The following is a 69,918-nucleotide window of genomic DNA, read 5'->3' as shown; positions in this document are numbered from 1 at the left end:
GAAATCATCACCATGAATTTGGTATGTCCTGGAACTGATAAAAACGACTTGGGGAAAATAATACGGTTGTGAACTTTTGTATCGGCTTTGGTTCAGTGGCCGCATTCTCGACTGAATCGGGAGTTTGTCTGTTCAAGTCGCACTCCTGAGGCTTGAGCATATCATCTTGGCTAACACTCAAGTGCAGCACTTGGGGAATTTTGCAATGTTGAAGTTGTTGACTTTCGGATGAAATGTTAAATTGAAGCTCCGTCTGCACCCTCGGGTGGATATGAAAGTTCCCAGTGCATTACTCGAAAAAGAATAGGAGAGTTGCCCCCGTGTCAATATTAATAAAAATGTTCGTAAATGCTCACTGAAAGCCGATGTGCATGTGTTTGTATGTGGGTTGGGGTTCAAGCCCAGATTCTCACAGAGACAGAATCCAGGTTCTCACAGGACCAGAATAGCCGAGTGGTTGAGGCGTTGGTCTTAAAACTCAATGGGTTTATCCCGCGTGGGTTCGTCCCCCACTCCTGGTATCTTTCTAATTTAACATGGATTTCCTCCCATTCTGATCAGTGAGACCCGATTTTCATCGGTTGAGTCAGCAATTTTCTGTAACAATGTGACACTCTGAACCGATAATGAAATGAAATTGTGAAATGTATCTCTGTCGCTCGGTTTCTGCCTCTCTCTGTCTCTTCAGAGAGTTTTGTATGTTTGAGTCTTTGTCTCTCTCAGTCTGACTCACTCTGTCTGTCCCTGTTTCTCTGTGTGTCTCTGTCTCTCAATCTGTCTCTTTCTCACGGTGCCACGTCTGTTCCAATGAGATTCTCTCTGACTCTTTGTCTGACTGGCTCTCTCTTTCCCATCATTTCGGTCTGTCCATGTCTTTGCCTGTCTCTGTTAGTCCCTGCCTGTAAGCTGTGAAGTATTTCCATCATTTTCTGTTTTAGTCTCTATCGCTCTCTCTCTATCTGTCTCTCTCCGCGTCACTGTCTTTATCATTGTCTTTCTCTCACTCCTTCCCTCACTCCCTTAATAGATCACACACAAATCTCTGTATATGTATATATTTGAGTCTTTTTCTCACTCAGTCTGCCTCTCCTTCTCAGTCTCACACTTTCTGTCTCTCGTTGTCTCTATCTCGCTGTCTGTCTCTCCCTGTTTGTCGGTTTGTCTCTGTCTCTCAATGTGTCTGTCGACTTCTCCTGGTGTCCAGTTCTGTTCACAGTGACTCGATTCCTGCTCTGACAGAACTGGTACCCGTCAGTTCCTCGTTAGTATAGTGGTGAGTATCCCCGCCTGTTACGCTGGAGAACGGGGTTCAATTTCCCGAACGGGGAGGCAGTTGTTTCAAGATGTCGAATTTTACTTCTGTTTCTTGGAAGAGATGCATATTAAAAAGTTCCAGAGCAATATGGAACTGTAAAAATACAGGTCGATGAGATTGCCTCGTCCAGATTTTTAGCAAACGGAGAATTTTTCAGGAGTCTTTGGCCGTCTGCTGCACAGAGATGGATGACTGAATTTTTTCTGAGTAAAGTTTAAAAAGGCAGCGACACAGTAGTCGTGGCCGAGTGGTTAAGGCAATGGACTAGAAATCCATTGGGTTATCCCGCGCAGGTTCGAATCCTGCCGACTACGATTCTCAGCATTTTTCATTCCATTTCACAATTTAACCGGTTCTCTGCCAAACTGATCCTGAGATAGATGGAATAACGTCCCACACCTTTCAACTTTGACATTTTTTTTCTCATTTTTATTAATCTGCAATATTCACGATACATCCGTTTCAAAAATCGCAAACATCAGTCAAAGTTGCGACAGTGATTCAGCCTATCTATCCCTCGAGATGTCTGAGGCATCTGTGCATGCCTGTTGGTGCGTGCAAATTTTTGGTTATGTGTGTGTGGGTCTCTGTGTCTGTCTATCTATTTATATGTCTTTGTGAATATGCAACTGTCACTGGAAATCATCACCATGAATTTGGTATGTCCTGGAACTGATAAAAACGACTTGGGGAAAATAATACGGTTGTGAACTTTTGTATCGGCTTTGGTTCAGTGGCCGCATTCTCGACTGAATCGGGAGTTTGTCTGTTCAAGTCGCACTCCTGAGACTTGAGCATATCATCTTGGCTAACACTCAAGTGCAGCACTTGGGGAATTTTGTAATGTTGAAGCTGTTGACTTTCGGATGAAATGTTAAATTGAAGCTCCGTCTGCACCCTCGGGTGGATATGAAAGTTCCCAGTGCATTACTCGAAAAAGAATAGGAGAGTTGCCCCCGTGTCAATATTACTAAAAATGTTCGTAAATGCTCACTGAAAGCCGATGTGCATGTGTTTGTATGTGGGGTTGGGGTTGAAACCCAGATTCTCACAGAGACAGAATCCAGGTTCTCACAGGACCAGAATAGCCGAGTGGTTAAGGCGTTGGCCTTAAATTCAATGGGTTTGGCCCGCGTGGGTTCGTTCCCCACTCCTGGTATCTTTCTAATTTAACACGGATATCCTCCCATTCTGATCAGTGAGACCGGATTGTCATCGGTTGAGTCAGCAATTTTCTGTAACAATGTGACACTCTGAACCGATAATGAAATGAAATTGTGAAATGTATCTGTGCAGCTCGGTTTCTGCCTCTCTCTCTCTCTTCAGAGAGTTTTGTATGTTTGAGTCTTTGTCTCTCTCAGTCTGACTCACTCTGTCTGTCCCTGTTTGTCTCTGTCTCTCAATCTGTCTCTTTCTCACGGTGCCACGTCTGTTCCAATGGGATTCTCTCAGACTCTTTGTCTGACTGGCTCTCTCTTTCCCATCATTTCGGTCTGTCCATGTCTTTGCCTGTCTCTGTTAGTCCCTGCCTGTAAGCTGTGAACTATTTCCATCATTTTCTGTTTTAGTCTCTGTCGCTCTCTCTCTATCTGTCTCTCTCCGCATCACTGTCTTTATCATTGTCTTTCTCTCACTTCTTCCCTCTCTCCCTTAATAGATCACACACAAATCTCTGTAAATGTATAGAAACATAGAAACATAGAAAATAGGTGCAGGAGCAGGCCATTCAGCCCTTCTAGCCTGCACGCCATTCAATGAGTTCATGGCTGAACATGAAACTTCAGTACCCCCTTCCTGCTTTCTCGCCATAACCCTTGATCACCCGAGTAGTAAGGACTTCATCTAACTCCCTTTTGAATATATTTAGTGAATTGGCCTCAACTACTTTCTGTGGTAGAGAATTCCACAGGTTCACCACTGTCTGGGCGAAGAAGTTTCTCCTCATCTCGGTCCTAAATGGCTTACCCCTTATCCTCAGACTGTGACCCCTGGTTCTGGACTTCCCCAACATTGGAAACATTCTTTCTGCATCTAACCTGTCTAAACCCGTCAGAATTTTAAACGTTTCTATGAGGTCCCCTCTCATTCTTCTGAACTCCAGTGAATACAAGCCCAGTTGATCCAATCTTTCTTGATAGGTCAGTCCCGCCATCCCGGGAATCAGTCTGGTGAACCTTCGCTGCACTCCCTCAATAGCAAGAATGTCCTTCCTCAAGTTAGGAGACCAAAACTGTACAGAATACTCCAGGTGTGGCCTCACCAAGGCACTGTACAACTGTAGCAACACCTCCCTGCCCCTGTATTCAAATCCCCTCGCTATGAAGGCCAACATGCCATTTGCTTTCTTAACCGCCTGCTGTACCTGCATGCTAACCTACAATGACTGATGTACCATGACACCCAGGTCTCGTTGCACCTTCCCTTTTCCTAATCTGTCACCATTCAGATAATAGTCTGTCTCTCTGTTTTTACCACCAAAGTGGATAACCTCACATTTATCCACATTATACTTCATATATTTGAGTCTTTTTCTCACTCAGTCTGCCTCTCCTTCTCAGTCTCACACTTTCTGTCTCTCGTTGTCTCTATCTCGCTGTCTGTCTCTCCCTGTTTGTCGGTTTGTCTCTGTCTCTCAATGTGTCTGTCGACTTCTCCTGGTGTCCAGATCTGTTCACAGTGACTCGATTCCTGCTCTGACAGAACTGGTACCCGTCAGTTCCTCGTTAGTATAGTGGTGAGTGTCCCCGCCTGTTACGCTGGAGAACGGGGTTCAATTCCCCGACGGGGATGCAGTTGTTTCAAGATGACGAATTTTACTTCTGTTTCTTGGAAGAGATGCATATTAAAAAGTTTTAGAGCAATATGGAACTATAAAAATACAGGTGGATGAGATTGCCTCGTCCAGATTTTTAGCAAACGGAGAATTTTTCAGGAGTCTTTGGCCGTCTGCTACACAGAGAGGGATGACTGAGTTTTTTCTGAGTAAAGTTTAAAAAGGCAGCGACACAGTAGTCGTGGCCGAGTGGTTAAGGCGATGGACTAGACATCCATTGGGTTATCCCGCGCAGGTTCGAATGCTGCCGACTACGATTCTCAGCATTTTTCATTCCATTTCACAATTTAACCGGTTCTCTGCCAAACTGATCCTGAGATCGATGGAATAACGTCCCACACCTTTCAACTTTGACATTTTTTTCTCATTTTTATTAATCTGCAATATTCACGATACATCCGTTTCAAAAATCGCAAACATCAGTCAAAGTTGCGACAGTGATTCAGCCTGTCTATCCCTCGAGATGTCTGAGGCATCTGTGCATGCCTGTTGGTGCGTGCAAATTTTTGGTTATGTGTGTGTGGGTCTCTGTGTCTGTCTATCTATTTATATGTCTTTGTGAATATGCAACTGTCACTGGAAATCATCACCATGAATTTGGTATGTCCTGGAACTTATAAAAATGACTTGGGGAAAATAATACGGTTGTGAACTTTTGTATCGGCTTTGGTTCAGTGGCCGCATTCTCGACTGAATCGGGAGTTTGTCTGTTCAAGTCGCACTCCTGAGACTTGAGCATATCATCTTGGCTAACATTCAAGTGCAGCACTTGTGGAATTTTGCAATGTTGAAGCTGTTGACATTCGGATGAAATGTTAAGTTGAAGCTCCGTCTGCTCCCTCGGGTGGATATGAAAGTTCCCAGTGCATTATTCGAAAAAGAATAGGAGAGTTGCCCCCGTGTCAATATTACTAAAAATGTTCGTAAATGCTCACTGAAAGCCGATGTGCATCTGTTTGTATGTGGGGTTGGGGTTGAAGCCCAGATTCTCACAGAGACAGAATCCAGGTTCTCACAGGACCAGAATAGCCGAGTGGTTGAGGCGTTGGCCTTAAAACTCAATGGGTTTGTCCCGCGTGGGTTTGTCCCCCACTCCTGGTATCTCTTTAATTTAACACGGATATTCTCCCATTCTGATCAGTGAGACCGGATTTTCATCGGTTGAATCAGCAATTTTCTGTAACAATGTGACACTCTGAACCGATAATGAAATGAAATTGTGAAATGTATCTGTGTCGCTCGGTTTCTGCCTCTCTCTGTCTCTTCAGAGAGTTTTGTATGTTTGAGTCTTTGTCTCTCTCAGTCTGACTCACTCTGTCTGTCCCTGTTTCTCTGTTTGTCTCTGTCTCTCAATCTGTCTCTTTCTCACGGTGCCACGTCTGTTCCAATGGGATTCTCTCTGACTGTTTGTCTGACTGGCTCTCTCTTTCCCATCATTTCGGTCTGTCCATGTCTTTGCCTGTCTCTGTTAGTCCCTGCCTGTAAGCTGAGCAGTATTTCCATCATTTTCTGTTTTAGTCTCTATCGCTCTCTCTCTATCTGTCTCTCTCCTTGTCACTGTCTTTATCATTGTCTTTCTCTCACTCTTTCCCTCTCTCTCTTAATAGATCACACACACATCTCTGTATATGTATATATTTGAGTCTTTTTCTCACTCAGTCTGCCTCTCCTTCTCAGTCTCACACTTTCTGTCTCTCGTTGTCTCATACTCGCTGTCTGTCTCTCCCTGTTTGTCGGTTTGTCTCTGTCTCTCAATGTGTCTGTCGACTTCTCCTGTTGTCCAGTGCTGTTCACAGTGACTCGATTCCTGCTCTGACAGAGCTGGCACCCGTCAGTTCCTCGTTAGTATAGTGGTGAGTATACATGCCTGTCACGCGGGAGACCGGGGTTCAATTCCCCGACGGAGAGGCAGTTGTTTCAAGATGACGAATTTTACTTCTGTTTCTTGGAAGAGATGCATATTAAAAAGTTTTAGAGCAATATGGAACTATAAAAATACAGGTGGATGAGATTGCCTCGTCCAGATTTTTAGCAAACGGAGAATTTTTCAGGAGTCTTTGGCCGTCTGCTACACAGAGAGGGATGACTGAGTTTTTTCTGAGTAAAGTTTAAAAAGGCAGCGACACAGTAGTCGTGGCCGAGTGGTTAAGGCGATGGGCTAGAAATCCATTGGGTTATCCCGCGCAGGTTCGAATCCTGCCGACTACGATTCTCAGCATTTTTCATTACATTTCACAATTTAACCGGTTCTCTTCCTAAACTGATCCTGAGATCGATGGAATAACGTCCCACACCTTTCAACTTTGACATTTTTTTCTCATTTTTATTAATCTGCAATATTCACGATACATCCGTTTCAAAAATCGCAAACATCAGTCAAAGTTGCGACAGTGATTCAGCCTATCTTTCCCTCGAGATATCTGAGGCATCTGTGCATGCCCGTTGGTGCGTGCAAATTTTTGGTTATGTGTGTGTGGGTCTCTGTGTCTGTCTATCTATTTATATGTCTCTGTGTATGTGCAACTGTCACTGGAAATCATCACCATGAATTTGGTATGTCCTGGAACTTATAAAAACGACTTGGGGAAAATAATACGGTTGTGAACTTTTGTATCGGCTTTGGTTCAGTGGCCGCATTCTCGACTGAATCGTGAGTTTGTCTGTTCAAGTCGCACTCCTGAGACTTGAGCATATCATCTTGGCTAACACTCAAGTGCAGCACTTGGGGAATTTTGTAATGTTGAAGCTGTTGACTTTCGGATGAAATGTTAAATTGAAGCTCCGTCTGCACCCTCGGGTGGATATGAAAGTTCCCAGTGCATTACTCGAAAAAGAATAGGAGAGTTGCCCCCGTGTCAATATTACTAAAAATGTTCGTAAATGCTCACTGAAAGCCGATGTGCATGTGTTTGTATGTGGGGTTGGGGTTGAACCCAGATTCTCACAGAGACAGAATCCAGGTTCTCACAGGACCAGAATAGCCGAGTGGTTAAGGCGTTGGCCTTAAATTCAATGGGTTTGGCCCGCGTGGGGTCGTCCCCCACTCCTGGTATCTTTCTAATTTAACACGGATATCCTCCCATTCTGATCAGTGAGACCGGATTGTCATCGGTTGAGTCAGCAATTTTCTGTAACAATGTGACACTCTGAACCGATAATGAAATGAAATTGTGAAATGTATCTGTGTAGCTCGGTTTCTGCCTCTCTCTCTCTCTTCAGAGAGTTTTGTATGTTTGAGTCTTTGTCTCTCTCAGTCTGACTCACTCTGTCTGTCCCTGTTTCTCTCTGTCTCTCAATCTGTCTCTTTCTCACGGTGCCACGTCTGTTCCAATGGGATTCTCTCAGACTCTTTGTCTGACTGGCTCTCTCTTTCCCATCATTTCGGTCTGTCCATGTCTTTGCCTGTCTCTGTTAGTCCCTGCCTGTAAGCTGTGAACTATTTCCATCATTTTCTGTTTTAGTCTCTGTCGCTCTCTCTCTATCTGTCTCTCTCCGCATCACTGTCTTTATCATTGTCTTTCTCTCACTTCTTCCCTCTCTCCCTTAATAGATCACACACAAATCTCTGTAAATGTATAGAAACATAGAAACATAGAAAATAGGTGCAGGAGCAGGCCATTCAGCCCTTCTAGCCTGCACGCCATTCAATGAGTTCATGGCTGAACATGAAACTTCAGTACCACCTTCCTGCTTTCTCGCCATAACCCTTGATCCCCCGAGTAGAAGGACTTCATCTAACTCCCTTTTGAATATATTTAGTGAATTGGCCTCAACTACTTTCTGTGGTAGAGAATTCCACAGGTTCACCACTCTCTGGGTGAAGAAGTTTCTCCTCATCTCGGTCCTAAATGGCTTACCCCTTATCCTCAGACTGTGACCCCTGGTTCTGGACTTCCCCAACATTGGAAACATTCTTTCTGCATCTAACCTGTCTAAACCCGTCAGAATTTTAAACGTTTCTATGAGGTCCCCTCTCATTCTTCTGAACTCCAGTGAATACAAGCCCAGTTGATCCAATCTTTCTTGATAGGTCAGTCCCGCCATCCCGGGAATCAGTCTGGTGAACCTTCGCTGCACTCCCTCAATAGCAAGAATGTCCTTCCTCAAGTTAGGAGATCAAAACTGTACAGAATACTCCAGGTGTGGCCTCACCAAGGCACTGTACAACTGTAGCAACACCTCCCTGCCCCTGTATTCAAATCCCCTCGCTATGAAGGCCAACATGCCATTTGCTTTCTTAACCGCCTGCTGTACCTGCATGCTAACCTACAATGACTGATGTACCATGACACCCAGGTCTCGTTGCACCTTCCCTTTTCCTAATCTGTCACCATTCAGATAATAGTCTGTCTCTCTGTTTTTACCACCAGAGTGGATAACCTCACATTTATCCACATTATACTTCATATATTTGAGTCTTTTTCTCACTCAGTCTGCCTCTCCTTCTCAGTCTCACACTTTCTGTCTCTCGTTGTCTCTATCTCGCTGTCTGTCTCTCCCTGTTTGTCGGTTTGTCTCTGTCTCTCAATGTGTCTGTCGACTTCTCCTGGTGTCCAGTTCTGTTCACAGTGACTCGATTCCAGCTCTGACAGAACTGGTACCCGTCAGTTCCTCGTTAGTATAGTGGTGAGTATCCCCGCCTGTTACGCTGAAGAACGGGGTTCAATTCCCCGACGGGGAGGCAGTTGTTTCAAGATGACGAATTTTACTTCTGTTTCTTGGAAGAGATGCATATTAAAAAGTTTTAGAGCAATATGGAACTATAAAAATACAGGTAGATGAGATTGCCTCGTCCAGATTTTTAGCAAACGGAGAATTTTTCAGGAGTCTTTGGCCGTCTGCTACACAGAGAGGGATGACTGAGTTTTTTCTGAGTAAAGTTTAAAAAGGCAGCGACACAGTAGTCGTGGCCGAGTGGTTAAGGCGATGGACTAGAAATCCATTGAGTTATCCCGCGCAGGTTCGAATGCTGCCGACTACGATTCTCAGCATTTTTCATTCCATTTCACAATTTAACCGGTTCTCTGCCAAACTGATCCTGAGATCGATGGAATAACGTCCCACACCTTTCAACTTTGACATTTTTTTCTCATTTTTATTAATCTGCAATATTCACGATACATCCGTTTCAAAAATCGCAAACATCAGTCAAAGTTGCGACAGTGATTCAGCCTGTCTATCCCTCGAGATGTCTGAGGCATCTGTGCATGCCTGTTGGTGCGTGCAAATTTTTGGTTATGTGTGTGTGGGTCTCTGTGTCTGTCTATCTATTTATATGTCTTTGTGAATATGCAACTGTCACTGGAAATCATCACCATGAATTTGGTATGTCCTGGAACTTATAAAAATGACTTGGGGAAAATAATACGGTTGTGAACTTTTGTATCGGCTTTGGTTCAGTGGCCGCATTCTCGACTGAATCGGGAGTTTGTCTGTTCAAGTCGCACTCCTGAGACTTGAGCATATCATCTTGGCTAACATTCAAGTGCAGCACTTGTGGAATTTTGCAATGTTGAAACTGTTGACATTCGGATGAAATGTTAAGTTGAAGCTCCGTCTGCACCCTCGGGTGGATATGAAAGTTCCCAGTGCATTATTCGAAAAAGCATAGGAGAGTTGCCCCCGTGTCAATATTACTAAAAATGTTCGTAAATGCTCACTGAAAGCCGATGTGCATCTGTTTGTATGTGGGGTTGGGGTTGAAGCCCAGATTCTCACAGAGACAGAATCCAGGTTCTCACAGGACCAGAATAGCCGAGTGGTTGAGGCGTTGGCCTTAAAACTCAATGGGTTTGTCCCGCGTGGGTTTGTCCCCCACTCCTGGTATCTCTTTAATTTAACACGGATATTCTCCCATTCTGATCAGTGAGACCGGATTTTCATCGGTTGAATCAGCAATTTTCTGTAACAATGTGACACTCTGAACCGATAATGAAATGAAATTGTGAAATGTATCTGTGTCGCTCGGTTTCTGCCTCTCTCTGTCTCTTCAGAGAGTTTTGTATGTTTGAGTCTTTGTCTCTCTCAGTCTGACTCACTCTGTCTGTCCCTGTTTCTCTGTTTGTCTCTGTCTCTCAATCTGTCTCTTTCTCACGGTGCCACGTCTGTTCCAATGGGATTCTCTCTGACTGTTTGTCTGACTGGCTCTCTCTTTCCCATCATTTCGGTCTGTCCATGTCTTTGCCTGTCTCTGTTAGTCCCTGCCTGTAAGCTGAGAAGTATTTCCATCATTTTCTGTTTTAGTCTCTATCGCTCTCTCTCTATCTGTCTCTCTCCGCGTCACTGTCTTTATCATTGTCTTTCTCTCACTCTTTCCCTCTCTCTCTTAATAGATCACACACACATCTCTGTATATGTATATATTTGGGTCTTTTTCTCACTCAGTCTGCCTCTCCTTCTCAGTCTCACACTTTCTGTCTTTCGTTGTCTCTATCTCGTTGTCTGTATCTCCCTGTTTGTCGGTTTGTCTCTGTCTCTCAATGTGTCTGTCGACTACTCCTGGTGTCCAGTTCTGTTCACAGTGACTCGATTCCTGCTCTGACAGAACTGGTCCCCGTCAGTTCCTCGTTAGTTTAGTGGTGAGTTTCCCCGCCTGTCACGCGGGACACCGGGGTTCAATTCCCCAACGGGGAGGCAGTTGTTTCAAGATGTCGAATTTTACTTCTGTTTCTTGGAAGAGATGCATATTAAAAAGTTCCAGAGCAATATGGAACTGTAAAAATACTGGTACATGAGATTGCCTCGTCCAGATTTTTAGCAAACGGAGAAATTTTCAGGAGTTGTTGGCCGTCTGCTGCACAGAGATGGATGACTGAGTTTTTTCTGAGTAAAGTTTAAAAAGCTAGCGACACAGTAGTCGTGACCGAGTGGTTAAGGCGATGGACTAGAAATCCATTGGGTTATCCCGCGTAGGTTCGAATCCTGCCGACGACGATTCTCAGCATTTTTCATTCCATTTCACAATTTAACCGGTTCTCTGCCAAACTGATCCTGAGATAGATGGAATAACGTCCCACACCTTTCAACTTTGACATTTTTATTAATCTGCAATATTCACGATACCTCCGTTTCAAAAATCGCAAACATCAGTCAAAGTTGCGACACTGATTCAGCCTATCTCTCCCTCGAGATGTCTGAGGCATCTGTGCATGCCTGTTGGTGCGTGCAAATTTTTGGTTATGTGTGTGTGGGTCTCTGTGTCTGTCTATCTATTTATATGTCTTTGTGAATATGCAACTGTCACTGGAAATCATCACCATGAATTTGGTATGTCCTGGAACTTATAAAAATGACTTGGGGAAAATAATACGGTTGTGAACTTTTGTATCGGCTTTGGTTCAGTGGCCGCATTCTCGACTGAATCGGGAGTTTGTCTGTTCAAGTCGCACTCCTGAGACTTGAGCATATCATCTTGGCTAACACTCAAGTGCAGCACTTGGGGAATTTTGCAATGTTGAAGCTGTTGACATTCGGATGAAATGTTAAGTTGAAGCTCCGTCTGCACCCTCGGGTGGATATGAAAGTTCCCAGTGCATTATTCGAAAAAGAATAGGAGAGTTGCCCCCGTGTCAATATTACTAAAAATGTTCGTAAATGCTCACTGAAAGCCGATGTGCATCTGTTTGTATGTGGGGTTGGGGTTGAAGCCCAGATTCTCACAGAGACAGAATCCAGGTTCTCACAGGACCAGAATAGCCGAGTGGTTGAGGCGTTGGCCTTAAAACTCAATGGGTTTGTCCCGCGTGGGTTTGTCCCCCACTCCTGGTATCTCTTTAATTTAACACGGATATTCTCCCATTCTGATCAGTGAGACCGGATTTTCATCGGTTGAATCAGCAATTTTCTGTAACAATGTGACACTCTGAACCGATAATGAAATGAAATTGTGAAATGTATCTGTGTCGCTCGGTTTCTGCCTCTCTCTGTCTCTTCAGAGAGTTTTGTATGTTTGAGTCTTTGTCTCTCTCAGTCTGACTCACTCTGTCTGTCCCTGTTTCTCTGTTTGTCTCTGTCTCTCAATCTGTCTCTTTCTCACGGTGCCACGTCTGTTCCAATGGGATTCTCTCTGACTGTTTGTCTGACTGGCTCTCTCTTTCCCATCATTTCGGTCTGTCCATGTCTTTGCCTGTCTCTGTTAGTCCCTGCCTGTAAGCTGAGCAGTATTTCCATCATTTTCTGTTTTAGTCTCTATCGCTCTCTCTCTATCTGTCTCTCTCCTTGTCACTGTCTTTATCATTGTCTTTCTCTCACTCTTTCCCTCTCTCTCTTAATAGATCACACACACATCTCTGTATATGTATATATTTGAGTCTTTTTCTCACTCAGTCTGCCTCTCCTTCTCAGTCTCACACTTTCTGTCTCTCGCTGTCTGTCTCTCCCTGTTTGTCTCTCCCTGTTTGTCGGTTTGTCTCTGTCTCTCAATGTGTCTGTCGACTTCTCCTGTTGTCCAGTGCTGTTCACAGTGACTCGATTCCTGCTCTGACAGAGCTGGCACCCGTCAGTTCCTCGTTAGTATAGTGGTGAGTAAACATGCCTGTCACGCGGGTGACCGGGGTTCAATTCCCCGACGGGGAGGCAGTTGTTTCAAGATGACGAATTTTACTTCTGTTTTTTGGAAGAGATGCATATTAAAAAGTTTTAGAGCAATATGGAACTATAAAAATACAGGTAGATGAGATTGCCTCGTCCAGATTTTTAGCAAACGGAGAATTTTTCAGGAGTCTTTGGCCGTCTGCTACACAGAGAGGGATGACTGAGTTTTTTCTGAGTAAAGTTTAAAAAGGCAGCGACACAGTAGTCTTGGCCGAGTGGTTAAGGCGATGGACTAGAAATCCATTGAGTTATCCCGCGCAGGTTCGAATGCTGCCGACTACGATTCTCAGCATTTTTCATTCCATTTCACAATTTAACCGGTTCTCTGCCAAACTGATCCTGAGATCGATGGAATAACGTCCCACACCTTTCAACTTTGACATTTTTTTCTCATTTTTATTAATCTGCAATATTCACGATACATCCGTTTCAAAAATCGCAAACATCAGTCAAAGTTGCGACAGTGATTCAGCCTGTCTGTCCCTCGAGATGTCTGAGGCATCTGTGCATGCCTGTTGGTGCGTGCAAATTTTTGGTTATGTGTGTGTGGGTCTCTGTGTCTGTCTATCTATTTATATGTCTTTGTGAATATGCAACTGTCACTGGAAATCATCACCATGAATTTGGTATGTCCTGAAACTTATAAAAATGACTTGGGGAAAATAATACGGTTGTGAACTTTTGTATCGGCTTTGGTTCAGTGGCCGCATTCTCGACTGAATCGGGAGTTTGTCTGTTCAAGTCGCACTCCTGAGACTTGAGCATATCATCTTGGCTAACATTCAAGTGCAGCACTTGTGGAATTTTGCAATGTTGAAACTGTTGACATTCGGATGAAATGTTAAGTTGAAGCTCCGTCTGCACCCTCGGGTGGATATGAAAGTTCCCAGTGCATTATTCGAAAAAGCATAGGAGAGTTGCCCCCGTGTCAATATTACTAAAAATGTTCGTAAATGCTCACTGAAAGCCGATGTGCATCTGTTTGTATGTGGGGTTGGGGTTGAAGCCCAGATTCTCACAGAGACAGAATCCAGGTTCTCACAGGACCAGAATAGCCGAGTGGTTGAGGCGTTGGCCTTAAAACTCAATGGGTTTGTCCCGCGTGGGTTTGTCCCCCACTCCTGGTATCTCTTTAATTTAACACGGATATTCTCCCATTCTGATCAGTGAGACCGGATTTTCATCGGTTGAATCAGCAATTTTCTGTAACAATGTGACACTCTGAACCGATAATGAAATGAAATTGTGAAATGTATCTGTGTCGCTCGGTTTCTGCCTCTCTCTGTCTCTTCAGAGAGTTTTGTATGTTTGAGTCTTTGTCTCTCTCAGTCTGACTCACTCTGTCTGTCCCTGTTTCTCTGTTTGTCTCTGTCTCTCAATCTGTCTCTTTCTCACGGTGCCACGTCTGTTCCAATGGGATTCTCTCTGACTGTTTGTCTGACTGGCTCTCTCTTTCCCATCATTTCGGTCTGTCCATGTCTTTGCCTGTCTCTGTTAGTCCCTGCCTGTAAGCTGAGAAATATTTCCATCATTTTCTGTTTTAGTCTCTATCGCTCTCTCTCTATCTGTCTCTCTCCGCGTCACTGTCTTTATCATTGTCTTTCTCTCACTCTTTCCCTCTCTCTCTTAATAGATCACACACACATCTCTGTATATTTATATATTTGGGTCTTTTTCTCACTCAGTCTGCCTCTCCTTCTCAGTCTCACACTTTCTGTCTTTCGTTGTCTCTATCTCGTTGTCTGTATCTCCCTGTTTGTCGGTTTGTCTCTGTCTCTCAATGTGTCTGTCGACTACTCCTGGTGTCCAGTTCTGTTCACAGTGACTCGATTCCTGCTCTGACAGAACTGGTTCCCGTCAGTTCCTCGTTAGTGTAGTGGTGAGTTTCCCCGCCTGTCACGCGGGACACCGGGGTTCAATTCCCCAACGGGGAGGCAGTTGTTTCAAGATGTCGAATTTTACTTCTGTTTCTTGGAAGAGATGCATATTAAAAAGTTCCAGAGCAATATGGAACTGTAAAAATACTGGTACATGAGATTGCCTCGTCCAGATTTTTAGCAAACGGAGAAATTTTCAGGAGTTGTTGGCCGTCTGCTGCACAGAGATGGATGACTGAGTTTTTTCTGAGTAAAGTTTAAAAAGCTAGCGACACAGTAGTCGTGACCGAGTGGTTAAGGCGATGGACTAGAAATCCATTGGGTTATCCCGCGTAGGTTCGAATCCTGCCGACGACGATTCTCAGCATTTTTCATTCCATTTCACAATTTAACCGGTTCTCTGCCAAACTGATCCTGAGATAGATGGAATAACGTCCCACACCTTTCAACTTTGACATTTTTATTAATCTGCAATATTCACGATACATCCGTTTCAAAAATCGCAAACATCAGTCAAAGTTGCGACACTGATTCAGCCTATCTCTCCCTCGAGATGTCTGAGGCATCTGTGCATGCCTGTTGGTGCGTGCAAATTTTTGGTTATGTGTGTGTGGGTCTCTGTGTCTGTCTATCTATTTATATGTCTTTGTGAATATGCAACTGTCACTGGAAATCATCACCATGAATTTGGTATGTCCTGGAACTTATAAAAATGACTTGGGGAAAATAATACGGTTGTGAACTTTTGTATCGGCTTTGGTTCAGTGGCCGCATTCTCGACTGAATCGGGAGTTTGTCTGTTCAAGTCGCACTCCTGAGACTTGAGCATATCATCTTGGCTAACACTCAAGTGCAGCACTTGGGGAATTTTGCAATGTTGAAGCTGTTGACATTCGGATGAAATGTTAAGTTGAAGCTCCGTCTGCACCCTCGGGTGGATATGAAAGTTCCCAGTGCATTATTCGAAAAAGAATAGGAGAGTTGCCCCCGTGTCAATATTACTAAAAATGTTCGTAAATGCTCACTGAAAGCCGATGTGCATCTGTTTGTATGTGGGGTTGGGGTTGAAGCCCAGATTCTCACAGAGACAGAATCCAGGTTCTCACAGGACCAGAATCGCCGAGTGGTTGAGGCGTTGGCCTTAAAACTCAATGGGTTTGTCCCGCGTGGGTTTGTCCCCCACTCCTGGTATCTCTTTAATTTAACACGGATATTCTCCCATTCTGATCAGTGAGACCGGATTTTCATCGGTTGAATCAGCAATTTTCTGTAACAATGTGACACTCTGAACCGATAATGAAATGAAATTGTGAAATGTATCTGTGTCGCTCGGTTTCTGCCTCTCTCTGTCTCTTCAGAGAGTTTTGTATGTTTGAGTCTTTGTCTCTCTCAGTCTGACTCACTCTGTCTGTCCCTGTTTCTCTGTTTGTCTCTGTCTCTCAATCTGTCTCTTTCTTACGGTGCCACGTCTGTTCCAATGGGATTCTCTCTGACTGTTTGTCTGACTGGCTCTCTCTTTCCCATCATTTCGGTCTGTCCATGTCTTTGCCTGTCTCTGTTAGTCCCTGCCTGTAAGCTGAGCAGTATTTCCATCATTTTCTGTTTTAGTCTCTATCGCTCTCTCTCTATCTGTCTCTCTCCTTGTCACTGTCTTTATCATTGTCTTTCTCTCACTCTTTCCCTCTCTCTCTTAATAGATCACACACACATCTCTGTATATGTATATATTTGAGTCTTTTTCTCACTCAGTCTGCCTCTCCTTCTCAGTCTCACACTTTCTGTCTCTCGCTGTCTGTCTCTCCCTGTTTGTCTCTCCCTGTTTGTCGGTTTGTCTCTGTCTCTCAATGTGTCTGTCGACTTCTCCTGTTGTCCAGTGCTGTTCACAGTGACTCGATTCCTGCTCTGACAGAGCTGGCACCCGTCAGTTCCTCGTTAGTATAGTGGTGAGTAAACATGCCTGTCACGCGGGAGACCGGGGTTCAATTCCCCGACGGGGAGGCAGTTGTTTCAAGATGACGAATTTTACTTCTGATTTTTTGGAAGAGATGCATATTAAAAAGTTTTAGAGCAATATGGAACTATAAAAATACAGGTGGATGAGAATGCCTCGTCCAGATTTTTAGCAAACGGAGAATTTTTCAGGAGTCTTTGGCCGTCTGCGACACAGAGAGGGATGACTGAGTTTTTTCTGAGTAAAGTTTAAAAAGGCAGCGACACAGTAGTCGTGGCCGAGTGGTTAAGGCGATGGACTAGAAATCCATTGAGTTATCCCGCGCAGGTTCGAATCCTGCCGACTACGATTCTCAGCATTTTTCATTCCATTTCACAATTTAACCGGTTCTCTGCCAAACTGATCCTGAGATCGATGGAATAACGTCCCACACCTTTCAACTTTGACATTTTTTTCTCATTTTTATTAATCTGCAATATTCACGATACATCCGTTTCAAAAATCGCAAACATCAGTCAAAGTTGCGACAGTGATTCAGCCTATCTTTCCCTCGAGATGTCTGAGGCATCTGTGCATGCCCGTTGGTGCGTGCAAATTTTTGGTTATGTGTGTGTGGGTCTCTGTGTCTGTCTATCTATTTATATGTCTCTGTGTATGTGCAACTGTCACTGGAAATCATCACCATGAATTTGGTATGTCCTGGAACTTATAAAAACGACTTGGGGAAAATAATACGGTTGTGAACTTTTGTATCGGCTTTGGTTCAGTGGCCGCATTCTCGACTGAATCGGGAGTTTGTCTGTTCAAGTCGCACTCCTGAGACTTGAGCATATCATCTTGGCTAACACTCAAGTGCAGCACTTGGGGAATTTTGTAATGTTGAAGCTGTTGACTTTCGGATGAAATGTTAAATTGAAGCTCCGTCTGCACCCTCGGGTGGATATGAAAGTTCCCAGTGCATTACTCGAAAAAGAATAGGAGAGTTGCCCCCGTGTCAATATTACTAAAAATGTTCGTAAATGCTCACTGAAAGCCGATGTGCATCTGTTTGTATGTGGGGTTGGGGTTGAAGCCCAGATTCTCACAGAGACAGAATCCAGGTTCTCACAGGACCAGAATAGCCGAGTGGTTGAGGCGTTGGCCTTAAAACTCAATGGGTTTGTCCCGCGTGGGTTTGTCCCACACTCCTGGTATCTCTTTAATTTAACACGGATATTCTCCCATTCTGATCAGTGAGACCGGATTTTCATCGGTTGAATCAGCAATTTTCTGTAACAATGTGACACTCTGAACCGATAATGAAATGAAATTGTGAAATGTATCTGTGTCGCTCGGTTTCTGCCTCTCTCTCTCTCTTCAGAGAGTTTTGTATGTTTGAGTCTTTGTCTCTCTCAGTCTGACTCACTCTGTCTGTCCCTGTTTCTCTGTTTGTCTCTGTCTCTCAATCTGTCTCTTTCTCACAGTGCCACGTCTGGTCCAATGGGATTCTCTCTGACTGTTTGTCTGACTGGCTCTCTCTTTCCCATCATTTCGGTCTGTCCATGTCTTTGCCTGTCTCTGTTAGTCCCTGCCTGTAAGCTGAGAAGTATTTCCATCATTTTCTGTTTTAGTCTCTATCGCTCTCTCTCTATCTGTCTCTCTCCTTATCACTGTCTTTATCATTGTCTTTCTCTCACTCTTTCCGTCTCTCTCTTAATAGATCACACACACATCTCTGTATATGTATATATATGAGTCTTTTTCTCACTCAGTCTGCCTCTCCTTCTCAGTCTCACACTTTCTGTCTCTCGTTGTCTCTATCTCGCTGTCTGTCTCTCCCTGTTTGTCGGTTTGTCTCTGTCTCTCAATGTGTCTGTCGACTTCTCCTGTTCTCCAGTGCTGTTCACAGTGACTCGATTCCTAATCTGACAGAGCTGGTACCCGTCAGTTCCTCGTTAGTATAGTGGTGAGTATCCCCGCCTGTCACGCGGGAGACCGGCGTTCAATTCGCCGACGGGGAGGCAGTTGTTTCAAGTTGTCGAATTTTACTTCTGTTTCTTGGAAGAGATGCATATTAAAAAGTTCCAGAGCAATATGGAACTATAAAAATACAGGTGGATGAGATTGCCTCGTCCAGATTTTTAGCAAACGGAGAATTTTTCAGGAGTCTTTGGCCGTCTGCTACACAGAGATGGATGACTGAGTTTTCTGAGTAAAGTATAAAAAGGCAGCGACACAGTAGTCGTGGCCGAGTGGTTAAGGCGATGGACTAGAAATCAATTGGGTTATCCCGCGCAGGTTCGAATCCTGCCGACTACGACTCTCAGCATTTTTCATTCCATTTCACAATTTAACCGGTTCTCTGCCAAACTGATCCTGAGACAGATGGAATAACGTCCCACACCTTTCAACTTTGACATTTTTTTCTCATTTTTATTAATCTGCAATATTCACGATACATCCGTTTCAAAAATCGCAAACATCAGTCAAAGTTGCGACAGTGATTCAGCCTGTCTATCCCTCGAGATGTCTGAGGCATCTGTGCATGCCCGTTGGTGTGTGCAAATTTTTGGTTACGTGTGTGTGGGTCTCTGTGTCTGTCTATCTATTTATATGTCTCTGTGTATGTGCAACTGTCACTGGAAATCATCACCATGAATTTGGTATGTCCTGGAACTTATAAAAACGACTTGGGGAAAATAATACGGTTGTGAACTTTTGTATCGGCTTTGGTTCAGTGGCCGCATTCTCGACTGAATCGGGAGTTTGTCTGTTCAAGTCGCACTCCTGAGACTTGAGCATATCATCTTGGCTAACAATCAAGTGCAGCACTTGGGGAATTTTGTAATGTTGAAGCTGTTGACTTTCGGATGAAATGTTAAATTGAAGCTCCGTCTGCACCCTCGGGTGGATATGAAAGTTCCCAGTGCATTACTCGAAAAAGAATAGGAGAGTTGCCCCCGTGTCAATATTACTAAAAATGTTCGTAAATGCTCACTGAAAGCCGATGTGCATCTGTTTGTATGTGGGGTTGGGGTTGAAGCCCAGATTCTCACATAGACAGAATCCAGGTTCTCACAGGACCAGAATAGCCGAGTGGTTGAGGCGTTGGCCTTAAAACTCAATGGGTTTGTCCCGCGTGGGTTTGTCCCCCACTCCTGGTATCTCTTTAATTTAACACGGATATTCTCCCATTCTGATCAGTGAGACCGGATTTTCATCGGTTGAATCAGCAATTTTCTGTAACAATGTGACACTCTGAACCGATAATGAAATGAAATTGTGAAATGTATCTGTGTCGCTCGGTTTCTGCCTCTCTCTCTCTCTTCAGAGAGTTTTGTATGTTTGAGTCTTTGTCTCTCTCAGTCTGACTCACTCTGTCTGTCCCTGTTTCTCTGTTTGTCTCTGTCTCTCAATCTGTCTCTTTCTCACGGTGCCACGTCTGGTCCAATGGGATTCTCACTGACTGTTTGTCTGACTGGCTCTCTCTTTCCCATCATTTCGGTCTGTCCATGTCTTTGCCTGTCTCTGTTAGTCCCTGCCTGTAAGCTGAGAAGTATTTCCATCATTTTCTGTTTTAGTCTCTATCGCTCTCTCTCTATCTGTCTCTCTCCTTATCACTGTCTTTATCATTGTCTTTCTCTCACTCTTTCCGTCTCTCTCTTAATAGATCACACACACATCTCTGTATATGTATATATATGAGTCTTTTTCTCACTCAGTCTGCCTCTCCTTCTCAGTCTCACACTTTCTGTCTCTCGTTGTCTCTATCTCGCTGTCTGTCTCTCCCTGTTTGTCGGTTTGTCTCTGTCTCTCAATGTGTCTGTCGACTTCTCCTGTTCTCCAGTGCTGTTCACAGTGACTCGATTCCTGCTCTGACAGAGCTGTTAACCGTCAGTTCGTCGTTAGTATAGTGGTGAGTATCCCCGCCTGTCACGCGGGAGACCGGCGTTCAATTCCCCGACGGGGAGGCAGTTGTTTCAAGATGTCGAATTTTACTTCTGTTTCTTGGAAGAGATGCATATTAAAAAGTTCCAGAGCAATATGGAACTATAAAAATACAGGTAGATGAGATTGCCTCGTCCAGATTTTTAGCAAACGGAGAATTTTTCAGGAGTCTTTGGCCGTCTGCTACACAGAGATGGATGACTGAGTTTTCTGAGTAAAGTTTAAAAAGGCAGCGACACAGTAGTCGTGGCCGAGTGGTTAAGGCGATGGACTAGAAATCCATTGGGTTATCCCGCGCAGGTTCGAATCCTGCCGACTACGACTCTCAGCATTTTTCATTCCATTTCACAATTTAACCGGTTCTTTGCCAAACTGATCCTGAGACAGATGGAATAACGTCCCACACCTTTAAACTTTGACATTTTTTTCTCATTTTTATTAATCTGCAATATTCACGATACATCCGTTTCAAAAATCGCAAACATCAGTCAAAGTTGCGACAGTGATTCAGCCTGTCTATCCCTCGAGATGTCTGAGGCATCTGTGCATGCCCGTTGGTGTGTGCAAATTTTTGGTTATGTGTGTGTGGGTCTCTGTGTCTGTCTATCTATTTATATGTCTCTGTGTATGTGCAACTGTCACTGGAAATCATCACCATGAATTTGGTATGTCCTAGAACTTATAAAAACGACTTGGGGAAAATAATACGGTTGTGAACTTTTGTATCGGCTTTGGTTCAGTGGCCGCATTCTCGACTGAATCGGGAGTTTGTCTGTTCAAGTCGCACTCCTGAGACTTGAGCATATCATCTTGGCTAACATTCAAGTGCAGCACTTGTGGAATTTTGCAATGTTGAAGCTGTTGACTTTCGGATGAAATGTTGAATTGAAGCTCCGTCTGCACCCTCGGGTGGATATGAAAGTTCCCAGTGCATTACTCGAAAAAGAATAGGAGAGTTGCCCCCGTCTCAATATTACTAAAAATGTTCGTAAATGCTCACTGAAAGCCGATGTGCATGTGTTTGCATGTGGGGTTGGGGTTGAAGCCCAGATTCTCACAGAGACAGAATCCAGGTTCTCACAGGACCAGAATAGCCGATTGGTTGAGGCGTTGGCCTTAAAACTCAATGGGTTTGTCCCGCGTGGTTTCGTCCCCAACTCCTGGTATCTCTTTAATGTAACACGTATTTCCTCCCATTCCGATCAATGAGACCTGATTTTCATCGGTTGAATCAGCAATTTTCTGTAACAATGTGACACTCTGAACCGATAATGAAATGAAATTGTGAAATGTATCTGTGTCGCTCGGTTTCTGCCTCTCTCTCTCTTAAGAGAGTTTTGTATGTTTGAGTCTGTCTCTCTCAGTCAGACTCACTCTGTCTGTCCCTGTTTCTCTGTTTGTCTTTGTCTCTCAATCTGTCTCTTTCTCACGGTGCCACGTCTGTTCCAATGGGATTCTCTCTGACTGTTTGTCTGACTGGCTCTCTCTTTCCCATCATTTCGGTCTGTCCATGTCTTTGCCTGTCTCTGTTAGTCCCTGCCTGTAAGCTGAGAAATATTTCCATCATTTTCTGTTTTAGTCTCTATCGCTCTCTCTCTATCTGTCTCTCTCCGCGTCACTGTCTTTATCATTGTCTTTCTCTCACTCTTTCCCTCTCTCTCTTAATAGATCACACGCATACATCTCTGTATATGTATATATTTGGGTCTTTTTCTCACTCAGTCTGCCTCTCCTTCGCAGTCTCACACTTTCTGTCTTTCGTTGTCTCTATCTCGTTGTCTGTATCTCCCTGTTTGTCGGTTTGTCTCTGTCTCTCAATGTGTCTGTCGACTACTCCTGGTGTCCAGTTCTGTTCACAGTGACTCGATTCCTGCTCTGACAGAACTGGTTCCCGTCAATTCCTCGTTAGTGTAGTGGTGAGTTTCCCCGCCTGTCACGCGCGACACCGGGGTTCAATTCCCCAACGGGGAGGCAGTTGTTTCAAGATGTCGAATTTTACTTCTGTTTCTTGGAAGAGATGCATATTAAAAAGTTCCAGAGCAATATGGAACTGTAAAAATACTGGTACATGAGATTGCCTCGTCCAGATTTTTAGCAAACGGAGAAATTTTAAGGAGTCGTTGGCCGTCTGCTGCACAGAGATGGATGACTGAGTTTTTTCTGAGTAAAGTTTAAAAAGCTAGCGACACAGTAGTCGTGACCGAGTGGTTAAGGCGATGGACTAGAAATCCATTGGGTTATCCCGCGTAGGTTCGAATCCTGCCGACGACGATTCTCAGCATTTTTCATTCCATTTCACAATTTAACCGGTTCTCTGCCAAACTGATCCTGAGATAGATGGAATAACGTCCCACACCTTTCAACTTTGACATTTTTTTCTCATTTTTATTAATCTGCAATATTCACGATACATCCGTTTCAAAAATCGCAAACATCAGTCAAAGTTGCGACACTGATTCAGCCTATCTCTCCCTCGAGATGTCTGAGGCATCTGTGCATGCCTGTTGGTGCGTGCAAATTTTTGGTTATGTGTGTGTGGGTCTCTGTGTCTGTCTATCTATTTATATGTCTTTGTGAATATGCAACTGTCACTGGAAATCATCACCATGAATTTGGTATGTCCTGGAACTTATAAAAATGACTTGGGGAAAATAATACGGTTGTGAACTTTTGTATCGGCTTTGGTTCAGTGGCCGCATTCTCGACTGAATCGGGAGTTTGTCTGTTCAAGTCGCACTCCTGAGACTTGAGCATATCATCTTGGCTAACACTCAAGTGCAGCACTTGGGGAATTTTGCAATGTTGAAGCTGTTGACATTGGGATGAAATATTAAGTTGAAGCTCCGTCTGCACCCTCGGGTGGATATGAAAGTTCCCAGTGCATTATTCGAAAAAGAATAGGAGAGTTGCCCCCGTGTCAATATTACTAAAAATGTTCGTAAATGCTCACTGAAAGCCGATGTGCATCTGTTTGTATGTGGGGTTGGGGTTGAAGCCCAGACTCTCACAGAGACAGAATCCAGGTTCTCACAGGACCAGAATAGCCGAGTGGTTGAGGCGTTGGCCTTAAAACTCAATGGGTTTGTCCCGCGTGGGTTTGTCCCCCACTCCTGGTATCTCTTTAATTTAACACGGATATTCTCCCATTCTGATCAGTGAGACCGGATTTTCATCGGTTGAATCAGCAATTTTCTGTAACAATGTGACACTCTGAACCGATAATGAAATGAAATTGTGAAATGTATCTGTGTCGCTCGGTTTCTGCCTCTCTCTGTCTCTTCAGAGAGTTTTGTATGTTTGAGTCTTTGTCTCTCTCAGTCTGACTCACTCTGTCTGTCCCTGTTTCTCTGTTTGTCTCTGTCTCTCAATCTGTCTCTTTCTCACGGTGCCACGTCTGTTCCAATGGGATTCTCTCTGACTGTTTGTCTGACTGGCTCTCTCTTTCCCATCATTTCGGTCTGTCCATGTCTTTGCCTGTCTCTGTTAGTCCCTGCCTGTAAGCTGAGCAGTATTTCCATCATTTTCTGTTTTAGTCTCTATCGCTCTCTCTCTATCTGTCTCTCTCCTTGTCACTGTCTTTATCATTGTCTTTCTCTCACTCTTTCCCTCTCTCTCTTAATAGATCACACACACATCTCTGTATATGTATATATTTGAGTCTTTTTCTCACTCAGTCTGCCTCTCCTTCTCAGTCTCACACTTTCTGTCTCTCGTTGTCTCATACTCGCTGTCTGTCTCTCCCTGTTTGTCGGTTTGTCTCTGTCTCTCAATGTGTCTGTCGACTTCTCCTGTTGTCCAGTGCTGTTCACAGTGACTCGATTCCTGCTCTGACAGAGCTGGCACCCGTCAGTTCCTCGTTAGTATTGTGGTGAGTATACATGCCTGTCACGCGGGAGACCGGGGTTCAATTCCCCGACGGTGAGGCAGTTGTTTCAAGATGACGAATTTTACTTCTGTTTCTTGGAAGAGATGCATATTAAAAAGTTTTAGAGCAATATGGAACTATAAAAATACAGGTGGATGAGATTGCCTCGTCCAGATTTTTAGCAAACGGAGAATTTTTCAGGAGTCTTTGGCCGTCTGCTACACAGAGAGGGATGACTGAGTTTTTTCTGAGTAAAGTTTAAAAAGGCAGGGACACAGTAGTCGTGGCCGAGTGGTTAAGGCGATGGACTAGAAATCCATTGGGTTATCCCGCGCAGGTTCGAATCCTGCCGACTACGATTCTCAGCATTTTTCATTCCATTTCACAATTTAACCGGTTCTCTGCCAAACTGATCCTGAGATCGATGGAATAACGTCCCACACCTTTCAACTTTGACATTTTTTTCTCATTTTTATTAATCTGCAATATTCACGATACATCCGTTTCAAAAATCGCAAACATCAGTCAAAGTTGCGACAGTGATTCAGCCTATCTTTCCCTCGAGATGTCTGAGGCATCTGTGCATGCCTGTTGGTGCGTGCAAATTTTTGGTTATGTGTGTGTGGGTCTCTGTGTCTGTCTATCTATTTATATGTCTTTGTGAATATGCAACTGTCACTGGAAATCATCACCATGAATTTGGTTTGTCCTGGAACTTATAAAAATGACTTGGGGAAAATAATACGGTTGTGAACTTTTGTATCGGCTTTGGTTCAGTGGCCGCATTCTCGACTGAATTGGGAGTTTGTCTGTTCAAGTCGCACTCCTGAGACTTGAGCATATCATCTTGGCTAACACTCAAGTGCAGCACTTGGGGAATTTTGCAATGTTGAAGCTGTTGACATTGGGATGAAATGTTAAGTTGAAGCTCCGTCTGCACCCTCGGGTGGATATGAAAGTTCCCAGTGCATTATTCGAAAAAGAATAGGAGAGTTGCCCCCGTGTCAATATTACTAAAAATGTTCGTAAATGCTCACTGAAAGCCGATGTGCATCTGTTTGTATGTGGGGTTGGGGTTGAAGCCCAGATTCTCACAGAGACAGAATCCAGGTTCTCACAGGACCAGAATAGCCGAGTGGTTGAGGCGTTGGCCTTAAAACTCAATGGGTTTGTCCCGCGTGGGTTTGTCCCCCACTCCTGGTATCTCTTTAATTTAACACGGATATTCTCCCATTCTGATCAGTGAGACCGGATTTTCATCGGTTGAATCAGCAATTTTCTGTAACAATGTGACACTCTGAACCGATAATGAAATGAAATTGTGAAATGTATCTGTGTCGCTCGGTTTCTGCCTCTCTCTGTCTCTTCAGAGAGTTTTGTATGTTTGAGTCTTTGTCTCTCTCAGTCTGACTCACTCTGTCTGTCCCTGTTTCTCTGTTTGTCTCTGTCTCTCAATCTGTCTCTTTCTCACGGTGCCACGTCTGTTCCAATGGGATTCTCTCTGACTGTTTGTCTGACTGGCTCTCTCTTTCCCATCATTTCGGTCTGTCCATGTCTTTGCCTGTCTCTGTTAGTCCCTGCCTGTAAGCTGAGCAGTATTTCCATCATTTTCTGTTTTAGTCTCTATCGCTCTCTCTCTATCTGTCTCTCTCCTTGTCACTGTCTTTATCATTGTCTTTCTCTCACTCTTTCCCTCTCTCTCTTAATAGATCACACACACATCTCTGTATATGTATATATTTGAGTCTTTTTCTCACTCAGTCTGCCTCTCCTTCTCAGTCTCACACTTTCTGTCTCTCGTTGTCTCATACTCGCTGTCTGTCTCTCCCTGTTTGTCGGTTTGTCTCTGTCTCTCAATGTGTCTGTCGACTTCTCCTGTTGTCCAGTGCTGTTCACAGTGACTCGATTCCTGCTCTGACAGAGCAGGCACCCGTCAGTTCCTCGTTAGTATAGTGGTGAGTATACATGCCTGTCACGCGGGAGACCGGGGTTCAATTCCCCGACGGGGAGGCAGTTGTTTCAAGATGACGAATTTTACTTCTGTTTCTTGGAAGAGATGCATATTAAAAAGTTTTAGAGCAATATGGAACTATAAAAATACAGGTGGATGAGATTGCCTCGTCCAGATTTTTAGCAAACGGAGATTTTTTCAGGAGTCTTTGGCCGTCTGCTACACAGAGAGGGATGACTGAGTTTTTTCTGAGTAAAGTTTAAAAAGGCAGCGACACAGTAGTCGTGGCCGAGTGGTTAAGGCGATGGACTAGAAATCCATTGGGTTATCCCGCGCAGGTTCGAATCCTGCCGACTACGATTCTCAGCAATTTTCATTCCATTTCACAATTTAACCGGTTCTCTGCCAAACTGATCCTGAGATCGATGGAATAACGTCCCACACCTTTCAACTTTGACATTTTTTTCTCATTTTTATTAATCTGCAATATTCACGATACATCCGTTTCAAAAATCGCAAACATCAGTCAAAGTTGCGACAGTGATTCAGCCTATCTTTCCCTCGAGATGTCTGAGGCATCTGTGCATGCCCGTTGGTGCGTGCAAATTTTTGGTTATGTGTGTGTGGGTCTCTGTGTCTGTCTATCTATTTATATGTCTCTGTGTATGTGCAACTGTCACTGGAAATCATCACCATGAATTTGGTATGTCCTGGAACTTATAAAAACGACTTGGGGAAAATAATACGGTTGTGAACTTTTGTATCGGCTTTGGTTCAGTGGCCGCATTCTCGACTGTATCGGGAGTTTGTCTGTTCAAGTCGCACTCCTGAGACTTGAGCATATCATCTTGGCTAACACTCAAGTGCAGCACTTGGGGAATTTTGTAATGTTGAAGCTGTTGACTTTCGGATGAAATGTTAAATTGAAGCTCCGTCTGCACCCTCGGGTGGATATGAAAGTTCCCAGTGCATTACTCGAAAAAGAATAGGAGAGTTGCCCCCGTGTCAATATTACTAAAAATGTTCGTAAATGCTCACTGAAAGCCGATGTGCATGTGTTTGTATGTGGGGTTGGGGTTGAAACCCAGATTCTCACAGAGACAGAATCCAGGTCCTCACAGGACCAGAATAGCCTAGTGGTTAAGGCGTTGGCCTTAAATTCAATGGGTTTGGCCCGCGTGGGTTCGTCCCCCACTCCTGGTATCTTTCTAATTTAACACGGATATTCTCCCATTCTGATCAGTGAGACCGGATTGTCATCGGTTGAGTCAGCAATTTTCTGTAACAATGTGACACTCTGAACCGATAATGAAATGAAATTTTGAAATGTATCTGTGTAGCTCGGTTTCTGCCTCTCTCTCTCTCTTCAGAGAGTTTTGTATGTTTGAGTCTTTGTCTCTCTCAGTCTGACTCACTCTGTCTGTCCCTGTTTGTCTCTGTCTCTCAATCTGTCTCTTTCTCACGGTGCCACGTCTGGTCCAATGGGATTCTCTCAGACTCTTTGTCTGACTGGCTCTCTCTTTCCCATCATTTCGGTCTGTCCATGTCTTTGCCTGTCTCTGTTAGTCCCTGCCTGTAAGCTGTGAACTATTTCCATCATTTTCTGTTTTAGTCTCTGTCGCTCTCTCTCTATCTGTCTCTCTCCGCATCACTGTCTTTATCATTGTCTTTCTCTCACTTCTTCCCTCTCTCCCTTAATAGATCACACACAAATCTCTGTAAATGTATAGAAACATAGAAACATAGAAAATAGGTGCAGGAGCAGGCCATTCAGCCCTTCTAGCCTGCACGCCATTCAATGAGTTCATGGCTGAACATGAAACTTCAGTACCCCCTTCCTGCTTTCTCGCCATAACCCTTGATCCCCCGAGTAGTAAGGACTTCATCTAACTCCCTTTTGAATATATTTAGTGAATTGGCCTCAACTACTTTCTGTGGTAGAGAATTCCACAGGTTCACCACTCTCTGGGTGAAGAAGTTTCTCCTCATCTCGGTCCTAAATGGCTTACCCCTTATCCTCAGACTGTGACCCCTGGTTCTGGACTTCCCCAACATTGGAAACATTCTTTCTGCATCTAACCTGTCTAAACCCGTCAGAATTTTAAACGTTTCTATGAGGTCCCCTCTCATTCTTCTGAACTCCAGTGAATACAAGCCCAGTTGATCCAATCTTTCTTGATAGGTCAGTCCCGCCATCCCGGGAATCAGTCTGGTGAACCTTCGCTGCACTCCCTCAATAGCAAGAATGTCCTTCCTCAAGTTAGGAGACCAAAACTGTACAGAATACTCCAGGTGTGGCCTCACCAAGGCACTGTACAACTGTAGCAACACCTCCCTGCCCCTGTATTCAAATCCCCTCGCTATGAAGGCCAACATGCCATTTGCTTTCTTAACCGCCTGCTGTACCTGCATGCTAACCTACAATGACTGATGTACCATGACACCCAGGTCTCGTTGCACCTTCCCTTTTCCTAATCTGTCACCATTCAGATAATAGTCTGTCTCTCTGTTTTTACCACCAAAGTGGATAACCTCACATTTATCCACATTATACTTCATATATTTGAGTCTTTTTCTCACTCAGTCTGCCTCTCCTTCTCAGTCTCACACTTTCTGTCTCTCGTTGTCTCTATCTCGCTGTCTGTCTCTCCCTGTTTGTCGGTTTGTCTCTGTCTCTCAATGTGACTGTCGACTTCTCCTGGTGTCCAGTTCTGTTCACAGTGACTCGATTCCTGCTCTGACAGAACTGGTACCCGTCAGTTCCTCGTTAGTATAGTGGTGAGTATCCCCGCCTGTTACGCTAGAGAACGGGGTTCAATTCCCCGACGGGGAGGCAGTTGTTTCAAGATGACGAATTTTACTTCTGTTTCTTGGAAGAGATGCATATTAAAACGTTTTAGAGCAATATGGAACTGTTAAAATACAGGTAGATGAAATTGCCTCGTCCAGATTTTTAGCAAACGGAGAATTTTTCAGGAGTCTTTGGCCGTCTGCTACACAGAGAGGGATGACTGAGTTTTTTCTGAGTAAAGTTTAAAAAGGCAGCGACACAGTAGTCGTGGCCGAGTGGTTAAGGCGATGGACTAGAAATCCATTGAGTTATCCCGCGCAGGTTCGAATGCTGCCGACTACGATTCTCAGCATTTTTCATTCCATTTCACAATTTAACCGGTTCTCTGCCAAACTGATCCTGAAATCGATGGAATAACGTCCCACACCTTTCAACTTTGACATTTTTTTCTCATTTTTATTAATCTGCAATATTCACGATACATCCGTTTCAAAAATCGCAAACATCAGTCAAAGTTGCGACAGTGATTCAGCCTGTCTATCCCTCGAGATGTCTGAGGCATCTGTGCATGCCTGTTGGTGCGTGCAAATTTTTGGTTATGTGTGTGTGGGTCTCTGTGTCTGTCTATCTATTTATATGTCTTTGTGAATATGCAACGGTCACTGGAAATCATCACCATGAATTTGGTATGTCCTGGAACTTATAAAAATGACTTGGGGAAAATAATACGGTTGTGAACTTTTGTATCGGCTTTGGTTCAGTGGCCGCATTCTCGACTGAATCGGGAGTTTGTCTGTTCAAGTCGCACTCCTGAGACTTGAGCATATCATCTTGGCTAACATTCAAGTGCAGCACTTGTGGAATTTTGCAATGTTGAAGCTGTTGACATTCGGATGAAATGTTAAGTTGAAGCTCCGTCTGCACCCTCGGGTGGATATGAAAGTTCCCAGTGCATTATTCGAAAAAGAATAGGAGAGTTGCCCCCGTGTCAATATTACTAAAAATGTTCGTAAATGCTCACTGAAAGCCGATGTGCATCTGTTTGTATGTGGGGTTGGGGTTGAAGCCCAGATTCTCACAGAGACAGAATCCAGGTTCTCACAGGACCAGAATAGCCGAGTGGTTGAGGCGTTGGCCTTAAAACTCAATGGGTTTGTCCCGCGTGGGTTTGTCCCCCACTCCTGGTATCTCTTTAATTTAACACGGATATTCTCCCATTCTGATCAGTGAGACCGGATTTTCATCGGTTGAATCAGCAATTTTCTGTAACAATGTGACACTCTGAACCGATAATGAAATGAAATTGTGAAATGTATCTGTGTCGCTCGGTTTCTGCCTCTCTCTGTCTCTTCAGAGAGTTTTGTATGTTTGAGTCTTTGTCTCTCTCAGTCTGACTCACTCTGTCTGTCCCTGTTTCTCTGTTTGTCTCTGTCTCTCAATCTGTCTCTTTCTCACGGTGCCACGTCTGTTCCAATGGGATTCTCTCTGACTGTTTGTCTGACTGGCTCTCTCTTTCCCATCATTTCGGTCTGTCCATGTCTTTGCCTGTCTCTGTTAGTCCCTGCCTGTAAGCTGAGCAGTATTTCTATCATTTTCTGTTTTAGTCTCTATCGCTCTCTCTCTATCTGTCTCTCTCCTTGTCACTGTCTTTATCATTGTCTTTCTCTCACTCTTTCCCTCTCTCTCTTAATAGATCACACACACATCTCTGTATATGTATATATTTGAGTCTTTTTCTCACTCAGTCTGCCTCTCCTTCTCAGTCTCACACTTTCTGTCTCTCGTTGTCTCATACTCGCTGTCTGTCTCTCCCTGTTTGTCGGTTTGTCTCTGTCTCTCAATGTGTCTGTCGACTTCTCCTGTTGTCCAGTGCTGTTCACAGTGACTCGATTCCTGCTCTGACAGAGCTGGCACCCGTCAGTTCCTCGTTAGTATAGTGGTGAGTATACATGCCTGTCACGCGGGATACCGGGGTTCAATTCCCCGACGGGGAGGCAGTTGTTTCAAGATGACGAATTTTACTTCTGTTTCTTGGAAGAGATGCATATTAAAAAGTTTTAGAGCAATATGGAACTATAAAAATACAGGTGGATGAGATTTCCTCGTCCAGATTTTTAGCAAACGGAGAATTTTTCAGGAGTCTTTGGCCGTCTGCTACTCAGAGAGGGATGACTGAGTTTTTTCTGAGTAAAGTTTAAAAAGGCAGCGACACAGTAGTCGTGGCCGAGTGGTTAAGGCGATGGACTAGAAATCCATTGGGTTATCCAGCGCAGGTTCGAATCCTGCCGACTACGATTCTCAGCATTTTTCATTCCATTTCACAATTTAACCGGTTCTCTGCCAAACTGATCCTGAGATCGATGGAATAACGTCCCACACCTTTCAACTTTGACATTTTTTTCTCATTTTTATTAATCTGCAATATTCACGATACATCCGTTTCAAAAATCGCAAACATCAGTCAAAGTTGCGACAGTGATTCAGCCTATCTATCCCTCGAGATGTCTGAGGCATCTGTGCATGCCCGTTGGTGCGTGCAAATTTTTGGTTATGTGTGTGTGGGTCTCTGTGTCTGTCTATCTATTTATATGTCTCTGTGTATGTGCAACTGTCACTGGAAATCATCACCATGAATTTGGTATGTCCTGGAACTTATAAAAACGACTTGGGGAAAATAATACGGTTGTGAACTTTTGTATCGGCTTTGGTTCAGTGGCCGCATTCTCGACTGAATCGGGAGTTTGTCTGTTCAAGTCGCACTCCTGAGACTTGAGCATATCATCTTGGCTAACACTCAAGTGCAGCACTTGGGGAATTTTGTAATGTTGAAGCTGTTGACTTTCGGATGAAATGTTAAATTGAAGCTCCGTCTGCACCCTCGGGTGGATATGAAAGTTCCCAGTGCATTACTCGAAAAAGAATAGGAGAGTTGCCCCCGTGTCAATATTACTAAAAATGTTCGTAAATGCTCACTGAAAGCCGATGTGCATCTGTTTGTATGTGGGGTTGGGTTTGAAGCCCAGATTCTCACAGAGACAGAATCCAGGTTCTCACAGGACCAGAATAGCCGAGTAGTTGAGGCGTTGGCCTTAAAACTCAATGGGTTTGTCCCGCGTGGGTTTGTCCCCCACTCCTGGTATCTCTTTAATTTAACACGGATATTCTCCCATTCTGATCAGTGAGACCGGATTTTCATCGGTTGAATCAGCAATTTTCTGTAACAATGTGACACTCTGAACCGATAATGAAATGAAATTGTGAAATGTATCTGTGTCGCTCGGTTTCTGCCTCTCTCTCTCTCTTCAGAGAGTTTTGTATGTTTGAGTCTTTGTCTCTCTCAGTCTGACTCACTCTGTCTGTCCCTGTTTCTCTGTTTGTCTCTGTCTCTCAATCTGTCTCTTTCTCACGGTGCCACGTCTGGTCCAATGGGATTCTCTCTGACTGTTTGTCTGACTGGCTCTCTCTTTCCCATCATTTCGGTCTGTCCATGTCTTTGCCTGTCTCTGTTAGTCCCTGCCTGTAAGCTGAGAAGTATTTCCATCATTTTCTGTTTTAGTCTCTATCGCTCTCTCTCTATCTGTCTCTCTCCTTATCACTGTCTTTATCATTGTCTTTCTCTCACTCTTTCCGTCTCTCTCTTAATAGATCACACACACATCTCTGTATATGTATATATATGAGTCTTTTTCTCACTCAGTCTGCCTCTCCTTCTCAGTCTCACACTTTCTGTCTCTCGTTGTCTCTATCTCGCTGTCTGTCTCTCCCTGTTTGTCGGTTTGTCTCTGTCTCTCAATGTGTCTGTCGACTTCTCCTGTTCTCCAGTGCTGTTCACAGTGACTCGATTCCTGCTCTGACAGAGCTGGTACCCGTCAGTTCCTCGTTAGTATAGTGGTGAGTATCCCCGCCTGTCACGCGGGAGACCGGCGTTCAATTCGCCGACGGGGAGGCAGTTGTTTCAAGATGTCGAATTTTACTTCTGTTTCTTGGAAGAGATGCATATTAAAAAGTTCCAGAGCAATATGGAACTATAAAAATACAGGTAGATGAGATTGCCTCGTCCAGAATTTTAGCAAACGGAGAATTTTTCAGGAGTCTTTGGCCGTCTGCTACACAGAGATGGATGACTGAGTTTTCTGAGTAAAGTTTAAAAAGGCAGCGACACAGTAGTCGTGGCCGAGTGGTTAAGGCGATGCACTAGAAATCCATTGGGTTATCCCGCGCAGGTTCGAATCCTGCCGACTACGACTCTCAGCATTTTTCATTCCATTTCACAATTTAACCGGTTCTCTGCCAAACTGATCCTGAGACAGATGGAATAACGTCCCACACCTTTCAACTTTGACATTTTTTTCTCATTTTTATTAATCTGCAATATTCACGATACATCCGTTTCAAAAATCGCAAACATCAGTCAAAGTTGCGACAGTGATTCAGCCTGTCTATCCCTCGAGATGTCTGAGGCATCTGTGCATGCCCGTGGGTGTGTGCAAATTTTTGGTTACGTGTGTGTGGGTCTCTGTGTCTGTCTATCTATTTATATATCTCTGTGTATGTGCAACTGTCACTGGAAATCATCACCATGAATTTGGTATGTCCTGGAACTTATAAAAACGACTTGGGGAAAATAATACGGTTGTGAACTTTTGTATCGGCTTTGGTTCAGTGGCCGCATTCTCGACTGAATCGGGAGTTTGTCTGTTCAAGTCGCACTCCTGAGACTTGAGCATATCATCTTGGCTAACATTCAAGTGCAGCACTTGGGGAATTTTGCAATGTTGAAGCTGTTGACTTTCGGATGAAATGTTAAATTGAAGCTCTGTCTGCACCCTCGGGTGGATATGAAAGTTCCCAGTGCATTACTCGAAAAAGAATAGGAGAGTTGCCCCCGTGTCAATATTACTAAAAATGTTCGTAAATGCTCACTGAAAGCCGATGTGCATGTGTTTGCATGTGGGGTTGGGGTTGAAGCCCAGATTCTCACAGAGACAGAATCCAGGTTCTCACAGGACCAGAATAGCCGATTGGTTGAGGCGTTGGCCTTAAAACTCAATGGGTTTGTCCCGCGTAGTTTCGTCCCCAACTCCTGGTATCTCTTTAATGTAACACGTATTTCCTCCCATTCCGATCAATGAGACCTGATTTTCATCGGTTGAATCAGCAATTTTCTGTAACAATGTGACACTCTGAACCGATAATGAAATGAAATTGTGAAATGTATCTGTGTCGCTCGGTTTCTGCCTCTCTCTCTCTTAAGAGAGTTTTGTATGTTTGAGTCTGTCTCTCTCAGTCAGACTCACTCTGTCTGTCCCTGTTTCTCTGTTTGTCTTTGTCTCTCAATCTGTCTCTTTCTCACGGTGCCACGTCTGTTCCAATGGGATTCTCTCTGACTGTTTGTCTGACTGGCTCTCTCTTTCCCATCATTTCGGTCTGTCCATGTCTTTGCCTGTCTCTGTTAGTCCCTGCCTGTAAGCTGAGAAATATTTCCATCATTTTCTGTTTTAGTCTCTATCGCTCTCTCTCTATCTGTCTCTCTCCGCGTCACTGTCTTTATCATTGTCTTTCTCTCACTCTTTCCCTCTCTCTCTTAATAGATCACACGCATACATCTCTGTATATGTATATATTTGGGTCTTTTTCTCACTCAGTCTGCCTCTCCTTCTCAGTCTCACACTTTCTGTCTTTCGTTGTCCCTATCTCGTTGTCTGTATCTCCCTGTTTGTCGGTTTGTCTCTGTCTCTCAATGTGTCTGTCGACTACTCCTGGTGTCCAGTTCTGTTCACAGTGACTCGATTCCTGCTCTGACAGAACTGGTTCCCGTCAGTTCCTCGTTAGTGTAGTGGTGAGTTTCCCCGCCTGTCACGCGGGACACCGGGGTTCAATTCCCCAACGGGGAGGCAGTTGTTTCAAGATGTCGAATTTTACTTCTGTTTCTTGGAAGAGATGCATATTAAAAAGTTCCAGAGCAATATGGAACTGTAAAAATACTGGTACATGAGATTGCCTCGTCCAGATTTTTAGCAAACGGAGAAATTTTCAGGAGTCGTTGGCCGTCTGCTGCACAGAGATGGATGACTGAGTTTTTTCTGAGTAAAGTTTAAAAAGCTAGCGACACAGTAGTCGTGACCGAGTGGTTAAGGCGATGGACTAGAAATCCATTGGGTTATCCCGCGTAGGTTCGAATCCTGCCGACGACGATTCTCAGCATTTTTCATTCCATTTCACAATTTAACCGGTTCTCTGCCAAACTGATCCTGAGATAGATGGAATAACGTCCCACACCTTTCAACTTTGACATTTTTTTCTCATTTTTATTAATCTGCAATATTCACGATACATCCGTTTCAAAAATCGCAAACATCAGTCAAAGTTGCGACAGTGATTCAGCCTATCTTTCCCTCGAGATGTCTGAGGCATCTGTGCATGCCTGTTGGTGCGTGCAAATTTTTGGTTATGTGTGTGTGGGTCTCTGTGTCTGTCTATCTATTTATATGTCTTTGTGAATATGCAACTGTCACTGGAAATCATCACCATGAATTTGGTATGTCCTGGAACTTATAAAAATGACTTGGGGAAAATAATACGGTTGTGAACTTTTGTATCGGCTTTGGTTCAGTGGCCGCATTCTCGACTGAATCGGGAGTTTGTCTGTTCAAGTCGCACTCCTGAGACTTGAGCATATCATCTTGGCTAACATTCAAGTGCAGCACTTGTGGAATTTTGCAATGTTGAAGCTGTTGACATTCGGATGAAATGTTAAGTTGAAGCTCCGTCTGCACCCTCGGGTGGATATGAAAGTTCCCAGTGCATTATTCGAAAAAGAATAGGAGAGTTGCCCCCGTGTCAATATTACTAAAAATGTTCGTAAATGCTCACTGAAAGCCGATGTGCATCTGTTTGTATGTGGGGTTGGGGTTGAAGCCCAGATTCTCACAGAGACAGAATCCAGGTTCTCACAGGACCAGAATAGCCGAGTGGTTGAGGCGTTGGCCTTAAAACTCAATGGGTTTGTCCCGCGTGGGTTTGTCCCCCACTCCTGGTATCTCTTTAATTTAACACGGATATTCTCCCATTCTGATCAGTGAGACCGGATTTTCATCGGTTGAATCAGCAATTTTCTGTAACAATGTGACACTCTGAACCGATAATGAAATGAAATTGTGAAATGTATCTGTGTCGCTCGGTTTCTGCCTCTCTCTGTCTCTTCAGAGAGTTTTGTATGTTTGAGTCTTTGTCTCTCTCAGTCTGACTCACTCTGTCTGTCCCTGTTTCTCTGTTTGTCTCTGTCTCTGAATCTGTCTCTTTCTCACGGTGCCACGTCTGTTCCAATGGGATTCTCTCTGACTGTTTGTCTGACTGGCTCTCTCTTTCCCATCATTTCGGTCTGTCCATGTCTTTGCCTGTCTCTGTTAGTCCCTGCCTGTAAGCTGAGCAGTATTTCCATCATTTTCTGTTTTAGTCTCTATCGCTCTCTCTCTATCTGTCTCTCTCCTTGTCACTGTCTTTATCATTGTCTTTCTCTCACTCTTTCCCTCTCTCTCTTAATAGATCACACACACATCTCTGTATATGTATATATTTGAGTATTTTTCTCACTCAGTCTGCCTCTCCTTCTCAGTCTCACACTTTCTGTCTCTCGTTGTCTCATACTCGCTGTCTGTCTCTCCCTGTTTGTCGGTTTGTCTCTGTCTCTCAATGTGTCTGCCGAGTTCTCCTGTTGTCCAGTGCTGTTCACAGTGACTCGATTCCTGCTCTGACAGAGCTGGCACCCGTCAGTTCCTCGTTAGTATAGTGGTGAGTATACATGCCTGTCACGCTGGAGACCGGGGTTCAATTCCCCGACGGGGAGGCAGTTGTTTCAAGATGACGAATTTTACTTCTGTTTCTTGGAAGAGATGCATATTAAAAAGTTTTAGAGCAATATGGAACTATAAAAATACAGGTGGATGAGATTGCCTCGTCCAGATTTTTAGCAAACGGAGAATTTTTCAGGAGTCTTTGGCCGTCTGCTACACAGAGAGGGATGACTGAGTTTTTTCTGAGTAAAGTTTAAAAAGGTAGCGACACAGTAGTCGTGGCCGAGTGGTTAAGGCGATGGACTAGAAATCCATTGGGTTATCCCGCGCAGGTTCGAATCCTGCCGACTACGATTCTCAGCATTTTTCATTCCATTTCACAATTTAACCGGTTCTCTGCCAAACTGATCCTGAGATCGATGGAATAACGTCCCACACCTTTCAACTTTGACATTTTTTTCTCATTTTTATTAATCTGCAATATTCACGATACATCCGTTTCAAAAATCGCAAACATCAGTCAAAGTTGCGACAGTGATTCAGCCTATCTTTCCCTCGAGATATCTGAGGCATCTGTGCATGCCCGTTGGTGCGTGCAAATTTTTGGTTATGTGTGTGTGGGTCTCTGTGTCTGTCTATCTATTTATATGTCTCTGTGTATGTGCAACTGTCACTGGAAATCATCACCATGAATTTGGTATGTCCTGGAACTTATAAAAACGACTTGGGGAAAATAATACGGTTGTGAACTTTTGTATCGGCTTTGGTTCAGTGGCCGCATTCTCGACTGAATCGGGAGTTTGTCTGTTCAAGTCGCACTCCTGAGACTTGAGCATATCATCTTGGCTAACACTCAAGTGCAGCACTTGGGGAATTTTGTAATGTTGAAGCTGTTGACTTTCGGATGAAATGTTAAATTGAAGCTCCGACTGCACCCTCGGGTGGATATGAAAGTTCCCAGTGCATTACTCGAAAAAGAATAGGAGAGTTGCCCCCGTGTCAATATTACTAAAAATGTTCGTAAATGCTCACTGAAAGCCGATGTGCATCTGTTTGTATGTGGGGTTGGGGTTGAAGCCCAGATTCTCACAGAGACAGAATCCAGGTTCTCACAGGACCAGAATAGCCGAGTGGTTGAGGCGTTGGCCTTAAAACTCAATGGGTTTGTCCCGCGTGGGTTTGTCCCCCACTCCTGGTATCTCTTTAATTTAACACGGATATTCTCCCATTCTGATCAGTGAGACCGGATTTTCATCGGTTGAATCAGCAATTTTCTGTAACAATGTGACACTCTGAACCGATAATGAAATGAAATTGTGAAATGTATCTGTGTCGCTCGGTTTCTGCCTCTCTCTCTCTCTTCAGAGAGTTTTGTATGTTTGAGTCTTTGTCTCTCTCAGTCTGACTCACTCTGTCTGTCCCTGTTTCTCTGTTTGTCTCTGTCTCTCAATCTGTCTCTTTCTCACGGTGCCACGTCTGGTCCAATGGGATTCTCTCTGACTGTTTGTCTGACTGGCTCTCTCTTTCCCATCATTTCGGTCTGTCCATGTCTTTGCCTGTCTCTGTTAGTCCCTGCCTGTAAGCTGAGAAGTATTTCCATCATTTTCTGTTTTAGTCTCTATCGCTCTATCTCTATCTGTCTCTCTCCTTGTCACTGTCTTTATCATTGTCTTTCTCTCACTCTTTCCCTCTCTCTCTTAATAGATCACACACACATCTCTGTATATGTATATATTTGAGTCTTTTTCTCACTCAGTCTGCCTCTCCTTCTCAGTCTCACACTTTCTGTCTCTCGTTGTCTCTATCTCGCTGTCTGTCTCTCCCTGTTTGTCGGTTTGTCTCTGTCTCTCAATGTGTCTATCGACTTCTCCTGGTGTCCAGTTCTGTTCACAGTGACTCGATTCCTGCTCTGACAGAACTGGTACCCGTCAGTTCCTCGTTAGTATAGTGGTGAGTCTCCCCGCCTGTCACGCTGGTGACCGGGGTTCAATTCCCCGACGGGGAGGCAGTTAATTCAAGATGTCGAATTTTACTTCTGTTTCTTGGAAGAGATGCATATTAAAAAGTTCCAGAGCAATATGGAACTGTAAAAATACAGGTAGATGAGATTGCCTCGTCCAGAATTTTAGCAAACGGAGAATTTTTCAGGAGTCTTTGGCCGTCTGCTACACAGAGATGGATGACTGAGATTTTTCTGAGTAAAGTTTAAAAAGGCAGCGACACAGTAGTCGTGGCCGAGTGGTTAAGGCGATGGACTAGAAATCCATTGGGTTATCTCGCGCAGGTTCGAATCCTGCCGACTACGATTCTCAGCATTTTTCATTCCATTTCACAATTTAACCGGTTCTCTGCCAAACTGATCCTGAGATAGATGGTATAACGTCCCACACCTTTCAACTTTGACATTTTTTTCTCATTTTTATTAATCTGCAATATTCACGATACATCCGTTTCAAAAATCGCAAACATCAGTCAAAGTTGCGACAGTGATTCAGCCTGTCTATCCCTCGAGATATCTGAGGCATCTGTGCATGCCCGTTGGTGCGTGCAAATTTTGATTATGTGTGTGTGGGTCTCTGTGTCTGTCTATCTATTTATATGTCTCTGTGTATGTGCAACTGTCACTGGAAATCATCACCATGAATTTGGTATGTCCTGGAACTTATGAAAACGACTTGGGGAAAATAATACGGTTGTGAACTTTTGTATCGGCTTTGGTTCAGTGGCCGCATTCTCGACTGAATCGGGAGTTTGTCTGTTCAAGTCGCACTCCTGAGACTTGAGCATATCATCTTGGCTAACACTCAAGTGCAGCACTTGGGGAATTTTGTAATGTTGAAGCTGTTGACTTTCGGATGAAATGTTAAATTGAAGCTCCGTCTGCACCCTCGGGTGGATATGAAAGTTCCCAGTGCATTATTCGAAAAAGAATAGTAGAGTTGCCCCCGTGTCAATATTACTAAAAATGTTCGTAAATGCTCACTGAAAGCCGATGTGCATGTGTTTGTATGTGGGGTTGGGGTTGAAGCCCAGATTCTCACAGAGACAGAATCCAGGTTCTCACAGGACCAGAATAGCCGAGTGGTTGAGGCGTTGGCCTTAAAACTCCATGGGTTTGTCCCGCGTGGGTTTGTCCCCCACTCCTGGTATCTCTTTAATTTAACACGGATTTCCTCCCATTCTGATCAGTGAGACCGGATTTTCATCGGTTGAATCAGCAATTTTCTGTAACAATGTGACACTCTGAACCGATAATGAAATGAAATTGTGAAATGTATCTGTGTCGCTCGGTTTCTGCCTCTCTCTCTCTCTTAAGAGAGTTTTGTATGTTTGAGTCTGTCTCTCTCAGTCAGACTCACTCTGTCTGTCTCTGTTTCTCTGTTTGTCTTTGTCTCTCAATCTGTCTCTTTCTCACGGTGCCACGTCTGTTCCAATGGGATTCTCTCTGACTTTTTATCTGACTGGCTCTCTCTTTTCCATCATTTCGGTCTGTCCATGTCTTTGCCTGTCTCTGTTAGTCCCTGCCTGTAAGCTGAGAAGTATTTCCATCATTTTCTGTTTTAGTCTCTATCGCTCTCTCTCCATCTGTCTCTCTCCTTGTCACTGTCTTTATCGTTGTCTTTCTCTCACTCTTTCCCTCTCTCTCTGAATAGATCACTCACACACATCTCTGTATATGTATATATTTGAGTCTTTTTCTCACTCAGTCTGCCTCTCCTTCTCAGTCTCACACTTTCTGTCTCTCGTTGTCTCTATCTCGCTGTCTTTCTCTCCCTGTTTGTCGGTTTGTCTCTGTCTCTCAATGTGTCTGTCGACTTCTCCTAGTGTCCAGTTCTGTTCACAGTGACACGATTCCTGCTCTGACCGAACTGGTACCCGTTAGTTCCTCGTTAGTATAGTGGTGAGTATCCCCGCCTGTCACGCCGGAGACCGGGGTTCAATTCCCCGACGGGAAGGCAGTTGTTTCAAGATGTCGAATTTTACTTCTGTTTCTTGGAAGTGATTCATATTAAAAAGTTCCAGAGCAATATCGAACTGTAAAAATACAGGTGGAGGAGATTGCCTCGTCCTGATTTTTAGCAAACGGAGAATTTTTCAGGAGTCTTTGGCCGTCTGCTGCACAGAGATGGATGACTGAGTTTTTTCTGAGCAACGTTTAAAAAGGCAGCAACACAGTAGTCGTGGCCGAGTGGTTAAGGCGATGGACTAGAATTCCATTGGGTTATCCCGCGCAGGTTCAAATCCTGCCGCCTCCGATTATCATCATTTTTCATTCCATTTCACAATTTAACCGGTTCTCTGCCAAACTGATCCTGAGATAAATGGAATAACGACCCACACCTTTCAACACTGACATTTGTTTCTCATTTTTATGAACCTGCAATATTCACGATACATCCGTTTAAAAAATCGCAAACATCAGTCAAATTTGCGACAGTGATTCAGCCTGTCTATCCCTCGAGATGTCTGAGGCATCTCTGCCTGCCCGTTGGTGCGTGTAAATTTTTGGATATGTGTGTGTGTCTCTGTGTCTGTCTATCTCTGTGTATGTGCAACTGTCTGTGGAAATCATCACCATGAATTTGGTATATCCTGGAACTTATAAAAAAGACTTGGGGAAAATAATACGGTTGTGAACTTTTGTATCGGCTTTGGTTCAGTGGCAGCATTCTCGACTGAATCGGGAGTTTGTGTGCTCAAGTCGCACTCCTGAGACTTGAGCATTATCATCTTGGCTAACAGTCAAGTGCAGCACTTGGGGAATTTTGCAATGTTGAAGCTGTTGACTTTCGGATGAAATGTTAAATTGAAGCTCCGTCTGCACCCTCGGGTGGATATGAAAGTTCCCAGTGCATTACTCGAAACAGAGTAGGAAAGTTTCCCTGTGTCAATATTCCAAAAATGTTCGTAAATGCTCACTAAAAGACGATGTGCATGTGTTTCTATGTGGCCTTAAACTTCAAAGGCTTTTTCCACCATGGTTTCTTCCCACTCCTGGTTTCTATTTATTTTAACACAGATTTCCTCCCATTAAGGCGATGGAGTAGAAATCCATTGGGATTTTCCGACGCAGGTTCGAATCCTGCCGACTGCGATTCTCAGCATTTTCCATTCAATTTCACCAGGTCTCTGCCAAACTGATCCTGAGATAGATGGAATATCGTCCCACACCTTTCACCACTGGCATTTTTTTCTCATTTTTATTAATCTGCAATATTTACGATACATCCATTTAAAAAATCGCAACAATCAGTCAAAGCTGCGACAGTGATTCAGCCTGTCTATCCCTCGAGATATCTAAGGAATCTGTGCATGTCCGTTGGTGCGTGCACATTTTTGGTTATGTGTGTGTGTGTCTCTGTGTCTGTCTATCTCTATATATGTCTCTGTGTATGTGCAATTGTCTGTGGAAATCATCACCATGAATTTGGTACGTCCTGGAACTTATAAGAAAGACTTGGGGAAAATAATACGGTTGCGAACTTTTGTATCGGCTTTGGTTCAGTGGCAGCATTAGCGACTGAATTGGGAGCTTGTATGCTCAAGTCGCACTCCTGAGACGTAATCATATCATCTTGGCTAACACTCAAGTGCAGCACTTGGGGAATTTTGCAATGTTGAAGCTGTTGACATTCGGATGAAATGTTAAATTGAAGCTCCGTCTGCACCCTCGGGTGGATATGAAAGTTCCCAGGTCATTACTCGAAAAAGAATCGGATAGTTGCCCCCGTGTCAATATTGCGAAAAATGTTCGTAAATTCTCACTGAAAGCCGATGTGCATGTGTTTGTGTGTGGCGTTGGGTTTGAAGCCCAGATGCTCACAGAGACAGAATGTAGGGTCCCACCGGACCAGGATAGCCGAGTGGTTAAGGCGTTGGCCGTAAAATTCAATGTTTTTTTTTCCCCGTGGGTTGGTACCCCACTCCTGGTACCTCTTTAATTTAACACGGATTTCCTCCCTTTCCAATCAGTGATACCGAATTTTCATCGGTTGAATCAGCAATTTTATGTAAATATGTGACACTCTCAACCGATAATGAAATGAAATTGTGAAATGTATCTGTGTCGCTCGGTTTCTGCCTCTCTCTCTCTCTTCAGAGAGCTGTGTATGTGTTTGTATGTTTGAGTCTTTGTCTCTCTCAGTCTGACTCACTCTGTCTGTTCCTGTTTCTCTGTTTGTCTCTGTCTCTCAATCTGTCACTTTCTCACATTGCCCACGTCTGTTCCAATGGGATTCTCTCAGACTCTTTGTCTGACTGGCTCTCTCTTTCCCATCATTTCGGTCTGTCCATGTCTTTGCCTGCCTCTGTTAGTCCCTGCCTGTAAGCTGAGAAGTATTTCCATCATTTTCTGTTTTAGTCTCTATCGCTCTCTTTCTCTGCCTGTTTTTCTCCTTGTCACTGACTGTATCATTGTGTTTCTCTCACTCTTACCTCTCTATCTTAATAGATCACACATACACACATCTCTGTATATGGGTGTGTTTGTGTCTTTTTTGTCACTCAGTCTGCCTCTCCTTCTCAGTCTTACACTATCTGTCTCTCGTTGTTTCTATCTCGCTGTCTGTCTCTCCCTGTTTGTCGGTTTGTCTCTGTCTCGCAATTTGCCTGTCGTCTTCTCATGGTGTCCAGTTCTGTTCACAGCTCGATTCCTCCTCTGATAGAACTCATGCTCGTTAGTATAGTGGTGAGTATCCCCGCCTGTTCCGCCGGAGACCGTGGTTCTGCTTCCCGACGCGGTGGCAGCATTTACAAAATGCAGAATTTTACGTGTTTCTTGGTGTTGATTCATATTAAAAAGTTCCAGAGCAATATAGAACAGTACAAATACAGGTAGAGGAGATTGCCTCTTCCAGATTTTTAGCAAACGGAGACTTTTTCCTGATTCTGTGGCCGTCTGCTGCACAGAGATGGATGCTGAGTTATCTGAGTAACATTTAATGATGCAGCGAGCCAGTAGTCGTGGCCGAGTGGGTTAGACAATGGACAACAAATCTATCGGGGTTTCTCTGAGCAGGTTTTGAATCCTGCCGACTATGTTTCACAGCATATTTCATTCTGTTTCACAATTTAACCACGTTACTGCAAAATTGATTCTGAGATAGATGGAGCAACGTCCCACATATTTCGACGCAGCCGCTTTTTTCTTTCTTTCATTAATTTGCAGTATTCACGATACATACGGATAGAAAAACGCAAAAGGCAGCCACAGTAGCGACAGTGACACTGCCTGTCTATCCATCTATTTTTCGAAGGCAACCTGTGTTTATCTTGATCTGGGTGTCATGATACATCAGTCATTGAAAGTTGCATGCAGGTGCAGCAGGTGGTGAAGAAGGGAAATGGCATGTTCGCCTTCATAGCTAGGGGATGTGAGTATAGGAGCAGGGAGGTCTTACTGCAGTTGTACAGGGCCTTGGTGAGGCCACACCTGGAATATTGTGTTCAGTTTTGATCCCCGAATCTGAGCAAGGAAGTCTTTGCTATTGAGGGAGCACAGCGAAGGTTCACCAGCATGATTCCCGGGATGGCAGGATTTACATATGAGGAGAGACTGGATCAACTGGGCTGGTATCCACTGGAGTTTAGAAGAATGAGAGGGGATCACACAGAAACATATAAAATTCTGACGAGATTGGACAGCTTAGACGCTGAAAGAATGTTCTCGTTGCTTGTGAGTATGAGACGAAGGATTACAGTCTAAGAGTAAGGAGTAAGCCATCTAGGACCGAGATGAGGAGAAACTTCTTCACTCAGAGAGTGGTTAACCTGTGACATTTTCTACCGCAGAAAGTCGTTGCGGCCAGTTCGTTAGATATATTCAAAAGGGAGTTAGATATGGCCCTTATGGCTAAAGCGATCAAGGGGTATGGAGAGAAAGCAGGAAAGGGGTACTGAGGTTGAATGATGAGCCATGATCGAAGGGCCGAATGGCATATTCCTGCACCTAATTTCTATGTCTCTATGTTTCTATGTTGATGCGTGCAAAGTTTTGGTTATTGTGTGTGCGTGTGTCTGTGTATGTTTATCTGTATGTATGTCTCTGTGTATCTGCAACTGTCTGTGGAAATCATCACCATGAATTTGGTACGTCCTGGAACTTTAAAAAAAACTTCGGGAAAATAATACGGTTGTGAACTTTGGTATCGGTTTTGGTTCAGTGGTTCCATTCTCGACTGAATCAGGAGGTTGTGTGTGTAAGTCTCACTCCTGAGACTTGAACACATCATCTTGGATGACACTCAAATGCACTATTTGGGGAATGTTGCATTGTTGAAGCTGTTGACCATCGGCTGAAATTTTAAATTGAAGCTCCATCTGCACCCTCGGGTGGATGTGAAAGTTACCAGAGTCTTAGTCGAAAAATAATAGGAGAGCTGCGCCCGTGTCAATATTACGAAAAATGTTCGTAAATGCTCACTGAAATCCAATGTCTCTGTGTGTCGCTGTGGGGGTGGAGCTGAAGCCCAGATTCTCACAGAGGCAGAGTCCAACCACTGACAGAATCAGGATCAGGATGGCCGAGTGGTGCAGGCGTTGGACGTAAAATGTAATGGATTTATACCCGCGGGGCTGCAAACCCCACTCCTGGTAATTCCTTAATTAAACAGAGATTTTTCCCATCCTGCTCAGTGATACCTGATTTTCATCAGCTGAATCTCCAATTTTCTGTAACTATGTGACACTCTGAGCCGATAATGAAATGAAATTGTGAAATGTATCTGTGTCGCTCTCTCTCTTCAGAGAGCTGTGTATGTGTTTGTGTGTTTGAGTCTTTGTCTCTCTCAGTCTGACCCACTCTGTCTGTCCCTGTTTCACTGTTTGTCTCTGTCTCTCAATCTGTCACTTTCTCACGGTGTCCAGTGCTGTTCGAATGGGATTCTCTCAGTCTCTCTGTCTGACTGTCTCACTCTTTCCCATCATCTCTGTCTGTCTATGTTTCTGCCTATCTGTCTCTCTTTGCCTGTCGCTGGTAATTCCTGTCTCTAACCTGCTGATTATTTCCATCATTTTCTGTTTATATCTTTGCCTCTCTCTCGATCTGTCGTTCTCTCTCTATCTGTCTCTCTCCTTGTCACTGTCTTTATCACTGTCTTTCTTTCACTCTTTCCCTCTCTCTCTTTATTGATCACACACACACATCTCTGTATATGGAGGTGTTTGAGTCTTTTTCTCAGAGTCTGCCTGACTTTTCAGTCTCACCCTTTCTGTCTCTCGTTGTCTCTCTCTCTCGCTATCTGTCTCTACTGTTTGTCTCTGTCTCTCAATGTGTCTGTCGACTTCTGATCACAGCTCGATAACTGCTCTGATGCAACCCGTACCCTCGTCCGTATAGTGGTGAGTATCACCGCCTGTTACATTGGAGAACCGGGTTCAATTCCCCAACGGAAAAGCAGCTTTTTCAAAATTTTGAATTTTACTTCTGTTTCTTGGTATAGATTCATATTAAAAAGTTTCAGAGCAATTTCGAACAGTAAAGGTACAGCAAGAGGAGATTGCCTCTTCCAGATTTTTTGCAAACGGAGACTTTTTCAGGATTCTGTGGCCGTCTGCTGCACTGAGATGGATGACTGAGTTTTTTCTGAGTAACATTTAAAGTGCCAGAGACGCAGTAGTTGTGGCCGAGTGGTGAACGCGATGGTCTAGCAATCCTTTGCGTTTTCCCTGCGAATGAAGAATCCTGCCGGCTACGATTCTCAGCATTTTTCATTCCATTTTACAATTGAACCAGGTTTTTGCAAAACTGATCCTGAGAAAGGCGGAAGAACGTCGCACACCTTTCAACACTGACATCTATTTCTCATTTTTATGCAATATCTCAATATCTGCAATATTCAAGATATATACGGAGAGAAAATCGCAAAAATCAGCCAAAGTAGCGACAGTGATTCAGCCTGTCTATCCCTCTAGATGTATAAGGCATCTGTGCATGTCCCTTGGTGCATGTATATTTTTAGTTATGTGTGTGTGTGTGTGTGTGTGTGTCTGTGTCTGTCTATCTGTATATATGTCTCTGTGTATGTGCAACTGTCTGCGGAAATCATCACCATGAATTTGGTACGTCCTGGAACTTTTAAAAAAGTGTTGTGGAAAATAACACGATTGTGAACTTTGGTATCGGCTTTGGTTCAGTGGCAGCATCCTCGACTGAAAAACGAAAAAGCAAGACAAAGTAGCGACAGTGACCCTGCCTGTCTATCCATCTATTTGTCGAAGGCAACCGGTATATATCTTAATCTGGGTGCCATGGTACATCAATCATTGATTGTTGGTATGCAGGTGCAGAAGGCGGTAAAGAAGGCAAATGGCATGTTCGCCTTCATAGTGAGGGGATTTGAGTATCGGAGCAGGGAGGTCTTACTGCAGTTGTACAGGGCCTTGGTGAGGCCACACCTGGAATATTGTGTTCAGTTTTGGTCTCCAAATCTGAGGAAGGACGTCCTTGCTATTGAGGGAGTACAGCTAAGGTTCACCAGCATGATTCCCGGAATGGCAGGACTGACATATGAGGAGAGACTGGATCAACTGGGCTGGTATCCACTGGAGTTTAGAAGAATGAGAGGGGATCTCATAGAAACATATAAAATTCTGACGAGATTGGACAGCTTAGAGGCTGGAAGAATGTTCCCCTTGATGGGGTATTCGAGACCAAGGATCATAGTCTAAGAATAAGGTGTAAACCATTTAGGACCGAGATGAGGAGAAACTTCTTCACTCAGGGAGTGGTTAACCTGTGAAAATTTCTACCGCAGAATGTCGTTGAGGCCAGTTCGTTAGATATATTCAAAAGGACCCTTCCGGCTAAATGGATCAAGGGGTATGGAGAGAAAGCAGGAAAGGGGTACTGAGGTTGAATGATGAGCCATGATCTTATTGAATGGTGGTGCAGGCTCGAAGGGCCGAATGGCATATTCCTGCATCAAATTTCTATGTTTCTATGTTTCTATGTTGATGCGTGTATATCTTTGGTTATTGTGTGTGCGTGTGTCTGTGTATGTCTATCTGTATGTATGTCTCTGTGTATGTGCAACTGTCTGTGGAAATCATCACCATGAATTTGGTACGTCCTGGAACTTTTAAAAAAACTTGGGGAAAATAATACGGTTGTGATCTTTGAGATCGGTTTTGGTTCATTGGCTCCATTCTCGACTGAATCAGGAGGTTGTGTGTGTAAGTCCCACTCCTGAGACTAGAACACATCATCTTGGCTGACACTCAAATGCAGTACTTGGGGAATGTTGCATTGTTGAAGCTGTTGACCATCGGATGAAATGTGAAATTGAAGCTCCGCCTGCACCCTCGGGTGGATGTGAAAGGTCCCAGAGCATTACTCGAAAAAGAATAGGAGAGTTGCCCCCGTATCAATATCACGAAAAATGTTCAGAAATGCTCCCTGAAACCCTCTGTGTGTGTGTGTGTCTGTGGGGGTGGAGCTGAAGCCCAAATTTTGACAGAGACAAAACCAGTTTCTGCCAGGACCAGGATGGCCGAGTGGTTAAAATGTTGTACTTAGATCCAATGGAGTTATAACTGGGCGGGTTCGACCCCCACAACTGGTAATTGCTTAATTAAACAGAGACTACTTCCCATGCTGCTCAGTGATACCCGATTTACATCTGTTGCATTTGCATGTTTCGGTGACATTCGAAGCAGATAATGAAAGGTATCTGTGTCGCTCAGTCTCTGCTTCTCTCTCTCTCTTGAGAGAGCTTTGTGTGTGTTTGAGTCTTTGTCTCTCGAAGTCTGCTTATGTCTTTTTCTCACTGTGTTCAGTTCTGTTCCAAAGGGATTCTGTCTGACCATCTCTCTCTTTCCCATCATCTCTGTCCATGTCTTTATCTGTCTGTGTTGGTCCCTGTCTCTAACCTGATGAGTCATTCCATCATTTTCTGTTTTTGTTTCTATATCTCTCTCTCTCCATCTGTCTTTCTCTCCATCTGTCTCACTTTTTGTCTCTGTCTTTTTCTTGTCATTCCATCACTATTTGCCGAGCTCTCTTTATGGAGCACGCAAACACATCTCTGTGTATGTAAGTATTTGAGTCTTTGTCTCACTCAGTCTGACCCTCCCTCTCAGTCTAAAACTTTCTGTCTCTCTCTGTCTCTATCTCACTGTCTGTCTCTCCCTTTTTAACTGTTTGTCTCTGTCTCTCAATGTGTCTGTCTCTTTCTCACGGTGTCCAGTTCTGTTCGAATGGGATTCTCTCAATCTCTCTGGGTGAATGTCTCTCTCTTTTCCATCATCTCTGTCTGTCTATGCCTCTGCCTGTCTGTATCTCTTTGCCTGTCGCTGTTAATTCCTGTCTCCAACCTGCTGAGTATTTCTATCATTGTCTGTTTATATCTTTGTCCCTCTCTCTATCTGTCGCTCTCTCTCGATCTGTCTCTCTCCTTGTCACTGTCATTAACACTGTCTTTGTCTCACTCATCCCTCTCTCTCTTTATAGAGCACACACACATATCTCTGTATATGTATATATTTGAGTCTTTTTCTCACTCAGTCTGCCTCTCCTTCTCAGTCTCACACTTTCTGTCTCTCGTTGTCTCCAACTCGTTGTCTGTCTCTCCCTGTTTGTCGGTTTGTCTCTGTCTCTCAATGTGTCTGTCGACTTCTCCTGGTGTCCAATTCTATTCACAGTGACTCGATTCCTGCTCTGACAGAACTGGTACCCGTCAGTTCCTCGTTAGTATAGTGGTGAGTATCCCCGCCTGTCACGCCGGAGACCGGGGTTCAATTCCCCGACGGGGTGGCAGTTGTTTCAAGATGTCGAATTTTACTTCTGTTTCTTGGAAGAGATGCATATTAAAAAGTTCCAGAGCAATATGGAACTGTAAAAATACAGGTGGATGAGATTGCCTCGTCCAGATTTTTAGCAAACGGAGAATTTTTCAGGAGTCTTTGGCCATCTGCTACACAGAGATGGATGACTGAGTTTTTTCTGAGTAAAGTTTAAAAAGGTAGCGACACAGTAGTCGTGGCCGAGTGGTTAAGGCGATGGACTATAAATCCATTGGGTTACCCCGCGCAGGTTCGAATCCTGCCGACTACGATTCTCAGCATTTTTCATTCCATTTCACAATTTAACCGGTTCTCTGCCAAACTGATCCTGAGATAGATGGAATAACGTCCCACACCTTTCAACTTTGACATTTTTTTCTCATTTTTATTAATCTGCAATATTCACGATACATCCGTTTCAAAAATCGCAAACATCAGTCAAAGTTGCGACAGTGATTCAGCCTGTCTATCCCACGAGATGTCTGAGGCATCTGTGCATGCCCGTTGGTGCGTGCAAATTTTTGGTTATGTGTGTGTGGGTCTCTGTGTCTGTCTATCTATTTATATGTCTCTGTGTATGTGCAACTGTCACTGGAAATCATCACCATGAATTTGGTATGTGCTGGAACTTATAAAAACGACTTGGGGAAAATAATACGGTTGTGAACTTTTGTATCGGCTTTGGTTCAGTGGCCGCATTCTCGACTGAATCGGGAGGTTGTCTGTTCAAGTCTCACTCCTGAGACTTGAGCATATCATCTTGGCGAACACTCAAGTGCAGCATTTGGGGAATTTTGCAATGTTGAAGCTGTTGACTTTCGGATGAAATGTTAAATTGAAGCACCGTCTGCACCCTCGGGTGGATATGAAAGTTCCCAGTGCATTACTCGAAAAAGAATAGGAGAGTTGCCCCCGTGTCAATATTACTAAAAATGTTCGTAAATGCTCACTGAAAGCCGATGTGCATGTGTTTGTATGTGGGGTTGGGGTTGAAGCCCAGATTCTCACAGAGACAGAATCCAGGTTCTCACAGGACCCGAATAGCCGAGTGGTTGAAGCATTGGCCTTAAAACTCAATGGGTTTGTCCCGCGTGGGTTCGTCCCCCACTCCTGGTGTCTCTTTAATTTAACACGGATTTCCTCCCATTCTGATCAGTGAGACCGGATTTTCATCGGTTGAATCTGCAATTTTCTGTAACAATGTGACACTCTGAACCGATAATGAAATGAAATTGTGAAATGCATCTGTGTCGCTCGGTTTTTGCCTCTCTCTCTCTCTTCAGAGAGTTTTGTATGTTTGAGTCTTTGTCTCTCTCAGTCTAACTCACTCTGTCTGTCCCTGTTTCTCTGTGTGTCTTTGTCTCTCAATCTGTCTCTTTCTCACGGTGCCACGTCTGGTCCAATGGGATTCTGTCAGACTCTTTGTCTGACTTGCTCTCATTTTCCCATCATTTCGGTCTGTCCATGTCTTTGCTTGTCTCTGTTAGTCCCTGCCTGTAAGCTGAGAAGTATTTCCATAATTTTCTGTTTTAGTCTCTATCGCTCTCTCTCTATCTGTCTCTCTCCTTGTCACTGTCTTTATCATTGTCTTTCTCTCATTCTTTCCCTCTCTCTCTTAATAGATCACACACACACACTTCTCTGTATATGTATATATTTGAGTCTTTTTCTCACTCAGTCTGCTTCTCCTTCTCAGTCTCACACTTTCTGTCTCTCGTTGTCTCTGTCTCGCTGTCTGTCTCTCCCTGTTTGTCGGTTTGTCTCTGTCTCTCAATGTGTCTGTCGACTTCTCCTGGTGTCCAGTGCTGTTCACAGTGACTCGATTCCGGCTCTGACAGAACTGGTACACGTCAGTTCCTCGTTAGTATAGTGGTGAGTATCCCCACTGTCACGCGGGAGATCGGGGTTCAATTCCCCGACCGGGAGGCAGTTGTTTCAAGATGTCGAATTTTACTTCTGTTTCTTGGAAGAGATGCATATTAAAAAGTTCCAGAGCAATATGGAACTTTAAAAATACAGGAAGATGAGATTGCCTCGTCCAGATTTTTAGCAAACGGAGAATTTTTCAGGAGTCTTTGGCCGTCTGCTACACAGAGATGGATGACTGAGTTTTTTCTGAGTAAAGTTTAGAAAGGCAGCGACACAGTAGTCGTGGCCGAGTGGTTAAGGCGATGGGCTAGAAATCCATTGGGTTATTCCGCACAGGTTCGAATCCTGCCGACTACGATTCTCAGCATTTTTCATTCCATTTCACAATTTAACCGGTTCTCTGCCAAACTGATGCTGAGATAGATGGAATAACGTCCCACACCTTTCAACTTTGACATTTTTTTCTCATTTTTATTAATCTGCAATATTCACGATACATCCGTTTCAAAAATCGCAAACATCAGTCAAAGTTGCGATAGTGATTCAGCCTGTCTATCCCTCGAGATGTCTGAGGCATCTGTGCATGCCCGTTGGTGCGTGCAAATTTTTGGTTATGTGTGTGTGGGTCTCTGTGTCTGTCTATCTATTTATATGTCTCTGTGTATGTGCAACTGTCACTGGAAATCATCACTATGAATTTGGTATGTCCTGGAACTTATAAAAACGACTTGAGGAAAATAATACGTTTGTGAAAATTTGTATCGGCTTTGGTTCAGTGGTTTCATTCTCGACTGAATCGGGAGTTTGTCTGTTCAAGTCTCACTCCTGAGCCTTGAGAATATCATCTTGGCTAACACTCAAGTGCAGCACTTGGGGAATTTTGCAATGTTGAAGCTGTTGACTTTCGGATGAAATGTTAAATTGAAGCTCCGTCTGCACCCTCGGGTGGATATGAAAGTTCGCAGTGCATTACTCGAAAAAGAATAGTAGAGTTGCCCCCGTGTCAATATTACTAAAAATGTTCGTAAATGCTCACTGAAAGCCGATGTGCATGTGTTTGTATGTGGGGTTGGGGTTGAAGCCCAGATTCTCACAGAGACAGAATCCAGGTTCTCACAGGACCAGAATAGCCGAGTGGTTGAGGCGTTGGCCTTAAAACTCAATGGGTTTGTCCCGCGTGGGTTCGTCCCCCGCTCCTGGTATCTCTTTAATTTAACACGGATTTCCTCGCATTCTGATCAGTGAGACCGGATTTTCATCGGTTGAATCAGCAATTTTCTGTAACAATGTGACACTCTGAACCGATAATGAAATGAAATTGTGAAATGTATCTGTGTCGCTCGGTTTCTGCCTCTCTCTCTTCAGAGAGTTTTGTATGTTTGAGTCTTTGTCTCTCTCAGTCTGACTCACTCTCTCTGTCCCTGTTTCTCTGTTTGTCTTTGTCTCTCAATCTGTCTCTTTCTCACGGTGCCACGTCTGGTCCAATGGGATTCTGTCAGACTCTTTGTCTGACTGGCTCTCTCTTTCCCATCATTTCGGTCTGTCCATGTCTTTGCTTGTCTCTTTTAGTCACTGCCTGTAAGCTGAGAAGTATTTCCATCATTTTCTGTTTTAGTCTCCATCGCTCTCTCTCTATCTGTCTCTCTCCTTGTCACTGTGTTTATCACTGTCTTTCTCTCACTCTTTCCCTCTCTCTCTTAATAGATCACACACACACACATCTCTGTATATGTATATATTTGAGTATTTTTCTCACTCAGTCTGCCTCTCCTTCTCAGTCTCACACTTTCTGTCTCTCGTTGTCTCTATCTCGCTGTCTGTCTCTCCCTGTTTGTCGGTTTGTCTCTGTCTCTCAATGTGTCTGTCGACTTCTCCTGGTGTCCAGTTCTGTTCACAGTGACTCGATTCCTGCTCTGACAGAGCTGGTAACCGTCAGTTCCTCGTTAGTATAGTGGTGAGTATCCCTGCCTGTCACGCGGGAGACCGGGGTTCAATTCCCCGACGGGGAGGCAGTTGTTTCAAGATGTAGAATTTTACTTCTGTTTCTTGGAAGAGATGCATATTAAAAAGTTCCAGAGCAATATGGAACTGTAAAAATACAGGTCGATGAGATTGCCTCGTCCAGATTTTGAGCAAACGGAGAATTTTTCAGGAGTCTTTTGCCGTCTGCTACACAGTGATGGATGACTGAGTTTTTTCTGAGTAAAGTTTAAAAAGGCAGCGACATAGTAGTCGTGGCCGAGTGGTTAAGGCGATGGGCTAGAAATCCATTGGGTTATTCCGCACAGGTTCGAATCCTGCCGACTACGATTCTCAGCATTTTTCATTCCATTTCACAATTTAACCGGTTCTCTGCCAAACTGATGCTGAGATAGATGGAATAACGTCCCACACCTTTCAACTTTGACATTTTTTTCTCATTTTTATTAATCTGCAATATTCACGATACATCCGTTTCAAAAATCGCAAACATCAGTCAAAGTTGCGACAGTGATTCAGCCTGTCTATCCCTCGAGATGTCTGAGGCATCTGTGCATGCCCGTGGGTGCGTGTAAATTTTTGGATATGTGTGTGTGGGTCTCTGTGTCTGTCTATCTATTTATATGTCTCTGTGTGTGTGCAACTGTCACTGGAAATCATCACTATGAATTTGGTATGTCCTGGAACTTATAAAAAAGACTTGGGGAAAATAATACGGTTGTGAACTTTTGTATCGGCTTTGGTTCAGTGGCAGCATTCTCGACTGCATCAGGAGTTTGTGTGTTCAAGTCGCACTCCTGAGACTTGAGCATATCATCTTGGCTAACACTCAAGTGCAGCACTTGGGGAATTTTGCAATGTTGAAGCTGTTGACTTTCGGATGAAATGTTAAATTGAAGCTCCGTCTGCACCCTCGGGTGGATATGAAATTTCCCAGGTCATTACTCGAAAAAGAATCGGATAGTTGCCCCCGTGTCAATATTGCGAAAAATGTTCGTAAATGCTCACTGAAAGCCGATGTGTCTGTGTTTGTATGTGGCGTTGGTGTTGAAGCCCAGATGCTCACAGAGACAGAATGTAGGGTCCCACCGGACAAGGATAGCCGAGTGGTTAAGGCGTTGGCCGTAAAATTCAATGGTTTTTTTCCCCGTGGGTTCGTACCCCACTCCTGTGTCTCTTTAATTTAACACGGATTTCCTCCCATTCTGATCAGTGAGACCGGATTTTCATCGGTTGAATCAGCAATTTTGTGACACTCTCAACCGATGATGAAATGAAATTGTGAAATGTATCTGTGTCGCTCGGTCTCTGCCTCTCTCTCTCTCTTCAGGGAGCTGTGTATGTGTTTGTATGTTTGAGTCTTTGTCTCTCTCAGTCTGACTCACTCTGTCTGTTCCTGTTTCTCTGTTTGTCTCTGTCTCTCAATCTGTCTCTTTCTCACGTTGCCCACGTCTGTTCCAATGGGATTCTCTCAGACTCTTTGTCTGACTGGCTCTTTCTTTCCCATCATTTCGGTCTGTCCATGTATTTGCCTGCCTCTGTTAGTCCCTGCCTGTAAGCTGAGAAGTATTTCCATCATTTTCTGTTTTCGTCTCTATCGCTCTCTTTCTCTGCCTGTTTATCTCCATGTCACTGACTGTATCATTGTTTTTCTCTCACTCTTACCTCTCTCTCTTAATAGATCACACATACACACATCTCTGTATATGTGTGTGTTTGTTTCTTTTTTGTCACTCAGTCTGCCTCTCCTTCTCAGTCTTACACTTTCTGTCTCTCGTTGTTTCTATCTCGCTGTCTGTCTCTCCCTGTTTGTCGGATTGTCTCTGTCTCTCAATGTGTCTGTCGACTTCTCATGGTGTCCAGTTCTGTTCACAGCTCGATTCCTCCTCTGATAGAACTCATGATCGTTAGTATAGTGGTGAGTATCCCCGCCTGTTCCGCCGGAGACCGTGGTTCTGCTTCCCGACGCGGTGGCAGCATTTACAAAATGCAGAATTTTACTTCTGTTTATTGTTGTTGATTCATCTTAAAAAGTTCCAGAGCAATATAGAACAGTACAAATACAGGTAGAGGAGATTGCCTCTTCCAGATTTTTAGCAAACGGAGTCTTTTTCCGGATTCTGTGGCCGTCTGCTGCACAGAGATGGATGCTGAGTTATCTGAGTAACATTTAATGATGCAGCGAGCCAGTAGTCGTGGCCGAGTGGGTTAGACAATGGACAAAAAATCTATCGGGGTTTCTCTGAGCAGGTTTGAATCCTGCCGACTATGTTTCACAGCATATTTCATTCTGTTTCACAATTTAACCACGTTACTGCAAAATTGATTCTGAGATAGATGGAGCAACGTCCCACATCTTTCGACGCAGCCGCCTTTTTCTTTCTTTCATTAATTTGCAGTATTCACGATACATACGGATAGAAAAACGCAAAAGGCAGCCACAGTAGCGACAGTGACACTGCCTGTCTATCCATCTATTTTTCGAAGGCAACCTGTGTATATCTTGATCTGGGTGTCATGGTACATCAGTCATTGAAAGTTGCATGCAGGTGCAGCAGGTGGTGAAGAAGGCAAATGGCATGTTCGCCTTCATAGCTAGGAGATTTGAGTATAGGAGCAGGGAGGTCTTACTGCAGTTGTACAGGGCCTTGGTGCGGCCACACCTGGAATATTGTGTTCAGTTTTGGTCCCCGAATCTGAGCATGGAAGTCCTTGCTATTGAGGGAGCACAGCGAAGGTTCACCAGCATGATTCCCGGGATGGCAGGATTTACATATGAGGAGAGACTGGATCAACTGGGCTGGTATCCACTGGAGTTTAGAAGAATGAGAGGGGATCATACAGAAACATATAACATTCTGACGAGATTGGACAGCTTAGACGCTGAAAGAATGTTCTCGTTGCTAGGGAGTATGAGACGAAGGATTACAGTCTAAGAGTAAGGAGTAAGCCATCTAGGACCGAGATGAGGAGAAACTGCTTCACTCAGAGAGAGGTTAACCTGTGACATTTTCTACCGCAGAAAGTCGTTGAGGCCAGTTCGTTAGATATATTCAAAAGGGAGTTAGATATGGCCCTTACGGCTAAAGCGATCAAGGGGTATGGAGAGAAAGCAGGAAAGGGGTACTGAGGTTGAATGATGAGCCATGATCGAAGGGCCGAATGGCATATTCCTGCACCTAATTTCTATGTCTCTATGTTTCTATGTTGATGCGTGCAAAGTTTTGGTTATTGTGTGTGCGTGTGTCTGTGTATGTCTATCTGTATGAATGTCTCTGTGTAGCTGCAACTGTCTGTGGAAATCATCACCATGAATTTGGTACGTCCTGGAACTTTAAAAAAAGCCTCGGGAAAATAATACGGTTGTGAACTTTGGTATCGGTTTTGGGACAGTGGCTCCATTCTCGACTGAATCAGGAGGTTGTGTGTGTAAGTCCCACTCCTGAGACTTGAACACATCATCTTGGATGACACTCAAATGCACTATTTGGGGAATGTTGCATTGTTGAAGCTCCATCTGCACCCTCGGGTGGATGTGAAAGTTCCCAGAGTCTTAGTCGAAAAATAATAGGAGAGCTGCGCCCGTGTCAATATTACGAAAAATGTTCGTAAATGCTCACTGAAATCCAATGTCTCTGTGTATCGCTGTGGGGGTGGAGCTGAAGCCCAGATTCTCACAGAGGCAGAGTCCAACCACTGACAGAATCAGGATCAGGATGGCCGAGTGGTACAGGCGTTGGACGTAAAATGTAATGGATTTATACCCGCGGGGCTGCAAACCCCACTCCTGGTAATTCCTTCATTAAACAGAGATTTTTCCCATCCTGCTCAGTGATACCTGATTTTCATCTGCTGAATCTCCAATTTTCTGTAACTATGTGACACTCTGAGCCGATAATGAAATGAAATTGTGAAATGTATCTGTGTCCCTCTCTCTCTTTAGAGAGCTGTGTATGTGTTTGTGTGTTTGAGTCTTTGTATCTCTCAGTCTGACCCACTCTGTCTGTCCCTGTTTCACTGTTTGTCTCTGTCTCTCAATCTGTCTCTTTCTCACGGTGTCCAGTCCTGTTGCAATGGGATTCTCTCAGACTCTCTGTCTGACTGTCTCTCTCTGTCCCATTATCTCTGTCTGTCCATGTCTTTGCCTGTCTCTGTTAGTCGCTGTCTCTAACCTGATAAGTATTTCCATTATTTTCTGTTTTTGTCTCTATGTCTCTCTCTCTATCTGTCTTTCTCTCTATCTGTCTCCCTCTTTGTCTCTCACTTTGTCCCTGTCCTTTTCTCTGGTTCTCAATGTGTCTGTCACTTTCTCACGGTGTCCAGTGCTGTTCGAATGGGATTCTCTCAGTCTCTCTGTCTGACTGTCTCACTCTTTCCCATCATCTCTGTCTGTCTATGTTTCTGCCTATCTGTCTCTCTTTGCCTGTCGCTGGTAATTCCTGTCTCTAACCTGCTGAGTATTTCCATCATTTTCTGTTTATATCTTTGCCTCTCTCTCGATCTGTCGCTCTCTCTCTATCTGTCTCTCTCCTTGTCATTGTCTTTATCACTGTCTTTCTTTCACTCTTTCCCTCTCTCTCGTTATTGATCACACACACACATCTCTGTATATGGAGGTGTTTGAGTCTTTTTCTCAGAGTCTGCCTGACTTTTCAGTCTCACCCTTTCTGTCTCTCGTTGTCTCTCTCTCTCGCTATCTGTCTCTCCCTGTTTGTCTCTGTCTCTCAATGTGTCTGTCGACTTCTGTTCACAGCTCGATAACTGCTCTGACGCAGCCTGTGTAGTGGTGAGTATCCCTGCTTGTTACATTGGAGAACCGGGTTCAAATCCCCAACGGAAACGCAGCTTTTTCAAAATGTCGAATTTTACTTCTGTTTCTTGGTATAGATTCATATTAAAAAGTTTCAGAGCAATATAGAACAGTAAAGATACAGCAAGAGGACATTGCCTCTTCCAGATTTTTTGCAAACGGAGATGGATGACTGAGTTTTTTCTGAGTAACATTTAAAGTGCCAGAGACGCAGCAGTTGTGGCCGAGTGGTTAACGCGATGGTCGAGCAATCCTTTGGGTTTTCCCCGCGCATGAACGAATTTTGCCGGCTACGATTCTCAGCATTTTTCATTCCATTTTACAATTTAACCAGGTTTTTGCAAAACTGATCCTGAGAAAGGCGGAAGAACGTCCCACACCTTTCAACACTGACATCTATTTCTCATTTTTATGCAATATCTCAATATCTGCAATATTCAAGATACATACGGATAGAAAAACGCAAAAATCAGTCAAAGTAGAGACAGTGATTCAGCCTGTCTATCCTTCGATATGTATAAGGCATATGTGCATGTCCGTTGGTGCATGTATATTTTTGGTTATTTGTGTGTGCGTGTGTCTCTGTGTCTGTCTATATCTATATATGTCTCTGTGTATGTGCAACTGTCTGCGGAAATCATCTCCATGAATTTGGTATGTCCTGGAACTTATTAAAAAGTGTTGGGGAAAATAATACGATTGTGAACTTTGGTATCGGCTTTGGTTCAGTGGCAGCATCCTCGACTGAAAAACGCAAAAGCAAGACAAAGTAGCGACAGTGACCCTGCCTGTCTATCCATCTATTTGTCGAAGGCAACCTGTCTATATCTTAATCTGGGTGTCATGGTACATCAGTCATTGATTGTTGGTATGCAGGTGCAGAAGGCGGTAAAGAAGGCAAATGGCATGTTCGCCTTCATATTGAGGGGATTTGAGTATAGGAGCAGGGAGGTCTTACTGCAGTTGTACAGGGCCTTGGTGAGGCCACACCTGGAATATTATGTTCAGTTTTGGTCTCCAAATCTGAGGAAGGGCGTCCTTGCTATTGAGGGAGCACAGCGAAGGTCACCAGCATAATTCCCGCAATGGCAGGACTGAATTATGAGGAGAGACTGGATCAACTGGGCTGGTATCTACTGGAGTTTAGAAGAATGAGAAGGGATCTCATAGAAACATATAAAATTCTGACGAGATTGGACAGCTTAGAGGCTGGAAGAATGTTACCGTTGATGGGGTGTTCGAGACCAAGGATCATAGTCTAAGAATAAGGTGTAAGCCATTTAGGACCGAGATGAGGAGAAACTTCTTCACTCAGAGAGTGGTTAACGTGTGAAATTTTCTACCGCAGAATGTAATTGAGGCCAGTTGGTTAGATATATTCAAAAGGGCCCTTACGGCTAAAGCGATCAAAGGGTATGGAGAGAAAGCAGGAATGGGGTACTGAGGTTGAATGATGAGCCATGATCTTATTGAATGGTGGTGCAGGCTCGAAGGGCCGAATGGCATATTCCTGCACCAAATTTCTATGTTTCTATGTTTCTATGTTTCTATGTTGATGCGTGTATATCTTTGGTTATTGTGTGTACGTGTGTCTGTGTATGTCTATCTGTATGTATGTCTCTGTGTATGTGCAACTCTCTGTGGAAATCATCACCATGAATTTGGTACGTCCTGGAACTTTTAAAAAAACTTGGGGAAAATAATACGGTTGTGATCTTTGAGATCGATTTTGGTTCAGTGGCTCCATTCTCGACTGAATCAGGAGGTTGTGTGTGTAAGTCCTAACCCTGAGACTTGAACACATCATCTTGGCTGACACTCAAATGCAGTACTTGGGTAATGTTGCATTGTTGAAGCTGTTGACCATCGGCTGAAATTTTAAATTGAAACTCCATCTGCAACCTCGGGTGGATGTGAAAGTTCCCAGAGCCTTAGTCGAAAAAGAATAGGAGAGTTGCGCCCGTGTCAATATTAAGAAAAATGTTCGTAAATGCTGCCTGAAATCCTGTGTGTCTGTGTGTCGCTGTGGGGGTGGGGCTGAAGCCTAGATTCTCACAGAGGCAGAGACCAACCATTGACAGGATCAGGACCAGGATGGCCGAGTGGTAAAGGCGTTGGATTTAAGATGTAATGGGTTTATACCCGCGTGGGTTTGAACCCCAGTCCTGGTAATTCCTTAATTAAACGTCGATATTTCCCATCCTGCTCAGTGATACCCGATTCTCATCTGCTGAATCTCCAATTTTCTGCAACGATATGACACTCTGAGCCGATAATGAAATGAAATTGCGAAATGTATCTGTGTCGCTCGGTCTCTGCCGCTCTCTCCCTTTCGAGAGCTGTGTTTGTGTATGTGTGTTTGAGTCTTTGTCTCTCTCAGTCTGCCTCTCTCTGTCCCATGATCTTTGTCTGTCCATGTCTTTGCCTGTCTCTGTTAGTCCCTGACTCTAACCTGATAATATTTCCATTATTTGCTGTTTTTGTCTCTATGTCTCTCTCTCTCTATCTGTCTTTCTCTCTATCTGTCGCCCTCTTTGTCTCTCTCTTTGTCCCTGTCCTTTTCTCTGTCATTCCATCGCAATTTGCCTCCCTCTCTTTATGGAGCACGCAAATACATCTCTGTTTATGTATGTGTTTGAGTCTTTTTCTCATTCATTCTGATCCTCCCTTTCAGACTCAAACTTTATGTCTCTCTTTGTCTCTATCTCACTGTCTGTCTCTCCCTGTTTCCCTGTTTGTCTCTGGTTCTCAATGTGTCTGTCTCTTTCTCACCGTGTCCAGTTCTGTTCGAATGGGATTCTCTCAGTCTCTCTGTCTGACTGTCTCACTCTTTCCCATCATCTCTGTCTGTCTACGTTTCTGCCTGTCTGTCTCTCTTTGCCTGTCGCTGATAGTTCCTGTCTCTAACCTGCTGAGTATTTCCATCATTTTCTGTTGAAATCTTTGTCTCTCTCTCTATCTGTCGCTCTCTCTCTATCTGTCTCTCACCTTGTCACTTTCTTTATCACTGTCTTTCTCTCACTCTTTCCCTCTCTTTTTATAGATCACACTTACACATCTCTGTATATGTAGGTGTTTGAGTCTTTTTCTCGCTGTTCTGACTGACTTTTCAGTCTCACCCTTTCTGTCTCTCGTTGTGTCTCTCTCGCATTCTGTCTATCCCTGTTTGTCGGTTTGTGTCTGTCTATCAATGAGTCTGTCGACTTCTGTTCACAGCTTGTTTACTGCTCTGACGCAACACGTTCCCTTGTCCGTATAGTGATAATTATGCCCCCCTTTTACGCGGGAGAACCGGGTTCAATTCCCCGACGAAAAAGCAGCTTTTTCAAAATGTCGAATTTTACTTCTGTTTCTTGGTATAGATTCATGTTAAAAAGTTCCAGAGCAATATAGAACAATAAAAATGCAGCGAGAGGAGATTGCCTCTTCCAGACTTTTTGCAACGGAGACTTTTTCAGGATTCTGTGGCCGTCTGCTGCGCACAGATGGATGACTGAGTTTTTTCTGTGTAACATTTAAAGTGCCAGAGCGGCAGTAGTTGGTGCCGAGTGGTTAAAGCGATGGCTTAGAAATTCTGTGGGTTTTCTGCGCGTAGGTTCGAATCATGCCGACGACAATTCAAAGCATTTTTCATTACATTTTACAATTTAACCAGGTTTTTGCAAAACTGATCCTGAGATAGGCGGAATAACGTCCCACACATTTCATCACTGACATCTATTTCTCATTTTTATTAATCTGCAATATTGATGATACATATGGATAGAAAAACGCAATAATCAGCCAAAGTAGCGATCGTGATTCAGCCTGTCTATCCCTCTATATGTCTAAGGCATGTCTGTTGGTGCATGTATATTTTTGGTTATGTGTGTGGGTGTGTGTGTCTCTGAGTTTGTCTATCTGTATATATGTCTCTGCGTATGTGCAACTGTATGTGCAAGTCATCACCATGAATTTGGTATGTGCTGGAACTTTTTAAAAAGACTTGGGGAAAATAATACGCTTGTGAACTTTAGTATCAGCTTTGGTTCAGCGGCAGTATCCTCGACTGAAAAACGCAAAAGACAGCCAAAGTTGCAACAGTGACCCTGCCTGTCTATCCATCTATTTGTCTAAGGCATTCTTTGTATATCTTGATCTGGGTGTCATGATACATCAGTCATTGATTTTTGGTATGCAGGTGCAGCAGGCGGTGAAGAAGGCAAATGGCATGTTCCCCTTCACAGCTAGGGGATTTGAGTATAGGAGCAGGGAGGTCTTACTGCAGTTGTACAGGGCTTCCGTGAGGCCACACCTGGAACATTGTGTTCAGTTTTGGTCTCCGAATCTGAGGAAGGACGTCCTTGCTATTGAGGGAGTACAGCGAAGGATCACCAGCTTGATTGCCGGGATGGCAGGACTGACATATGAGGAGAGACTGGATCAACTGGGCTGGTATCCACTGGAGTTTAGAAGAATGAGAGGAGATTTCAAAGAAACATATAAAATTCTGACGAGATTGGACAGCTTAGAGGCTGGAAGAATGTTCTCGCTGCTGGGGAGTTCGGGACCAAGGATCACAGTCTTTGAGTAAGGGGTAAACCAATTAGAAATGAGATGAGGAGAAACGTTTTCACTCAGAGAGTGGTTAACCTGTGAAATTTTCTATTGCAGAAAGTCGTTGAGGCTAGTTCGTTAGATATATTCAAAAGGGAGTTAGATATTGCCCTTACGGCTAAAGGGATGAAGGGGTATGGAGAGAAAGCAGGAAAGGGGTACTGAGGTTGAATGATAAGCCATGATGTTATTGAATGGTGGTGCAGGCTCTAAGGGCCGAATGGCATATATCTGCACCTAATTTCTATGTTTCTATGTTGATGCGTGTATATTTTTGGTTATTTTATGTGTGTGTGTGTCTGTGTATGTCTATCTGTATGTTTGTCTCTGTGTATGTGCAACTGTCTGTGGAAATCATTACCATGAATTTGGTACATCCTGGAACTTTTTAAAAAACTTGGGGAAAATAATACGGATGTGAACTTTGGTATCGGCTTTGGTTCAGTGGCGGTATTCTCGACTGAATCAGGAGTTTGTGTGTTTAAGTCCCGCTCCTGAGACTTGAACCCATAATTTTGGCTGACACTCAAGTGCAGTACTTGGGGAATTTTGCATTGTTGAAGCTGTTGACTTTCGGAAGAAATGTTAAATTAAAGCTCCGTCTGCACCCTCGGGTGGATCACAGCATTACTCGAAAAAGAATAGGAGAGTTGCCGCCGTGTCAATATTAATAAAAATGCTCCTAAGTGCTCACTGAAACCCTATGTGTATGTGTGTGTCTGTCGGGTGGAGTTGAAGCCCAGATTCTCACAGATACAGAATCGAAACACTGGAAGGACCAGGGTGGCCGAGTGGTTAAGGCGTTGGCCTTAAAATTCAATGGGATTTTCCCACGAGGGTTCGTACCCCACTCCTCGAATCTCTTTAATTTATCATTGATTTTCTCCCATGCTGATCAGTGATACCCAATTTTGATCTGTTGAATCAACAATTTTCTGTAACTCTGTGACACTCTGAGCCGATCATGAAATGAAAAGTGAAATGTATCTCTGTATCTCAGTCTCTGCCTTTCTGTCTTTAGAGAGCTGTGCATGTGTCTGTGTGCTTGAGTCTGAGTCTGCCTCTCTCTGATTCACTCTGTTTGTGCCTTTTTCTCTGTTTGTCTCTGTCTCTCAATCTGTCTCTTTCTCACGGTGCCCACGTCTGTTCCAATGGGATTCTCTCAGACTCTTTGTCTGACTGTCATTCTCTTTCCCATCATCTCTGCCCATGTCTTTGCCTGTCTCACTTTGTCCCTGTCTCTAACCTGATGAGTATTTTCATCATTTTCTGTTTTAGAAACATAGAAACATAGAAAATAGCTGCAGGAGTAGGCCATTAGGCCCTTCGAGCCTGCGCCACCATTCAATATGTTCATGGCTGATCATTCCTTCAGTTCCCCTTTCCTGCTTTCTCTCCATACCCCTTCACCCCCTTCTCCGTAAGGGCCATATCTAACTCCCTCTTGAATATATCCAATGAACTGGCATCAACAACTCTCTGCGGCAGGGAATTCCACAGGTCAACAACTATGTGAGTGAAAAAGTTTCTCCTCATCTCAGTGATAAATGGCCTATCCCTTATCCTAAGACTATATCCCCTTGTTCTGGACTTCACCAACATCGAGAACATTCTTCCTGCATCTAACATGTACAGTCCCGTCAGAATCTGTTATATTTCTATGAGATCCCCTCTTATCATTCTAAACGGCAGTGAATAAAGGCCCAGTTGATCCTATCTCTCCTCATATGACAATCCTGCCATCCCTGGAATCAGTCTGTTGACAATATCGGACCGAGTCAGCATGGATTTATGAAAGGGAAATCATGCTTGATGAAGCTTCTGGAATTTTTTGAGGATGTAACGAGTAGAGTGGACATTGGAGAACCAGTGGATGTGGTGTATGTGCACTTTCAATAGGCTTTTGACAAGGTCCCGCACAAGAGATTGGTGCACAAATTCCAAGCGCATGATATTGGGATTAATGTACAGACGTGAATAGAGAACTGTTTGGCAACTGGTTTGCTGCACTCCCTCAATGGCAAGAACGTCCTTCCTCAGACTAGGAGACCAAAACTGAACACAATATACCAGGTCTGGCCTCACTAAGGCCTTGTACAACTGCTGTATGGTCTCCCTGCTCCTATATTCAAATCACCTAGCTATGAAGGCCAGCATACCATTTGCCTTCTTTACCGCCTGCTGTACCTGCATGCCCACTTTCAGTGACTGATAAACCATGACACCCAGGTCTCGTTGCACCTCCCCTTTTTCTAGTCTGCCGCAATTCATATAATATTCTGCCTTCGTGTTTTTGCCCCCAAAATGGATAACCTCACATTTATCCACATTATACTGCATCTGCCATATATTTGCCCACTCACCTAATCTGTCCAAGTCACCCTGCAGCCTCTTAGCATCCTCCTCACAGCTCGCACCGCCACCCAGTTTAGTGCCATCCGCAAACTTGGAGAAATTACACTCTGTTCCTTCAACCAAATCGTTAATGTATATTGTAAAGAGCTGGGGTCCCAGCACTGAGCCCTGCGGCACACCACTAGTAACTGCCTGCCATTCTGAAAAGGACCTGTTTATCCCGATTCTCTGCTTCCTGTCTGCCAACCAGTTCTCTATCCATGTCAGTACATTAATCCCAATACCATGCGCTTGGACTTTGTGCACCAATCTCTTGAGCGGGACCTTGTCAAAAGCCTACTGAAAGTCCAAATACACCACATCCACTGGTTTTCCCTTGTCCACTCTACTCGTTCCATCCACAAAAAATTCCAAAAGATTCGTCAAGCCTGATTTCCATTTCATAAATCTATGCTGACTCATCCGATCCTGTCACTGCTTTCCAAATGGGCTGCGATTTCATCCTTAATGATTGATTCCAACATTTTCCGCACTACTGATGTCAGGCTAACCGGTGTTAAATTACCCGCTATCTCTCTCCCTCATTTTTTAAAAAGTGCCGTCACATTAGCTACCCTCCAGTCCATAGGAACTGATCCAGAGTTGATAGATTGTTGGAAAATGATCACCAATGCATCCACTATTCTAGGGCCACTTCCTTAAGTACTCTGGGATGCAGACTATCAGGACCCAGGAATTTTTCGGCATTTAATCCCATCAATTTCCCTAACACAATTTCCCGCCAATAAGGATATCTTTCAGTTCCTCATTCTCACTAGACTCACAGTCCCCTAGTACATTTGGAAGTATTTTTGTATCTTCCTTTGTAAAGACAGAACCGAATTATTGTCTCTATCTCTCTCTATATCTGTCTTTCTCTCTATCTGTCTCCCTCTTTGTCTCTCTCTTTGTCCCTGTCTTTGTCTCTATCATTCTATCACTATTTGCCTCCCTCTCTTTATGGAGCACACAAACACATCTCTGTGTATGTATGAGTTTGAGTCTTTCTGTCATTCAGTCTGACCCTCCCTCTCAGGCTCAAAGTTTCTGTCTCTCTTTGTCTCTATCTCGCTATCTGACTCTCCCTGTCTCTCAACTTATCTGTCTCTTTCTCACGATGTCCAGTTCTGTTCCAATGGGATTCTCTCAGTCTCTCTGTCCGACTGTCTTTCTCATTCCCATCATCTCTGTCTGTCCATGTCTCTACCTGTCTCTCTCTTTGCCTGTCTCTGTTAGTTCCTTTCTCTAACCTGCTGAGTATTTCCATCATTTTCTGTTTATATCTCTGTCTATCTCTCTATCTGTCGCTACTCTTTCTCGGTCTCTCTCTTTGTCACTGTATTTGTCACTGTCTTTCTCTCACTCTTTCCCTCACTCTCTTTATAGAGCACACACAAACACATCTCTGTATATGTGTGTGTTTGAGTCTTTTTCTCACTCAGTCTGCCTCTCCTTCTCAGTCTCATACTTTCTGTCTCACGTTGAATCTATCTCGCTGTCTGTCTCTCCCTGTTTGTCGGTTTGTCTCTGTCTCTCAAAGTGCCTTTCGACTTCTCATGGTGTCCAGTTCTGTTCACAGCTCGATTCCTGCTCTGACAAAACAAATACCCGTCAGTTCCTCGTTCGTGTAGGAGTTAGTATCCCTCCCTGTCATGCGCGAGGTCGGGGTTTAATTCCCTGACGAGGGTGGAGCTTTTTCAAAATGTTGAATATTACTTCGATATGTCCTGGAACGTTATAAAAAGACTTGGGGAAAGTAATACGGATGTGAGCTTTGGTATCGGCTTTGGTTCAGTGGCAGCATTCTCGACTGAATCAGGAGGCTGTATGTGTAAGTCCGACTCCTGAGACTTGAGCAGAGAATCTTGGCTGACACTCAAATGCAGAACTTGGGAAATTTTGCATTGTTGAAGCTGTTGACTTTCGGATGAAATGTTAAATTCAAGTTCCGTCTGCACCCTCGGGTGTATGTGAAAGTTTCCAGAGCATTACTCGAAAAATAATAGCAGAGTTGCCCCTGTGTCAATATTAGGATAAATTTTGGAAAATGCTCATTGAAAACCTGTGTCTGTGAGAGTGGATCTGCAGCCCAGATTCTCACAGAGATAAAATCCGAATGCTGACAAAACCAGGATGGCCGAGTGGTTTAGGCGTTGGACGTAAAATCCAATGGGTGTATAGCTGCGTGGGTTCGAACCCCACTCCTCGTAAATCTTTAAATTCAAACCGGTTTCCTCCCATCCTGCTCAGTTATACTTGAATATATTCTGTTGAATCTGCACATGTCGATAACTTTATAACGTTCTCAACTGACAAAGAAATGGGATTATGCAATGTTTCTGTGCCTCTCAACCTCTGTCTTAAGAGAGCTCTTTATGTGTTTGTGTTTGAGTCTGACTTACTCTGTCTGAGCAATTTCAAGCTGAATTTAGGGAGCTGGGAGGTAAATTAACAAATATGACCTCAAAGGTAGCAATTTCATGATAGCGCCCAATACCACCTGCGAGTCAGAGTAGGAATCGCAGGATAGCTCAGATGAATGTGTGGTGCAGAACGGAGTGATTCAATTTCCTGGGACATTGGAACCGGTTCTGGGGGAGCTGGGACCAGTGCAAACTGGACGCTTTCCACCGGTGGAGAACCAATGTCCACAGGGGAGAGTTTGCTCGTGTTGTTGGGGAGGGGTTAAACTAATATGGCAGTGGGATGGGAAACTATGCAGGGAGACAGAGGGAAGTAAAATGGGGGCTGAAAAGTAAAGGTGGAGGGCAGAGAAACCCAAGGCAAAAACCAAAAAGGGCCATATTGCAGCCAAATTCTAAAGGGACAAGGTGTGTTAAGATAACAAGCCTGAAGGCACATTGCCTCAATGCGAGGAATATTCGTAATAAGGTGGACAAATTAACTGCACAGGCAGCAATTAATGAATATGATGTAATTGGCATCACGGAGAAATGGCTCCTGGGTGACGAAGGCTGGGAACGCAACATCCAGGGAGATTCACCATTCAGGAAGGATAGACAGAAAGGAAAAGGAGGTGGGCTGGCATTGCTGATGGAAGAGGAAATTAACTCAATAGTAAGGAAGGACATTCGCGTGGAATCTGTGTGGGTGGAGCTGCGGAATATCAAAGGGAAGAAAACGCTAGTGGGAGTTGTGTATCACCAAACAATCGTAGTGAGTTTGGGGACAGCATCAAACAAGAAAGTAGGGATGTGTGCAACATAGGTACAGAAGTTATCATGGGAGACTTTAATCTACTTATAGATTGGGCTAACCAAACTGGTAGCAATACGGTGGAGGAGGATTTGCTGGAGTGTATTCGGGATGGTTTACTCGACCAATATGTCGAGGAACCATCTGGAGGGCTGGCCATCCTAGACTGGTTGATGTGTAATGAGATAAGACTAATTAGCATTCTTGTTGTGCGAGGCCCACTTGGGGAAGAGTAACCACAATAAGGTTGAATTCTTTATTAAGGTGGGAGTGAAACAATTATTTCTGAGACTGGGGTCCTGAACTTAAGGAAAGGTAACTTCGATGGTATGAGACATGAATTGGCTAGAATGGACTGGGAAATTATACTTAATTGGTTGACGGCAGATAGGCAATGGAAAACATTTAAAATCACATGGATGAACTTCAACAATTGGACATCCCTGTCTGGAGTAAAAATAAAACGGGAAAGGTGGCTCAACCGTGACTAACAAGGGAAATTAAGAATAGCGTTAAATCCAAGGAAGAGGCATATAAATTGGTCAGAAAAAGCATCAACCCGAGGACGGGGAGAAATTTAGAATTCAGCAGGGGAGGATAAAGGGTTTAATTCGGAGGGTGAAAATAGAGTATGAGAGGAAGCTTGCTGGGCACATAAAAACTTCTATAGATATGTGAAGAGAAAAAGATTAGTGAAGGCAAACGTAGGTCCCTTGCAGTCAGAAACAGGTGAAGTTATAATGGGGAACAAAGAAATGGTAGACCAGTTGAACAAATACGTTGGCTCTGCATTCACGAAGGGAGACATGCATAACCTTCTGGAAATAGTATGTGACCGAGGGGCTAGTGAGAAGGAGGAACTGAAGGAAATCCTTATTTGTGGGAAATTGTGTAGGGAAATTGATGGGACTAAAGGCCGATCAATCCCCGGGGCCTGATGGTCTGCATCCCAGACTACTTAAGGAAGTGGCCCTAGAAATAGTGGATGCATTAGTTATCATTTTCTAACAGTCCATCGACTCTAGATCAGTTCGTATGGACTGGAAGGTAGCGAATGTAACACCACATTTTGAAAAATGAGGGAGAGAGAAAACAGGTAATTACAGACCAGTTAGCCTGACATCAGTGGTGGGGAAAATGTTGGAATCAATTATTAAAGATGATATAGCAGCACATTTGGAAAGCACTAGCAGGATCGGTCCAAATCAGCATGGATTTATGAAAAGGAAATCATGCTTGACAAATCTTTGAAAATTTTGTGAGGATGTAACTAGTAGAGTGGACAAGGGAGAACCAATGGATGTGGTGTAGTGGGACTTTCAAAAGACTTTTGACAAGGTCCCACACAAGAGGTTGGTGTGCAAAATTAAAGCACATG

At 43.9% G+C, this 69,918-nt stretch overlaps 18 non-coding genes across 18 annotated transcripts; all 18 read left to right on the top strand.

Moving 5' to 3' along the window:
- The first annotated feature begins 1,548 nt into the window (after positions 1-1,548).
- Positions 1,549-1,629, top strand: trnas-aga (transfer RNA serine (anticodon AGA)). The gene has a single exon. It is a non-coding gene; the product is annotated as a tRNA-Ser (tRNA).
- A 4,646-nt stretch (positions 1,630-6,275) lies between these two features.
- trnas-aga (transfer RNA serine (anticodon AGA)) lies at positions 6,276-6,356 on the top strand. Its single transcript has one exon. It is a non-coding gene; the product is annotated as a tRNA-Ser (tRNA).
- A 10,479-nt stretch (positions 6,357-16,835) lies between these two features.
- On the top strand, positions 16,836-16,916 carry trnas-aga (transfer RNA serine (anticodon AGA)). The gene has a single exon. It is a non-coding gene; the product is annotated as a tRNA-Ser (tRNA).
- Positions 16,917-18,496: 1,580 nt separating this feature from the next.
- Positions 18,497-18,568, top strand: trnad-guc (transfer RNA aspartic acid (anticodon GUC)). The gene has a single exon. It is a non-coding gene; the product is annotated as a tRNA-Asp (tRNA).
- Positions 18,569-18,785: 217 nt separating this feature from the next.
- trnas-aga (transfer RNA serine (anticodon AGA)) lies at positions 18,786-18,866 on the top strand. The gene has a single exon. It is a non-coding gene; the product is annotated as a tRNA-Ser (tRNA).
- Positions 18,867-20,735: 1,869 nt separating this feature from the next.
- Positions 20,736-20,816, top strand: trnas-aga (transfer RNA serine (anticodon AGA)). The gene has a single exon. It is a non-coding gene; the product is annotated as a tRNA-Ser (tRNA).
- A 3,821-nt stretch (positions 20,817-24,637) lies between these two features.
- Positions 24,638-24,718, top strand: trnas-aga (transfer RNA serine (anticodon AGA)). Its single transcript has one exon. It is a non-coding gene; the product is annotated as a tRNA-Ser (tRNA).
- A 1,871-nt stretch (positions 24,719-26,589) lies between these two features.
- trnas-aga (transfer RNA serine (anticodon AGA)) lies at positions 26,590-26,670 on the top strand. Its single transcript has one exon. It is a non-coding gene; the product is annotated as a tRNA-Ser (tRNA).
- A 4,645-nt stretch (positions 26,671-31,315) lies between these two features.
- Positions 31,316-31,396, top strand: trnas-aga (transfer RNA serine (anticodon AGA)). The gene has a single exon. It is a non-coding gene; the product is annotated as a tRNA-Ser (tRNA).
- A 1,580-nt stretch (positions 31,397-32,976) lies between these two features.
- Positions 32,977-33,048, top strand: trnad-guc (transfer RNA aspartic acid (anticodon GUC)). The gene has a single exon. It is a non-coding gene; the product is annotated as a tRNA-Asp (tRNA).
- A 217-nt stretch (positions 33,049-33,265) lies between these two features.
- On the top strand, positions 33,266-33,346 carry trnas-aga (transfer RNA serine (anticodon AGA)). The gene has a single exon. It is a non-coding gene; the product is annotated as a tRNA-Ser (tRNA).
- A 3,530-nt stretch (positions 33,347-36,876) lies between these two features.
- trnad-guc (transfer RNA aspartic acid (anticodon GUC)) lies at positions 36,877-36,948 on the top strand. Its single transcript has one exon. It is a non-coding gene; the product is annotated as a tRNA-Asp (tRNA).
- Positions 36,949-37,167: 219 nt separating this feature from the next.
- trnas-aga (transfer RNA serine (anticodon AGA)) lies at positions 37,168-37,248 on the top strand. Its single transcript has one exon. It is a non-coding gene; the product is annotated as a tRNA-Ser (tRNA).
- A 1,871-nt stretch (positions 37,249-39,119) lies between these two features.
- trnas-aga (transfer RNA serine (anticodon AGA)) lies at positions 39,120-39,200 on the top strand. Its single transcript has one exon. It is a non-coding gene; the product is annotated as a tRNA-Ser (tRNA).
- A 10,665-nt stretch (positions 39,201-49,865) lies between these two features.
- Positions 49,866-49,946, top strand: trnay-aua (transfer RNA tyrosine (anticodon AUA)). Its single transcript has one exon. It is a non-coding gene; the product is annotated as a tRNA-Tyr (tRNA).
- A 3,535-nt stretch (positions 49,947-53,481) lies between these two features.
- On the top strand, positions 53,482-53,553 carry trnad-guc (transfer RNA aspartic acid (anticodon GUC)). The gene has a single exon. It is a non-coding gene; the product is annotated as a tRNA-Asp (tRNA).
- A 6,869-nt stretch (positions 53,554-60,422) lies between these two features.
- Positions 60,423-60,505, top strand: trnal-uaa (transfer RNA leucine (anticodon UAA)). The gene has a single exon. It is a non-coding gene; the product is annotated as a tRNA-Leu (tRNA).
- A 6,946-nt stretch (positions 60,506-67,451) lies between these two features.
- On the top strand, positions 67,452-67,534 carry trnal-uaa (transfer RNA leucine (anticodon UAA)). The gene has a single exon. It is a non-coding gene; the product is annotated as a tRNA-Leu (tRNA).
- The last annotated feature ends 2,384 nt before the right edge of the window (positions 67,535-69,918 follow it).

This window comes from Pristiophorus japonicus, chromosome 23 (genome assembly GCF_044704955.1).
Source record: "Pristiophorus japonicus isolate sPriJap1 chromosome 23, sPriJap1.hap1, whole genome shotgun sequence".
NCBI classification, from domain to species: domain Eukaryota; kingdom Metazoa; phylum Chordata; class Chondrichthyes; family Pristiophoridae; genus Pristiophorus; species Pristiophorus japonicus.
Note: the sequence above shows the minus strand (reverse complement) of the source record. Positions and strands in the feature narration are given on the sequence as shown.